Here is a 72,089-nt window from a genome sequence, read left to right as displayed (position 1 = left end):
GATATTGGGACACTAGGCAATATGAATGATATATCATTAATGATATCGCTATCAATCATATCGTTCACAATATATCATCTAGCGTGTATGGGTCTTTTACAGAAGACGTGGGAAATTGGAAGAGTTTCACAATGAGCTGATTTATTTGATTTTACTATCATTAGTTGAAATCTATTTGAAGGTAAGTCCTAGAGAAATGTATATAGGCCCTTATTCTAGTTCACGCGTAAAGGAAAATTCCTATTTAAATGGACAAAACCATGTGCACTGCAGGTAGGGCAGATGTAACTTGTGCAGAGAGAGTTAGGTTTGGGTGAGTTATTTTGTTTCTGTGCAGGGAAAATAGTAACTGCCTTATTTTTACACTGCAATATATATCTCACTTTGAAGTAAAACCCCACCCAAATCTCTCTGCACAAGTGAACCAGAATAAGGGCCCTAATGTGTTAGAGCTATTAGGGTCCCATCTGATGAAGTTCACCTGGATGCGGTGGATGGGCCCGCATAATATGCCAAATGTGTGCTATGAACTTTAATTATATTCCGAGTTAATTACAAGGGTTTAAAAAACGTATTTTTACAACCTGTCCGCTGTACGCTACCGCCTCCTGTGTTTGTGTGTGCGTGATCCACAGCAGTCCTAATCTAGCATTGGGAAAAAGATTTGGTACTTCTTTACTTTCACGGCGCCACTAGATAGGACAGATAGGATACTAGATAGGATACGATTTGTATGCGATTTGACATAAGATATCGCATAAGATATAGGATAAGATTTACTATCCATTTCATTACCCCACTATCCACTAGGGCATGGAGTTGATTTTATATAGCGTGGCGAGCGCAGCGAGCCACCGTGCCCGAAGCGTGGCGAGCGCAGCGAGCCCCGCGAGGGGACACGGAATGTATTTTATGGAATTGCATGCAAATGGCATGCGATATTGGGGACTTGCTTTCAAACAACATCCGTGTCCCCTCGCGGGGCTCGCTGCGCTCGCCACGCTTCGGGCTCGGTGGCTCGCTGCGCTCGCCACGCTATATAAAATCAACTCCACGCCCTAGTGGATAGTGGGGTAATGAAATGGATAGTAAATCTTATCCTATATCTTATGCGATATCTTATGTCAAATCGCATACAAATCGTATCCTATCTAGTATCCTATCTGTCCTATCCTATATCTTATGCGATATCTTATGTCAAATCGCATACAAATCGTATCTTATCTAGTATCCTATCTGTCCTATCTAGAGTGGCGCCGTGAAAGTAAAGAAGTACCAAAGATTTTATATTGCACATGTACTAGAATCATTTATAGACCAACAGAGAACAGATGAAACGCGCAGGGTTGAATCTGACGGTGGATTTCTTGTATGAAATGATGGACCGATGCCTATTTTATTTTATTTCGTAATAAAGACATATCGTTATCCATTAATGAATGTTTACAGCAATAGAAGAAATGCGATACGTATACATGTCACACGGAAATATACAGAAGTCCATTGGACTATACATATATTAAAGAAGATCAAAGGTTCACAGTAGAACAGTTGTATTGAGATATGTAACAATAAACCTCTCTATAGATGAACAATTCCTGAATGTATTCTGCAGTGTTTTTTAACTCTATCTAGAGTTGTTCCATTGCTATGATTGGACGGAACTCTATAAGGTATATATTATCCCTTATCCAAAATATTCCAAAAACATACATTCCAGAAATGCATTAAAAGCACTACTAAGGACATGATATGTAACTGGCACTACTGCCTACATGATATGTAACTGGCACTACTGACTACATGATATGTAACTGGCACTACTGACTACATGATATGTAACTGGCACTACGGAGGACATCTGTAGCAGCACTACTGAGGACATACTATGTTACTGGCACTACTGGGGACATAATATGTAACTGGCACTACTGGGGACATAATCTGTAACTGCACTACTGAGGACATGATATGTCACTGGCACTACTGAGGACATAATATGTAACTGGCACTACTGGGGACATCTGTAACAGCACTACTGAGGACATAATATGTAACTGGCACTACTGGGGACACCTGTAACAGCACTACTGAGGACATAATATGTAATTGGCACTACTGGGGACATCTGTAACAGCACTACTGAGGACATAATATGTAACTGGCACTACTGGGGACACCTGTAACAGCACTACTGAGGACATAATATGTAATTGGCACTACTGGGGACATCTGTAACAGCACTACTGAGGATCTGATATGTAACTGGCACTACTGGGGACATCTGTAACAGCACTACTGAGAATCTGATATGTAACTGGCACTACTAGGGACATCTGTAACAGCACTACTGAGAATCTGATATGTAACTGGCACTACTAGGGACATCTGTAACAGCACTACTGAAGACATAAAATGTAACTGGCACTACTGGGGAAATCTGTAACAGCACTACTCAGGACATAATATGTAACTGCCACTACTGACTACATGATATGTAACTGGCACTACTGACTACATGATATGTAACTGGCACTACTGACTACATGATATGTAACTGGCACTACTGACTACATGATATGTAACTGGCACTACTGAGGACATACTATGTAACTGGCACTACTGAGGACATAATATGTAACTGGCACTACTGGGGACACCTGTAACAGCACTATTGAGGACATAATATGTAAATGGCACTACTGGGGACATCTGTACCAGCGCTACTGAGAATCTGATATGTTACTGGCACTACTAGGGACATCTGTAACAGCACTACTGAGAATCTGATATGTAACTGGCACTACTAGGGACATCTGTAACAGCACTACTGAGGACATAATATGTAACTGGCACTACTGGGGACATCTGTAACAGCACTACTGAGGACATAATATGTAATTGGCACTACTGGGGACACCTGTAAAAGCACTACTGAGGACATAATATGTAACTGGCACTGCTGAGAACATCTGTAACTGCACTACTGAGGACATAATATGTAATTGGCACTACTGGGGACATCTGTACCAGTGCTACTGAGAATCTGATATGTAACTGGCACTACTGGGGACATCTGTAACAGCATTACTGAGGACATAATATGTAATTGGCACTACTGGGTACATCTGTACCAGCACTACTGAGGACATAATATGTAACTGGCACTACTGGGGATATCTGTAACTGCACTTCTGAGGACATGATATGTCACTGGCACTACTGAGGACATAATATGTAACTGGCACTACTGGGGACACCTGTAACAGCACTCAGTGATCGTGAAAAAACCCCAAAATTATGGGTCCACGACACCCATAGAGGGAGAATAAATTAGCGTGGCGAGCGCACGTCCAGCGCACGTCCCCCCCTTGTCGGGATTCCAGCGTCGGGATTTTGAACGCCGGGATTCCATACCAAATCCGTTGGCTCTAGCCGTCTGTTGTTGAGGCACAGTGCAGGAGCCAGCTTACCCAGTTTAAGTGCACTGCTGCCTATGACTCTGTGGTGACAGGGACCCTTTCATTTTCGCGTCCAGATGTGTGAAGCGGCCGTAAGTCGCGCTGTGTCTTCTCCACGGTCGCATCACAACTGTGGGGGAAACAGATCCCTCCGCCCTTGTCACACATATTAACACTGCGTGCACGCCGAAATGGCTGGGTCCCAGGGGACCCAGCCATTCATAAAAAATGAGTCCCTGGTGCTCCAAAGTGGGTAAAATACTCGCTATAGCGAGTATTTGCGAACCCTGAGCACTTATTTTCGCGAGGCTTTCATTTTCACGATTTTCGTGAGCCCGCCGTAATCGCGAAAATTTAAGCCTCGCAAAATATTTTTTTGCAAAAGGGGTTCTATTTAGGTTCATATCAATTAGGTTCATTTCGGCTCGTGAAAATAAGTGCTTATACAGTAGTACACAAACTTTGTTTCATGTTTTGAAATCTTGTTTTATGCACAAATAAAATATATTTGTGTGTATTTCATGTGTTTGATGTGTTTGTACAATATAAATGCGAGATACCTCAAGATACATCATTGAAATATAAAAATATTCTGAAATACGGAATAATCCATTATCCAAAATTCCTCTGGTCTCAACCATTTTGGATCAGGGATACTCAACCTGTATTACATTTCTATCTTATAAACACATAAGCGAATTGCAAGTCGCCTTGTGTGTTATTATCCTGTGACACTGTCAGCAGATCAAGAAGAGGCAAAGTCCACATTTTACAAAGACAAGGAAAGGTAACTACACGTATAAACACTGAATGTATCCTATCACAGGTGGCTAGATGTACATATATACAGAGAAAAAGCAGATCTGTCCAGAAGTAGAAATCTTATTCAGGATATATCTGCAGCCTGGGTAGTTATATACAGTCTTTTTTTTCAAGCAGTCAGTGTTTAAAGTCCTTATCTCACTTACTTCACTTTAGAAATTTAGGGCCACCGCCCACCGCGACATTTTTTTATTTATTTATACTATCAGCTCCTTCTAAATGTGACTGGTGATTTGCCATTTAACTCCCTGTTATAAGTGCACACCTTCCAACATGATGGATGTCCCATTAGGGACTTTCACATGCTGCAAAATGGGTGTGGCCCAGGAAAAGGGGCGGTGGCTTCCAGGGAATTATGCAATTGCGAGCCACGCCTCCCATCTGCCCTGCTGTGAGCTGCTGGCCAAGTCACTCTGCCTCCAGTGAATAGATCCTGTGTGAGCAGAGAGTGACAGGGGGGTCTCCTAACTGCCCCACCACCACTGGAAACTGCTGGCTGTGAGTGGGACAGCGGAACAGTGCCCCTCCAAAATGCACTGTCCCGCAAAAATAGGATGAATGAAGAGATTATCCTAATAATGTTTTCACATAGCACAAGTAAAATACGGCAGGGCCCTCTGTGGTGAAGCAGATGGTTCACTGTCTACAAATGAGAGGGCAGACAACATTTTAGGCCCAGGACAAAGTCACACTTCCATTTAATTGGGTGTGCTACATTTTCTCAACACTCATTCTGTCAACATACGAATGTCGACAGAGACTTCATGTCGCACATTCACATTGTCAACATTCAGCATGTCAGTATTTATGCCAACACTTAAATGGCTACAGTCTTATTTACTGGTGTTCCGTCACGAATCCTAACAGTAAACCCAAAGCTAATTTTTAATGGAAAGGCCGACATTTCCAGGTTATGTCAACCATGTCAACATCATCCACTAATCATCCTTCTGCTGTTGACATTGTAAACAACAACTACCGAAAAAAGACATTCTGGCTGCTGGCCTCCAAGTAAGCTTCAGCGAGACAAAAATATAACGGGAGAAACGACTTCCCTATGATAAATGTGTTATACATGACCCATATTTCTGACCTTAATAAAGACGGCTATTGTGCATTGCACAAAGTATCACCACATAACAGGTAAACACACTGACACTGCTGAGATAACGAATGTGCACTTCTAGGGCATTGCTGAGGCAGGTTACACAATCACTGCCACAAAGAGTTAAATCACTGATGACTTAATTGCAATCACACGATTACGGTGTATAAATAGATCTATCTCCTGGTTCAGGGAAAATGCTTGTTTCTGCAATTAAATTAGGTCAGGAAAGAATCCGGTAGAACGGAGTCATTGTGTCAGGAAACGAGAACAATACATTTTTTATTTATTGCCATGAAGTGATATCCACGAAATGCATAAAAGAATTCTGGGTAAAAGTTAATACGTTATCAGTTTTCTCATTAGATGAATATTTTATGCATTTAAATGAATTTGCAGAATTGAAGAAGCTGGGTAATTGCTTTTTTGCAGTTGCATAGGTACTATTTGCCCAGAGCAACATTATGTAAATTGGGTTTAATGAGATGCTTTCAAAAGGTTATGCGGTTTGGTTTATTTTCCTCAGAAAAAATAAAAAAATCTAAAAAGGTATTTCTTGTACATTTTATCCATTAATATAAAACCAAGGGGTTGATTTGTACACACGGCGGAGAAAGTCGTTTCTTAGGATCAACTAGAATTCATGAGAACATCAATATGCTAGGAATTATTTCCTCATAACTACAGGTCATGGCGTGCCACAGCAATGTTAAAGCCATACAGCAAACGGTTAGGCTGTATTGTCAAGAATAATGGTTCGTGTCACAAGATGGCTGACCTTCATTAGTGTTTTTAAATAAATTTAAGAATAACAGTGGTGGAACCTGTGGGCAGTGAGCTGAGGAGTAAAAATATAATTTGGGCCCCCCTCCTCCACCCCAACCCAAGTTCACAATATGCAACACGGCAGTGGGTGACAGGTGAAGGCAGAGTGTGACAGGGTTAGCAGTCGGCCACTAAAGGGACGATTCAGCATGAGATCCCCAGTGACTTCTGGGGAATAAAACAAAAGTCGGTATTTGTTTATTATCTGGGCGCCCAATTTTTTTCATCGCACCTTAAAATCGCGTTGTATCGCATCGCATACAATCATATTGCATGCAATGTGATGCGATTTGACCCCATTTTTAATTGTATACCCATCCTGATGGCTAAATGCCCCTCATTGTTAACGCCGCCCCACTATCAACGTCAACCCGAAGCGTGGCGACCTTTTCATACCCCCACTATCCACGAGCGCAGCGAGCCACCGAGCCCGAAGCGTGGCGAGTCCCACGAGGGGACACAAATTACATGTGAAGTAATACGCGTGCGCTCACCACGCTTCGGGCTCGGTGGCTCGCCGCGCTCGCCACACTATATAAAGTCCGCTCCACGCCGACGTGGATAGTGGGGTTATGAAAAGGTCGGAGGACGCGCTCGCCACGCTTCGGTTTGCCGTCGATAGTGGGGTGGCGCTAACAATGGGGGCATTTAGCCATCAGGGTCGGTATACAATTAAAAATGGGGTCTGGGGGGCTATTTCACATATGAAACAGGCATCTGGGTGCCTGTACATATAAAAATGGGGGGCATTTAGCCAAAATCGCTTCGCATCGCGTCGCATTGTATAACATGCAATGCGACGCAATTTTGTCTTCAAGGGAAATCACGTCAAATCGCGCCGCATCGCATGCTTAAGGTAGCGGCATACAATTTCAACATTGGGCGCCCAGATAATACACAAGTACCCAAAAGTCTTCTCTGCTCCTCCTCTGCTGTCCGACTGGCTGCCCCCTGTCTCGAGCAGGCTAATATAGCCAGCTCTAGGTGGCGGGACAATGAAGCAGCAAGCCGTGATTGGCTGGCCGTGGCCATTTTGAAATTCATTTTTTTTTTCATTTTATACGACATTACAATGAGAAGGTTCAAAGACATAACTAACTAGATATATTGTAGGCACAAACATAGGGTGTAACCAATCCAAGCTGAACAATGTATAGAACACATGTAACGGACAGGGAAGGTGGGCCCCTCTCAGCTTTGGGCCCCCTAGCAGTTCCACTCCTAGCACCTATGTAAGCCTTTGTATGTCTGTGAAAGCCTTATGCTGTGTACACACGGTGCAATATGGTTGCTAGCGATATATTGCCAGCAATCATATTGCTCAGTGTCTCCTTTTCGTCAGCGATGAAAAGGAGACACTGCTACTGTCACAGGGCGGGGGGAGCAGCAGTGTCTGGTTGCTGCTATCGCGCGGCGAGGGGGGGGAGAGACGGAGACCCGAACGGAGGAGGGAGCAGCAGCAGCGTCTGCTGCTGTCACGGAGAAGGAAGGGAGGGACGCGAAGGAAGAAGGGAGCAGCAGCAGAAGGGAATCCTTCTGCCGCTTAACTCCGCTGACCTCCTGCTCAGCGCCGGGGGAAGTCGCTGGTCGCAGGAGCATGCTCCTGCGACCAGCGACCATTAGGGAGTGCACACGGGAGCGCGCAGCTGGCGATTTATCGCCAGCAGCACTCCAAATCACTGGCAATATGGTCGCTCAGCAACCACATTTCCAGCGATTTCAGCCAATATCGCCCCGTGTGTACACACCTTTAGTATTATTATTTGTGGGCAGTTAATAGGACTAAATGTGGTTTTCAAATATATAGCAGCATAAAACAAGTAGAAATGTCTGCAAAGCTTATGAATTGGATATACGGATTAAGGAAAGAATGAGCAGGCGCCTCGCTCAATGGAAACCATTCGTAAGCTGTACACACAACATATATATTACATTTCCATAGTGTATCAAAGGGGAAATACTGCCTACAATATAGAATGACTTCTTGTTGCCTTTAAATGTTTACTGCTACACATAATCTAACTGGTTTGTATGGAAAACATCATCTATTTTTATTTATAGAACCTTTAGTAAATCTACCCCTAGGAATCACATCATCAGGAGCTGGCTGTATAATTGCTCGGCTTATATAAGGATAACCCTTCAAACAGGACCCGTTACTTAGTGGGTGAGAAACGATCTCCTGGCAGGGCATTCTGGGGATTTTAGTTCTACAATAGCTGCAGAGCCATAGGTTACCATAACGGAGCGGGTTGGGATCATTTGGTCTATTGCATTATGGTAGAAAGTCATTAGGTCGAATCCATTAGGTCGACATGCTAAAAGGTCGACATGATTCTAGGTCGACATGGGAAAAGGTCGACATGATTCTAGGTCGAAAGGTCATTAGTTCGACAGGTCATTAGTTCGAAAAGGTCATTAGTTCGACATTGTCTATGTCGACATTCACAAGGTCGACATGGGGTTTTTCACAGTTTTTTACCTGAATGTCAACACAGTCGACATGGACACAGTTTAAAGTGCACTGCATCCCCTCGCATCGCTCGCTATGCGTCGGGCACGGTGCCTCGCTACGCTCGGCACACTATTTTATTCTCCCACCACGCCCTAGTGGATGGTAGGGCATGAAATACCACCTGTCGGCACATGTTGGCTCAAAAAACAGTGAAAAACTCCATGTCAACCTTGTGAATGTCGACATAGACAATGTCGAACTAATGACCTTGTCGAACTAATGACCTGTCGAACTAATGACCTTTCGAACTAGAATCATGTCGACCTTTTCCCATGTCGACCTAGAGTCATGTCGACCTTTTAGCATGTCGACCTAATGGATTCGACCTAATGACTGTCAACCATAATGCAGTAGACCAAATGACCGCATCCCAACGGAGCAGTACATGGCCTTTCGGCCTTCAATGACTTTCATTTGCTCACTGTGCTCATTCTGTGCTTTTCAGCCACGTACTTATATCAGGATGTGTTTTTTATTTTGCCCTGGGACAGGACAAAGAGCATTCACCTGAACACAACTGAATATAGAACAGAGAAGCACAAAAGAACAATGACGTTTCATTGTGCCTGATGATATACATGCTGGGTGTAAAGCACAGAAGGCCACAACCAGGAAGAGGAAACAATGTATGACGTAAAAACTATGGGATGCGATCACTAGGTCAACAAGCCTGCATGTTGACATGGCTGAAGGTTGACAGGGTCATTTGGTCGACATGGGGATTTTCACTTTTTTTTTTTTCATGCCCTACCATCCACTAGGGCAGGGATGGGGAACCTTCTGCCCCCCAGCTTTTGTTGTACTGCACATCCCAGCATGCCCTGCTACAGTTTTGCTATTTTGGTCATACTACAACTGTTGCAGGGCATGCTGGGATGTGTAGTTCAACAACAGCCGGGGGGGGGGGGGCGAAGGTTTCTCATCCCTGCACTAGGGCATGGTGGGAGAATAAGATAGTGTGGCGAGCGTAGCAGGGCACCGTGCCCGAAGCATGGAGAGCCATGCGAGGGGACACGGTGCTACGCTTCAGTGTCCATGTCGACTGTGTCGACATTTGAAAAAAAAAAAGGAAATCCCCATGTCAACCTTTTGACTTACGCCCTTCCCCGTGTCGACCTAATGACCCTGTCGACCTAACAAGTGTTGACCTTCCTGCATATCAACCTAGTGGTGTCGATCTAGTTCCTGTCTATCCAGTGACCCATACCCAAAGCTACAGGAAGGCCTGTTAATGAGAATCAAATGAGAAGGTTTTTAAAGTAGTTTTCAAGGATTATTTTATCTAGTAATAAAAACTCAGTAAATGATATAATAGAAGCATTGTCTCAGCCTTTCCAAAACGTCACTTCTGGGGCAGCTGCAGCCCTGTTACACCATATAGATTTTACAGTTCTGCATGCAAAATATTTTTTATCTTTCCCACTATAAAATCAGACACACCCAAAGTAACCACTGTGCCTGGGCAACGACCGGCCAGCCCTTGTTCTCAACCCTTGTACCGGATCCCTCATTATAGATATCATTAATGACATCACTGAAGGATTAGGGCCCTTATTCTGGTTCACTCGCAAAGGCAAATTCCTTCACAAATGGACAAAACCATGTGCACTGCAGGTGGGGCAGATCTAACATGTTCAGAGAGAGTTAGATTTGGGTGAGTTATTTTGTTTCTGTGCAGGGAAAATACTGACTGCTTTATTTTTACACTGCAATATAGATCTCACTTTAAAGTAAAACCCCACCCAAATCTAACTCTCTCTGCACACGTTACATCTACCCCACCAGCAGTGCACATGGGCCCTTATTCTGATCGGTGCGGCCGGATCCGAATATGCAGCCAGGACCGTGCGTGCGAAACCCCGCCTTCCGTACGGATCGACAACTCCGTCCGTACGCGGTAAGAAGCTGGCCGAACGGACCGCACGTGTATTTTTCATGGAATACGCCTCCTCCATGTCAGGGAACCTCCCCCATCATTCGATGGTCGCAGAACATCGAATGCAGGACCGAGTGCTCCACCAGCTCCCGCAACCTCAGACCACACGGACATTTTTCCGTGCAAAAGCAGGGATCTGGGCGGGCAGCTGACATCCGGCGATGTCATATGTCCGCCCCCTACACGTGCGTCACGGCCGCATTACCATGCGTATGCCCAGCGTTTGCATGGGAACGCCCATGAAACGCGGGGCGTATGCATATGGTAATGAGCCCAAATAGCCCTTCACGCCCCTCTCTACCCCCTGGTCGGAGTGTTCACATTTCATGCGGGATTTGGCCGTACGCCCCGCTCGCACATGCGCAGAGACGCCTCTGCACATGCGCAGACACAAAACATCGGCGGTACGAACGCACGCGGATATTACCGCACAAACCAGAATAAGGGCCATGGTTTTGTCCATGTGAGAAGGAATTATTTTTTTGCGAGTGAACCAGAATAAGGGACTAGAGCAGCTAAAGGCAGAGCAGCAAAGTCCCGAAGCATAAGGAAAACTGGCCAATGTTAACATCAGCCAAAATGCAATATTTATTTATACAGCAGTATTATAAAATATGGGGTGTGGAGAGCTTTGAGCGAGCATGCAATGAGCCATCGTGGTTAATACAATATACCTGATAATGTGCTGTCATGACTCTCTCGCTAGTAGCGGGACCTATCATTTTCTTACCTCGTCAAAGGAAAACATGCAAACGTTCCATCGATGAATTCGCCCAAAATAAAGGATAAATACATCTTAACCCTTAACCCTGAGTGCCAACATATCTGTGAGCGATGCTCGAAATCTCCACTAAAAACGCCGCCGTCGCTCACATTTGTTATATAAATTCAAATTAAAAATGTTGTTTAAAGACAATAGATTATGGACGGGATGTTCTAACATCCGCAGCCCAGCTCCGCCCCCTTCGCCTACATAATTATCGCATATGCACTAACATATGCGCTAATTATGGCAAAGGACAGCTCTTGCATTAAGAGCTGTCCTTCGCGGTGAGAATCAGTGGGTCCCAGCAGGTCCCCCCTCCCTCCCTAACCCGGCGCTGCTGCTGCACCAGGCACTCCTCCTCCCTGCTCCTGGAAGAGGATCATAGGGCAGGGAAGAGGAGGTCACAGGTCCGGGCAGCACAGCTCTGTGCTGCCCAAACACATGAGAGGGGGTTGGTGCAGGGCGGCGGTGGGTCGCGGTAGAAGCCCATAGGCTTCTACGGGGCATCGCCAGATTTTTCGATAACGGTAATATACCACCTGTAAACTACCCTTTGATGAGCATCCGAGCACCACACACTATAAACTGTCGGTGATTTGAGCCATCTTTGGGCCAACCTGTGGACACTTGGTGGAGGACTCACATACCCTACCAAGGGTGGAAATTATTATACATCTTCATGTTCATCTAGGGGTATCATAGGAATGGACTCTCCGATACAATCACAACTCCGCCGGGGGTTCCCCTTCCTTTGTTTTATATATTTATCCATTTGTGCTAGTTCATTGCAGCATTATTGTTACTATCATTTATCTGTCATTGATTTAACCCTGTAACAATCATCCAATTGTTTATTAAAATATTTTTTTATTCATCAAATATGACAGGCTGTATTTTGTTAACAAAAAATGACAGTTAGTGGATGGATGTTTGGTACTTTAACTCTCTCCAAGGCTTAAGCGGTCTACACACACGAGGAGATGCTACAGTACGAGTGTTAGTCGCCAGCACAGTAGCGTTGAGCTGGCCATGCAACGCTATGTCCCCACACACACACACACACACACACACACACACACACACACACACACAGCGATGTAGGGGCATTTAATGAGCAATGTAGTAAAATAGTAATATAAAATAGACCCCCGTCAGGAGAGTGATCAATTGGAGAGATAAAGTACCAACCAGCTCCTTTCGTTTTTTAAACAGCTTGTAACACGGCCACTCCTAACTGCCATGTCACCGCCTGTTTGAGATGACTTTATCTCGCTCTCTCTCGGGCTTAGTAAACAGACCCCATAGTCACTGTAGTTAAAAGACTATGCACCATCCCAATGAACCAAGCAGAGCTGCTGCCGGTGGCACTAAAACACCAGACTGAGAAAAATTGATTCTCAATACCAAGAAACCGCAGGGAACCATCTGATATACAACACAAGTCAGTAAATCTTCTGCTTAACGCATTCTACCTTCAGGGCTCATATCTGGTAATGTCTGTTTGGGGATTTTAGTGGCTGTAAACAAGTTAGTAAAAGGGGAAAAAGAAAACATGATCCACGTGTAATATATGTGACTAGTATGAGCGATTCTTAAGGTCAACGATGATGGGGAAAATTGCTGGGCTGAAAATTGCTCAGTGCATACACACTGAGCGATTATTGCCCGTCTAAGCAATTTTGCTGGGGGTGGACGGCTTTCCGTACCAGGATGCTAGGAAAAGCTGTCCATCCCCTTCCTCACCTGCTGGTAACACCAGCCGGGCCAGCGCTGATGCGAGAGCGCTCATCGATGCCCCGTACACACTTTCAGCTCAAAGTCGCCCAGTGTGTATGGGCTGTAACTCCTACAGTAATTCTTGCAGACGCTACAGGAACCAGATCCATCACGGTTCTCTCTCCATCCCTGGCTGGTGAGGGATTGCAGCAGAGCAGGCATCACTGCAGATCCCATTACACAATATATGCATATAAACCATTATGTTGCGGAATAATTGCAGGAAGATAAAAAGACACGGACATCGGCTACAGTCTGCATTAACGCAAATGCCCCAAGGCTTGATTTCGATGCAGTGTGATGCTATAATCACCACCCCCCTACCCCAGAAGAAAGGTCAGATCTCTGATGACCGCAGTGCGTAATAATCCCAGCTTATATAACCCAGTGCATGGTCAGGTGAAGCCTCTTCGCTCACTTGTATAACCGGCTTTATTTCAGAGCTCCCCTCTCCTGCTTCCGCCTGTTTGATGTGTTCAAACCCCTTCATCTACCAATATATAACTAGGCAATGCCTAATTTCAATTGCCGAAAAGTAACCGGCATGCACGGAAATAATACATTGTAACTTTGTACTGAATACAAAGGCTAATTTCCCAGCCTTTCACTCAATGATCAAAGATTCTACAGAGGCATTGTATGTAATTCTATTTATGCATAAATGGGCATTGTACAGGAAATTATTCATTGTGGAGGATAATACAGCAGTGACAAGCTGGAGGAACATCCCACTCATTTTATTTTAAATATTTGTTATGTTTTTTTTTTTTATATAGACTTGTTATTATAGGACAGTTAATATGGGGGACACTCCAACTTTGAGTGGTCTTGCACACTCTGGCAGAGGGGCATTGTCCCAACTGGATGACATCAGAAGTTGGGAGATAGGATGGTGTTTCTGTCACAGTGTACACACCTGTGCATCTGGAACTGTAAATATCCAACAACCTAAGATCGGTATAATGTGTTAAGGGCCTATGTATCAAGCCCTTGTTTACTTTAATTATGAAGTTTATCAATAGACTAATCAGCACTTCAGCCTACAATCTTTTCCTGGGGACTATGGCATATATGTACTAGACAAGCTCCAAGAAGCAATAGCGGTAGACGTTTTAAGCCTATGGAGGTGTTTTTGGAGGAGACAAGATTTTGTGAGTATTGTACCAATGAGGCAGCGATGCTGGGAGAATGCAGGCCAACTATACAGGAACACCGGGATTAGGACTGTATCGATGATGCACAGATGCATTGAGAATGCAGGCCATCTATACAGAAACACTGGGATTAGTATTATACCAATGAAGCAGAGGAGCTGGGAGAATGCAGGCCAGCTATAAAAGGAACACAGAGATTAGTACCATACTAATTAATCAGAGATGCAGCTACTCAGGATAGCTCATTAAATATGAATGATATGCAGCACGATGCATTGCGGAGTACTACTGTAATGGGTACCCACAATATGCACCAGTAAAGGCTAGTTACAACGGAAACTATAAAGTAGTACATAAAGCTGTAAACAATATACTTAAAAGAACAAAGTCTAATAATGGCTAGACATGTGTGGATAGATGGGTGACCAGCGGTTAAAGGGTGGGATTAACAGGAAATGCTTGCATAACCAATGAAAGGGTTTGTTTTTGTGACGGATATAGAGGTAGGGGGCCCTGCTCTGTGAGAACCCTACTACAATAGAATTTCCTTGGTTCTATACTATTGTGCAGAAGGTGAGAGATCATTCCAATCCTTTCCAATCAAATGATGACGTAAACCTGTATAAAATACCCGGTACTTGTGTATTATCTGGGCGCCCGATTTTTTAATTGCATGCCACTAAAGGCATGCAATGCGATGCGATTTTTCATTGTAAAGACCCCATTTTTAATTGTATAGTCACCCATGGGTGATTTCATACCCCCACTATCCAACTACGCATGGAGTTGATTTTATATAGTGTGGCGAGCGCAGCGAGCCCGAAGCGTGACGAGCGGTCGCGGATTACTTTACATGTATTCTGGCTGCGCTCGCCACGCTTCGGGCTCACTGCCCTCGCCACACTATATAAAATCAACTCCATGCGTAGTTGGATAGTGGGGGTATGAAATCACCCATGGGTGACTATACAATTAAAAATGGGGTCTTTACAATGAAAAATCGCATCGCATGAATTGTATGCCACTATATTGTATGCGATGCGATGCAATGAAAAAAATCGGGCGCCCAGATATTACACAAGTACCAAATACCCATTTATTAGCTTCCCACGTACAGATGCTGCTGCACAGGCTGAGTGAGGTTTTGTTCCTTTTAATTGTTCAGAGAGTCTTAGAACGGAATAGGCTACCTCCATCTGAGAGCACTGGGACTGACTCCTCTAAATACATGTATATACAATGGGGCAGAACAGAACGTTACTTACAAAGACATGTAACAGAATGAAGCTCTTTCCAGACCCGGATTTAAGCTGGCTACCTTCTATGCCTTACATCAGGCATGTCGAAACTATGGCCCTCCAGCTGTTGTTAAACTGCACATCCCATCATGCCTTGCAATAGTTTTAGCATACCCTAATAGCAAAACCGTGGCAAGGCATGATGGGACTTGTAGTTTCACAACAGCTGGAGGGCCACAGTTTGGACATTCCTTGTCTAAGTGTCCAGCTCGTCACAGTACAGTATAATATATTGTGCCTCTTTGCTAATTGCTTCTGAACTAAAGAAATTTCTTCTGGCTTGATTTTCCAATGAGCTATACTAACATCAAAAAGCACTTAAAATGATAGATTTTGGACAAGTTATTTTCAAATATGCCTGTTCAAAATCGATTGAAATATTTTATTGCTATCTTTGTGTTAATTCTAATTGGTCACATTTTCTGAATATAAATGTGGATATTTTTTTGCTATAGAGTAAATTAGTATTAACTTTTGTTGTAGTGGTTAAACACTTCATTTTATTATATTGCATTCTTTATGGTAATTTTTATGTGGATCTTCTTAAAAATAGTACTTCCTTTATAGCGCAGTGTTTTTCGTATTTTCTTTTGTCATCACAGTATTATATACATATATAAAAAGGTGTGTCGAGCTTTTTCTTGTTGACCATTTCCATGTTGACCTTTGGACTGTAAACCTATTCCGAGTGCCGACCACAGAGAGCTGTATGTCAGGCACACTATGGGCATGGGGAGCGGTTGAGCGTAAAACAAGAACCAAACCCGAGCAACGTCGGGGACCTCAGCTAGTGAATATATCTATTCCTGTTCCTCTCTCCACAAAGCTAGCAGTGCACAATGTGTGGTTATAGGAGGGGGAAATAGTCAGTGTTCAGGACTGAGACAATCGCCGGCAGCAGTGTGACACCCTGTGCAGCTGTATATACTAATATGGAGAAACGCCAGGCTAGCATGCTGCCATATGTGGCCATTGTGCAGCTCTCGTCTCAGCCTCTATATAAGGAAACAGCAGAACGGTACCAGCTCTGTCTGCAGTAACGCTCAGGTGTTCCAGCCAAAGCCTCAGGAGTAATAATAGACATTGCAAGAGGAAAACGGTTTAATGTATGCACACAGATGGAGCACCTCTCAGCCAGCGCTGGGACTCGCCAAATTGCCCCCCCCCCCGCTGGAGGCATGGCGCTCCATCTGACTGCGCGCATCCCAGTTACCGAGTGGCGGGGGACGAGAACCCTGCCCGTGTCTGCAGGGACCCAGGGGGAACTCAGAAGGGAATGCGCATCCCCTTCCGGCGGCTATCGTTCCGACCGCCAGACCCCTTCTAGAAGAGGCCGGCTCCATCTGTATGTATATGAGAGCTCTGGCCAGTCATAGGTATGCAGTGGAATATAGGAGCTCAGGTCAGTCCCATGTATGCAGTGGATATAGGAGTTCAGACTAGTCCCATGTATGCAGAGGATATAGGAGTTCAGACTAGTCCCATGTATGCAGAGGATAATGCGAGCTCAGATTAGTACCAAGAATGCAGAGGGATATATGAGCTCAGGACAGTCCCATGCATGCAATAGATATAGGAGAACTCAGATATAAGAGAGCTCAGTCCTATGTATGCAGTGAGAGCTCAGTACAGTACAGTCCTGTCCCATGTATGCAGTGAGAGCTCAGTACAGTACAGGACAGTCCCATGTATGCAGTGAGAGCTCAGTACAGTACAGGACAGTCCCATGTATACAGTGAGAGCTCAGTATAGTACAGTCCCGTCCCATGTATGCAGTGAGAGCTCAGTGCAGTACAGGACAGTCCCATGTATGCAGTGAGAGCTCAGTACAGTACAGTCCCATGTATGCAGTGGATATGGGAGCTCAGGACAGGACAGTCTAATGCATGCAGTAGATATAGGAGAGCTAAGGACAGTCCCATGTATGCAGTGAGAGCTCAGTACAGGACAGGACAGTCCCATGTATGCAGTGAGAGCTCAGTACAGTACAGGACAGTCCCATGTATGCAGTGAGAGCTCAGTATAGTACAGGACAGTCCCATGTATGCAGTGACAGCTCAGTACAGTACAGGACAGTCCCATGTATGCAGTGAGAGCTCAGTACAGGACAGTCCCATGTATGCAGTGAGAGCTCAGTTCAGTACAGGACAGTCCCATGTATGCAGTGAGAGCTCAGTATAGTACAGTCCCGTCCCATGTATGCAGTGAGAGCACAGTGCAGTACAGGACAGTCCCATGTATGCAGTGAGAGCTCAGTACAGTACAGTCCCATGTATGCAGTGGATATGGGAGCTCAGGACAGGACAGTCTAATGCATGCAGTAGATATAGGAGAGCTAAGGACAGTCCCATGTATGCAGTGAGAGCTCAGTACAGGACAGTCCCATGTATGCAGTGAGAGCTCAGTACAGGACAGTCCCATGTATGCAGTGAGAGCTCAGGACAGGACAGTCCCATGTATGCAGTGAGAGCTCAGTACAGGACAGGACAGTCCCATGTATGCAGTGAGAGCTCAGTAAAGTACAGGACAGTCCCATGTATGCAGTGAGAGCTCAGTACAGTACAGGACAGTTCCATGTATGCAGTGACAGCTCAGTACAGTACAAGACAGTCCCATGTATGCCGTGAGAGCTCAGTACAGTACAGGACAGTCCCATGTATGCAGCGAGAGCTCAGTACAGTACAGGACAGTCCCATGTATGCAGCGAGAGCTCAGTACAGTACAGGACAGTTCCATGTATGCAGTGAGAGCTCAGTACAGTACAGGACAGTTCCATGTATGCAGTGAGAGCTCAGTACAGTACAGGACAGTCCCATGTATGCAGTGAGAGCTCAGTACAGTACAGGACAGTTCCATGTATGCCGTGAGAGCTCAGTACAGTACAGTCCCATGTATGCAGTGAGAGCTCAGTACAGGACAGGACAGTCCCATGTATGCAGTGAGAGCTCAGTAAAGTACAGGACAGTCCCATGTATGCAGTGAGAGCTCAGTACAGTACAGGACAGTTCCATGTATGCAGTGACAGCTCAGTACAGTACAAGACAGTCCCATGTATGCCGTGAGAGCTCAGTACAGTACAGGACAGTCCCATGTATGCAGCGAGAGCTCAGTACAGTACAGGACAGTTCCATGTATGCAGTGAGAGCTCAGTACAGTACAGGACAGTTCCATGTATGCAGTGAGAGCTCAGTACAGTACAGGACAGTCCCATGTATGCAGTGAGAGCTCAGTACAGTACAGGACAGTTCCATGTATGCCGTGAGAGCTCAGTACAGTACAGTCCCATGTATGCAGTGGATATGGGAGCTCAGGACAGTACAGGACAGTCCAATGCATGCAGTAGATATAGGAGAGCTAAGGACAGTCCCATGTATGCAGTGAGAGCTCAGTACAGTACAGGACAGTCCCATGTATGCGGTGAGAGCTCAGTACAGTACAGTCCCATGTATGCAGTGGATATATGATTGCTCAGTACAGTACAGTCTAATGCATGCATGATCATATGAGAGCTCAGGACAGTCCCATGTATGCAGTGAATATTCTGCTTTTAAAGGGCATTTACCATTGGGTATGCAGTTGATAGGTCAACAGGCTAGGTGCCGACAAGTGCAAAAGGTCAACGTGGGAAAAGTCAACCTTAGTTTTTCATGATTTTTTTCCAACAAAAACAGACTTGTTCATACTTTACCATCCCACAGAGGGAGAATACGATAGTGTGCCGAGCACAGCGAGCCATGCGGCACACGTTGTACATGCCGACATAGGCAAAAGCTGTCAACCTGTGTCGACCTTTTTACTGTTGCATAAACGATCCCCACTATTAACTTCTCTATTTATGGACACAGCCGCGTGGCAGTGCCCAACAATAATCGGCGTTGCACCACAGACCTTTCAGCTACCAGGCAGTGCCCTGCAGGACATGCTTATCCGGCACTACACGAGTGTGTTCCACCATGTACCGCTCGCTAGCAGGACATAGAATGACTCCAGGTCGACAGGGTCAAAAGGTCAACATGTTTTGTTTTTTTACTAAATTTTCAGCCGACAGGCGGTATTTCATGCCCTAACATCCACTAGGGCGCGGTGGGAGAATAAAATAGGCAAGGCACCGAGCCCGAAGCATGGCAAGGGGACACGGTACACTTAGACAGTGTCCATGTTGACCTATGTTAAAAACTCATGTCGAAATTTTCCCACGTTGACCTTTTTGAGGTCGACCTTTGGACCCTGTCGACCATACGATTGTAGACGTTTTATACCATAACCGTACTGCTCCATGGCGGTACAGAACAGCAGCCTAGTCCAACACTCCCTAATTCTGCACAATACATCAGCCTCAGATAGGAACGTATAATGGGGCCGAGCCCAGTAACAGTCAAACGCTGACGTGATTATATATTTAAAAAAGTTTATTATTTACACACACTGAATGGATGTGATTGGTCTATGCTGGCAGGAGGGAAAGTCAGCAGTGGAATCTCCAGCCGTCTCTGCCATGTGAATGTGCTGTTTACATGAAAGCATTCCTCAGCCGAGCCTGGCTATATATGGGGCTCTCAGCTGACAGTATGCACACTTTTGGGTTATTTCTCTAGACACCTAAAATAAACTCTTTGTGGCAAAGGTCAAGTAGCCGGTATGACCCACAGTTTCCCTGGACGAAACTCCACTTTTAAACACTGTACTCCCTTGTTGGACAGCAGGCTCCTGTCGCTTGGGCTTACGGCTGCTCTCCGCGCTTCCTTTATCTTCCCCATCGCTGCCGAAGTTTGGGTTCTGCAAAGATACCGTCCGTACATCATACACTCGGAGGAGGATTTCCAGGGTGTTGACCTCGGTGAAGCCATGTTCCTTCAGAGCCAGGCAGGTCCTCTGCACTTGCTCAATGCACGGAGAGAAGGAGCACACCCTTCCGCCTGCAAAAGAAACAAAAAAAATAATGTGTGTGTGGATTAAAAGCTCTTCACAGAGAACCAAGAAATACCCCTGCGCCTTGCCGCCTGCACAGTATTATGTGGGTTTGATTACTTCTCCCAGGCAGAGTGGCAATAAATCCACAGCCGGTGCCGATACTGCTAGAAGGTAATTAGAATCCTATACAAAACCAACCAAGAGAAGGAATAATTTAACAGCTGAGCACAAGTGCAAGGCAGGTTCAGACGGCATTGTAATTCTGTGTCGCTGCAGACTGCATAAATATGGGCAGAGCTAATAAGAATTCTTCAGCCAAAGGCATCTGTGCAAGCGAAACAGAGGGGGAAGGGGGGGGGGGGCTCATTCTAAATAGGGTTTGATTTTAAAACAGGAGCTTGTTTTATTCTATAGATTATCCTATTTCCCAGATGTTATTGTGCAGCTTGGTAGAGATTCAAAAAGGGCCTGACTCACCGCCCCACCCCGCGAATCCCCTCGGTAGCATGTGAGGGGATGTGTGCGGCAACACACCCCCTTGTATACGGCCGCAAGGAAGAAAAATCATTTGATGGTCACTCAGCATCGAATGATTTCTGCAGCGTTTGGTCTGAAAAGAACTTGGTGTTCAGATGGCCGGGGTAATCCGAATTCGGGGCGAGTGCCGACATCATAGGACGTCACCATGCCTGTGTTAGCAGGGGAACATCCAGTGCTTTTCAATGGAGACAGCCATAAACCCCCGGGGCGTTCCCTGCTGCCGGTTTGCGCATAGGTGAAAACCCCAAACATCGGGGACAAGGCCGAATTCGTCCCATAATGAAAGGTCTGAATTGGCCCCAAAATAGGAAGGCAGACATTTTACTGTGACTGGCCATACACTAGACCCAGGGATGGCTAACCTTGACACTCCAGCTGTTGTTGAACTACACATCCCAGCATGCCCTGTTACAGTTTACTATTTGGCCATGCTAAAACAGATGTAGGGTATGCTGGGATGTGTAGTTCAACAAAAGCTGGTTCCAGTCAAGGTTAGCCATCACTGCACTAGAACGATATTGTGTACAAATTCACGATTTCAACGGGTCGGGCAGTCATTTTGTATATCGGTTAGAGGCGTGGTCCTGCAGGTCTAGGGGTCGTATGTACGGAACATCTGATCAGTCGTGATTGGGTGCAGATAGTGAGTCGTTTTCTGCACATGTGATTGGTTGTTCGATGGCTCATACGACCGGCCTCATTTGACTGGCAGTTTCCCGGACACGCCCACCCCGACATGAGACGATCAGTCGTATGCGGCAGCTGGATCATTAGCACATCTTTCATGAAAAAATGGCCCAAATCGTGAGTCCAGGGCTGCCGGGGAGTTCAAGGGAAATCGTGACACACTCAGAATCACAAGCTGGTCGTTCTAGCGTATGGCCAGCTTACAGGTAAGTCATGGAAATACAGCCCCGCGAGTCACTAATGCTGGCTATTCAACAGAATGATTTCAGGCCCGGCACATTGTGAGTTGTTTCGGTACAATGCGTGGGCCAGCGGGTCGGGAGATGGATCCTCAGATCTTATGTGCTGCAGGTAAGATCGGAAGATGCTACTAACTATCAAGATGCTGGGAGTTGCAGATCTATCGTGTGTCTGGGAAGCTTCCGGGGAAATTGGTAGAGGACCCGGATCAGATGCTGATTGTCCTGATGTATGGCCAGCTTAAGAACCAGCATTTCCCAGAAATCTCATTTACTGTTGCATAATTCCCTACAAACACCTGGAGGTTAGCTGCAAACATTAGGTATACCCCAAATGTCTGTAGGAGGGACCCCTTCTACCCCCAGATCCCTCCTGCTCTGTCCACATCCCCCATAGAGTTCTATGGGAATGCGATGCTGCCAGATGTATGAATATCGGGAAGCACAGCAGTGTGTCACAGGGCTACCACCATTCTGAGATGGCAGTAGCCCATTGTAGCCTAAGGGCTATGAACCACACAGCCGGCGGGGCAGTGCGGTCAGTGCTGACCGTGCATGCACATAGCCCCCCGGCGCAGCACAACGCAGGGACGGGCGTCTCGGCATCTGAGGGGACATACATTAGGGAAAAAGGATTGCATATTGCAATGCGATCCTGGTCTGTAAATTCTGCCCAGATTGCATTGCATATTTTTTTTTATACATGGGTTCTTTAATGAGTTGATCGCCTACATCAGGAGAGGCCAACTTGTGACTCTCCAGATGTTGTGAAACTACAAATCCCAGCATACCTTGCCACAGTTTTAACACTCCCTTATAGCAAAACTGTGGCAAGGCGTGATGGGATTTGTAGTTTGACAACATCTGGAGAGTCACAAGTTGGCCAGGCCTGGCCTACATCACATGGATTAGTTTTGTTTACCAAGCAGTAACTTTTGAGCAATGCATCTCTCAGAAAAGGGAGTGTTCCCCCCATTAGGTGTTGAAAATAAAATACAAAAACATATTGCTTGCAATGAAAAGAAAAAAAACATTTAAAATATAAATGAACAATTATGAGGGGAAATGGTTTTCCATTTAGTAGCAGTAACTAATTATTATTATTACTAGGGTTTATATTTGCTCTTATGAGGCAGATTTCACCCAACAATGGCAGCTTCCACCACAAACATCAAGTTATTTGGCATCAACACACCAAAGCATACATAGCCACCTACAATAGGATTTCTGGGACTTGTAGTACCACAGCAGCTGGAGAAACACAAGTTGTCTGGGTCCATTTTAAAACAGAAAATAAAACTAGTGCGAAATTTGCTCTGAAAAGCAGGAGACATTTTTCGTTTAACACAGTTTTTACTTGAACAATTTTTATTTCTATATTTTTTTTAAGCCGACAGAGAGCTGGATGATTCAACTTTTATTAGCACGAGCTTCTGATCAAAGTCTAATCCCCAGATTTGCGGTGACCCTAATCAAAGACATTATTGTTTAGATTATCATAGTTCGGCTCTCCCGCTAAATAACACCATTAGAAAACAATTCCAAATTATAAAGCTAGCTGGGAAAAAATAAAAAATAATAGGTGGCAAGTCAATTTAAAATGTGCCATAATCCATAGTAATTAGCATAGATTAACTATTTACCAAGATCTAGATTTCCAAGGGTATCCTAAAAAGTAGACATAGCAGATTGGATGCTCCATAGATTTGGAAGGCAACTTTTTAAAAAAGTTTGTCAAGGGTCTCTTATACCCCTTTCACACCGCATGGTCCGACCCGAGACTCTGTGTGATGTGAAAGCGCCACTTGGTAAAACCCCAGTCCAGCAACCAGACATTCCAACCAGGGTTAAAAATAAATGTTTTAACCGGGTCGGACTTGGGTTGCTGGGCAGCGTAAACAGGTAACCCAGGTCAAGCGACCCGGGTCCCATTTACACTTGTAGGGAGAAGGCAGCTTTAGCTTCAAGCGCTGCCTCCTCCCCCACCCCCAGATGACGTGGTGCTACCACTCCGCTCCCCTTGTGACGTCAGGGACCTAGCCTATTGCCGGGTCGCTGCAGGGAACTTCACCTCGCAAATGACGAGTCGAATCCTGGGTGCGAACCGGCATTTGCGATGCAAAAAAGGGTTTATAGGCTGGTAATTTCCCGTTAATGAGCGTCAACACATAGAATCCGGGATACATTCCTGGACTTTGTTTTACCACGTTCGTGGAACCTGTAAAACAGTCCCCCAAAAAATTCCTTGTTAATGGCAGCCTTTTGGCTACCGCCAGCTCTACTTTTTGCCCAGCTGCCTGTGGTAAGTTACCGTTGCCAACCAAAATCCCCCTATAAGCGGCTACGAACCTGTGAATGTATCTTGAGGGAGCTCAGAAGTAATTTAAAAAAATATTCGGGGCGGGGGGGGGGGGGGGGGGGGGGTACAGAAAACACAAAAAGGGTAATTTGGGGAGGAGTAGGGAGAAACTAGTATATATTTGGATTCCAAAGACACATAAATGGTTACTTGACCAGCATAAACAACAACAAATACATTGGATGAACATACACATAGTTACAATAGGATAAGAAGAAACAGTGTACACAACAAAAGACCATACATATACTATATAATCAAACAGATAATCCGATAATAAAATTATTTGCAACTCACTACAAAATGGTAGAATCTGAATGATTTTAGTTTAGGCTAAATTGGAAAGGATCGCACAGAGATAGATTAGGGAAATAATGGCCCCTTCACCGTCTGTTATAAATAGATGCCAAGGGTTTCATCAAACAATTGGGGAGTTGATCGAGTATAAATATGACATAAATTAAATTTCTATAAGAAAGTAAAAATTGTTTTTTTTTTTGTACAACTTTTAGTAAAGTTGGAGAGCAAGATTGTTTCCATCGTTGAGTTTGAGTTGCTCGAGAATGTGTCCTACAACATATGTTGTGTGCTGGGATATTATCTTCGACAATATATAAATTATGCTAATGCAGGATCAGGGGAGGAGTGCAGAAATATTACTGAGGGCCTAACAACCTACTTCAGCGTACCAGTCATCAGGAGGAAGCGAAGGCGACCATTTTGTATGCCAAATATCCATGAGAATGATGGCTAATATTGCACTAAGACAGCAACACCACTGTGACACAAAGCACAATGTGCTACAGTTAGATCCATCCATTTACTAGAAATTAGAGACAAAAATGAGGAATAATGCACTTTGTCACAATGAATGGATAGTAAACTTTCTTACGCAGGATTTGGATTAAAATTGCTGCGTCCACTGTTTGGAGCGCCCCTGGATATAACGGAGGGGTCTCCTGTGCAGACTCTTGGTGGGCCCCTCCTTTCCACGGTGGTGCAGTAGGCCCTGGCATTGTATTCATTTAACCACTGCGTATGAGCTGCAGCCATTTAGGATGCGATTTTTGCCGCGGCTGCAGTTCCCAATGTGGAAAGGCAGACAAAAAAAATGGGTGCAGTGTGTGTGTGTGTGTGCGCTGTGGGCCTCCCCCTTGACAAAGGGGCCCGAAATACACTGCACTTATTATAAAAAACACCATCGGTAACAACCACAGTTTAGATGATTAATTGCTTAAAAAGAACAGCCCGACATCAAAACGCTGTCAAGCGGCTGATTCCGCTTTTCCGTAACAATGACAACACAATGCACACACAGAAGAATTTCTTCATGTGGGGCTCCTGTTAAACATTAATGACTAGTCCGCTGTGTGTTGCCAGTCACAATTACTGTACGAACAACGGAGGAGGGAACGCTTATTTTCTAAGAGAGGGAGGGCGTAGATAACATGCTCAAATGTGAGGAAAAATCTGGGGGGTTTGCCAAAACACTACATATTTTATTAACACCACCCACCTGAGAAAGGCTGATATTCTGTGGTACATTAACCACACAAGCAGAGAACGACGTAGGCTTGATCACAAATACATGTATAAAGCACATTCAAAAAGAACAGTGTATATGACAGGGCCCAGAGTTTCCAGGAGCCTGCCCACCCTATGCACTGACAGCCGTAGCCAGCTACAAGATGTGTAGGAAGTGTTCCATTCATTAGAATGCCACAAAACAATGCCTCCTTTGTCCTGTGAGAACTATCAGCAGTATTAAGATAAATTCAGCAGCGCACCACAGATACTTCTAACGGATGGGGTCACTCGTACCGGACCTCATAGACTGAAACCCATTGCTTTAGAACACATATTAGCAATTTTTTATTCATTTCACTAAAGCTTATGTTACAAACTATAGGTTATAAAACCATTATTATTTATAATGTTAAGATCAGGGCCTTCCCACTCTGATTGTACTATGCTGCTGACTATAGAAACATAGAATTTGACGGCAGATGAGAACCATTTGGCCCATCTAGTCTGCCCCTTATTTATCCTTCAGGTAATCTAAACCCTTTTTAATCCTTATTTCTTTGTAAGGATATTCATATGCCTATCCCAAGCATGTTTAAATTGTTCTACTGTCTTAGGGGGAGATTCTCTAAGAATCTCCGCCCCCCTTCGCCGCCCATCGCATATTTAATTATCGCATATGCTGTAACATATGCGATAATTAAGGCAAAGGACAGCTCTTGCGTTAAGAGCTGTCCTTTGCGGTGAGAGTCGCCGGGTCGCAGCAGGTCCCGGCGGCTCTCCCCTCCCTCCCACACCCGGCGCTGCTGCTGCTGCGCCGGGCTCTCCTCCTCCATGCACCCGAAGAGGATCAGTGCAGGGAGGAGGTCACAGGTCCGGGCAGCACTGCGCTGTGCTGCCCGGACACAGGTGAGGGGGCGATGCGGGTCGGCGCAGGGCGGCGGAGGGTTGCGATAGAAGCCCATTGGCTTCTATGGGGCATCGCCAGATTTTTCTGGCGATGCCCCCCGCCGCGGTAACCCGGTGGGGGATGCTTACAGCATCCCAAAATGCGGTAAAAACCCAGATAACGGGGTTTTTACCGCATTTTTAGCTTAGAGCAGTGGTAGCCAACCCTAGCCCTCGAGAGCTACCAACAGTTCACATTTTCCAGACAACCTAGCTGCTGCACAGCTGCAATCATTAATCACTGACACATTTTAAAAGATACACAGATGGAGCTAATTAGCTCACTTGTGATTCTGTGAGGAGACCTGCAAAACATGCACTGTTGGTAGCTCTCAAGGACCAGGGTTGGCTACCCCAGGCTTAGAGAATCTCCCCCTTAGCCTCTACCACCTTTGATGGGAGGCAATATGTTGTCGTTATTCTCTATACTATATTATAATATAACAAAAGAATAATGATACAGGAATAATTTGAAAATGAAAGTCCCTTTTTCGGCAACAGTCAAAATTCAGCAATGTAGAGGAGAACCTAATAGTTTTCATTCTAGCACCCGCCATCTTTGAAGACCCATGCAGTTCCTCTTCCCTGCCTGGGGTGTAGCTGTCTGCTGTGGTGTTTCTAGCACAGGTCTGGTTTGCATATCACTGCTGATATACAGACTACACTTAGCTAGAAGCACTACAGCAGACAGCGACACCACAGGCAGGGAAGAGGAACTGCATGGGTTTTCAAAGATGGCAGGTGCTAGACTGAAGGCTACCTAAGTGTAGCCCATATCTGGTCGACGGACTAATGAAGTATAGAGCGCCAATGACTTGGTCAACAGCGACTAGTTAGATGCCTAAAAATGATCGGCAGGCACTAGATCCTAGGTAGCCAACCCTAGTCCTCGAGAGCTACCAACAGTGCATGTTTTCCAGGTCTCCTCACAGAATCACAAGTGAGCTAATTAGCTCCATCTGTGGATCTTTTAAAATGTGTCAGTGATTAATGAGTGCAGCAGCTAGGTTGTCTGGAAAATGTGAACTGTTGGTAGGGTTGGCTACCACTGCACTAGATCATCATTTACAGGTCGGCACAAGCAAAAGGTCGACATGAACATGGCTTTTCAAGTTTTTCATGATTTTTTTTTTAACCGACTTATTCAAACTTAACGTTCCCAGTGGACATATAGGAAGAATAATATAGTGCATCGCGTGCAGCAAGGCGCCGTGCCTGAAGCATGGCAAACACAGCGAGCCACACAGTACATACGTGTCAACGTCTACCTAGACAGAAAAAAAAGGTAAAAAACTTGGACCGTTTCACTGTCAACTGCATTCCTGTTGACCTTTGGCATGTGTCGATTTTCTGCTACTGTGGATCCAGACGCTGCCATTTATTTTTAGGCATCTAACTAGTTGAGGTTGACCATTAGTCATTGACTATTTTGACATCACCAATCTTCTATACCAGGGACGGAGAATCTCTGGCCCGCCAGCTGTTGTTGAACTACACATCCCAGCATGCCCTACAACAGTTTTAACATGGTCAATTAGCAAAACTGAAACAGGGCATGCTGGGATGTGTAGTTCAACAACAGATGGAGGGCTGAAGGTTCCCCATTCCCTGTTCTATACCATAATCGTGAAGACCAGTGGTTCCCAAACTGTGTGCCATGGCTCCCTGGGTTGCCTCAGGACACTTGCAGGGGTGCCACGGGTTGGTGGTCCTGGACAAAACCAGTGCTGGTGGCTGCCAATTATAAAATATGCTGCCCTTTACCACATAACTGAACCTCAGGATCCCATATAAACACAATCTAATTATTTTTATATTTTTTCTACATTTTTTGGGGCCTAGGGGTGTCATAAAAAAAAAACCTCCGATACTCTAGGGCAGGCATTCCCAACCACGGTCCTCAAGGCACACCAACAGTGCAGGTTTTAGTGATGTCCAGGCTTCAGCACAGATGGTTTAATCAGAATCCCTCAGATACTAATTAAGTCACCTGTGCTCAAGCCTGGATATCTAGAAAACCTGCACTGTTGGTGTGCCTTGAGGACCGTGGTTGGGAATGCCTGCTCTAGGGTGCTGTGATTCAAAAAAGATTGGGAACCCCTGGTGTAGACACATGCACTATTATGGGCGGGAGGGGTGAACACACTTAATTAGCGGCAAATAAGTGTTTTAACTTAACGCACGTTCTTGCGCCTGTACGCGCGCTCCCGATGTTACGTGTTTTGTGCAATAATTCTTGCTGGTGGTACATGCATTAAGTAATGGTGAAAATGGACAAAGACTAAGATAGTATAACAGTAGAGGTGTCTATTATTGCCAATAAAAATAAATGATTGAATTTGGGTTCTTAAAAATGTATCAAATGGCTGTTATATGCATTATTCTAACAGTGGTTCTCAAAGTCGGTCCTCAAGACCCCACGCCAGTCACGTTTTCCAGGTCACCTGACAGGTGCGCTCATTACTGACTGACAGGTGGAGCTAATGATTTCACTTGATTCTCTAAGGAGACCTGCAAAACATGCACGGTGTGGTGTCCCGAGGACCGACTGAGAACCACTGTTAGAATAATGCATATAACAGCCAACAGCCAATGTTCTAAAACATTGAATTTTTTTTTTTTTTTTTATAAAAGGCAAAGTAAATTCTCTACTTAAATTAAGGCTACATAAAAATTGGTAATGATATAAGTTTGAAACCACTTAACAGGGATATTCCCCAATATCAGGAAGTGGTGAAAACAAATTTGTAATAATGCCTATGGAAAATGAAAACACATTACAGTTACCTGCAGTTGTATTGAACAATAACCTATTCTCGAGAAAAGTGAAAAACGGTTATCACAGAAATCCCCCCCCATGTCATAAGAACATAGGGCAATATTCAATTGATGCCAGATGGACCTGGCATCCATTATTCAATTCATCGGCCAAATCCGGATGTCGGAGTTGGACGATGATTGACACTCACCTGGTCGGCGCTCAGACCGGGTAAGCGCGGCAGCGGGAGACGGCAAGGGAGCCTGGATGGAGCCGGGTGAGCTGCTCTCACCCGGCTCAGTGGCGGGTATGTACAGGAGGGTGCGGGCGGCGGCATGAGGGTGCGGCGGACAGGAGGACGGCGCCGTGTAAGCTGCTGCTGATCACCCGGTACTGTCCTCCCTGCCTCAATCCGGCATCTTGTTATGCCGGATTGAGAATGATGGAAACATAGCAGTTTTGGCTGTGTTTCCGTCAAAACCAGCCGAATTAGCGGCTCTTCCGTCAATCCACCTGCTTTTCGGCATGATGAAACATTTCGACATGCCGGAAAACAAAATGCTAAGATTGAATAGATCGGAACCCCTTCCGATGTATTCATGTCAAAAACTGCCGACTTTTCGGCAAGACGGCAGTTTCGACACTTATTGAATATCCCCCATAGTCTGCAACTGGAAATTACTGACTTTTTAATCCACTTAATAGGGTGTATGCTGATTTTGCTGCTACCCAGTTTAGCGTCTGTTGATTCAATTTGTATCCTACTTGCAGCAGAATTTACAACGACCTTGAGGATTAAATGGGAAACCTGGCTCGGGGGAGACCATGCAAATGATGTATTGAATGGTTTGTGCTTTGAAGGAGACTAAAATCTATCTGAACCAGCTTTGTCACAGAGGTAAAATAGTAAGAATCTTATTTCATCATATATCCAATGGTAAATATAGAGGCTCCTCACTTAGGCCCTTATTCTAGTTCACTCTCTGACAAATTCCTTCTTAGATAGACAAAACCATGTGCACTGCAGGTGGGGCAGATGTAACATGTGCAGAGAGAAATACATTTGGGTGGGGTTTTACTTCAAAGTGAGATCTATATTGCAGTGTAAAAATAAAGCAGCCGGTAGTTACCCTGCACAGAAACAAAATAACTCACCCAAATCTAATTCTCTCTGCACCTGTTACATCTGCCCCCCTGCAGTGCACATGGTTTTGTCCATCTAAGAAGGCTTTTGTCAGAAAGAATGAACTAGAATAGTTCCATTCCTATGATAAATCATTGTTCGATTAACGGGTTGGAAAAAGTAGTCACATATTACCAGATAATCCCTGTTGATTATGAACCCTCATAAACCGGAGCACTTGAAAAACAGATATCCATTATATTACAATACGTTGTGCTCTCCGTATATACCGCATGCTACCAGACTCCGAGAGGCATGAACGCAGCACCAAGGAATTACAGCCAGTACCTATTGGAGACCATATAAACATTTACACCCACCACCCAAGTACTAGTAGTCACACAGATGCAGTTCCATTATGGACGGCATTGGGGAAAAAGCCTGACATAGCATATCAACATAATAGAGGTCACGCTATCTCCGCCAAGATTCCACCATAAAGTTTTCCCGGAGAGTCATTGAGTGGAATTTTTCTCTTTCCTAAGGAAGTCTGGGGTAAACGAATATTCAGGCATTCGCTCCCCTGCAAAATTGGACTTTTTCAAACAAGTTCCACATTCTAAAAACTTGTACGAAACCAAAATGTTGTTTCTGCAGAGTTCAAAATGGTAAATTAAATTATACGCACTTTTGAAAGTCCTGTTTATCAAGTGCACCAGTGTCCTAATTGGCCGAAGTTGTCCAATGTTGCTCTCCTTTCTAATCACATCATCTCTCTACTTGCCCAACTGTGTTATTGCCCTTGCTCAAATGAAAGGTGATAAGGAAAGAGGCTTGGGACACCTGAAGCCATTTGGGTACCTGAAAAATGAGAAACGGGGAACAATATATTCAAAGGGGGAGATTCAATTCTTACATGGGAATTTAGCTCCCAGACTAAGGGGGATATTCAATCCCCGGCGAGCATCTCCCGCGGGGGAGATGCTAGCCTGGCCCTATTCAATGCTGTCTTCCCCGACAGCATTGAGCAGGGTATCTCGGCAGAACTCATTCTGCAGAGAACGGCCGGGAAGTGACGAGCTGCCGGCTGCAGCTCGCCTCTTCGCGGCCACGCCCCCTTCTCGCTCCCCGGCAGGCGGGACAGTGAATCCCGCCTGCAAGTTCTCGGTCGAGCTGACCGAGATCGGGACTGGGTCACGGCGGTCGAGCAAGCTCGACTGCCGTGACCCTCAGATTGAATACCCCCCTAAAGGGTCAATTTACTAAAGTGGTAGTTTTTAGAAGTGAGAGATGCGGCCAATCCTGTTCATTTTAGCATAGAATAGTAGCCTTTACACAAATTAAAATAGAACCAGGGAGCTAAATCCCAGCATAAGGCCTGAAGCATCCCGAAGGGGTTTTAGAATTTAGTCTCTTTAAACATCATTCGAAATGACATTTTGGGATTTATAAAATGGGATTAAACCTTAAAAAATAAATTATATTTCTGAATATTTTAATCTTTTTACCAACAGTGCCAAGGCCGGGTCTTGCTCATCCTCAACTTGTACATAAAAAAAAAAAAAGGCAAGGACGAGTTCCAATCCTTCCTTGGCACTGCAATAACAGAAGGAAGTGGTAAAATAACGCCACAGGGAGGAGTTGGGGAAGGGGAGGCACTTTCACAGAGTGGGTGGGGCTTATACAACATTACAGAATTAGAAGAAAAAAAAAAAAGAAAAGAAAGATCATCCCACATACCAGAAGCTACAAAATCTGGGGCACTCTGATGTGAAAAGGAAAGTCCACGCTCGATGTCATACACATTGACAGCATTTCAATCAAGATGCCAAAATATAGCAAAATGAGAACTAATAAAAATCTGTGTAGATTCTTGCCTCTAGCTTGATATGTGTAAGATTAAAAGACAACGAATACAAATAATTTTATAGGTGGTACTATGTTCCAGTCAGGCTTAACAAAATGAAGAGATTTCCCCCCCCCCTTTGTTGGAGATGTAAATGTATGGATGTCACATTTCTACATATTTGGTGGGATTGCCCTGTTTTAATCCCTCTGGCAGCTCTGGCTAACTCTATTTTATCTATACCAAGGCTGGCTGTTTTCTCCTTTCCATGGATATCCCAGAGGCATCTCGCACGCAGAACCAACTGTTCACTCATATAGTTCTTGCGGCCAGATCCTGTATTGCGGGCAATTGGAAATCTTTAGATCTGCCAACAATGGCTGAAATCAGGGCCAAGATCTGGCATATTCATTCTATGGAGTACATTACCAGCATTTTGAAAGGCTCTTCTACAAAACTCATTAAAGTCTGGGAACCCTGAACCTCTTACTTCAATGTCCCACCAGCTTTTCACTGGGAACTGTCCCTGTACTAGATTGCTTGACCTTCCGGTTAATATAATATTCAGCCGGGTTGGATCCCTTTTTCTATTCCCACCCTCCCCTTCTCACTTTTCTTTTTCTCCCTCCTTTGCCCTTCTTCTGTCTTTTCCTCTTACTTTACTATTTTTTTTATTACTCTTTAAAATAATAATAATAATAATAATAATAATAATAATAATAATACCTTAAAAACAAAGAGTCTATATAATATGTTAAGTGTACCAATTAGTATTTTTCTTTTTTTATTATGAAACCTCTGCATAGGTTTTCTTGTGGTGCCTATTCGTTGTATTCATTCTCTAATAAAATGTATTTAAAAATATATATATATATTTGGTAAAGGTTATGTGCAGCCTGGAGGCGGGCAGTGGATGCAGAGAGGCAGTGGTCGGTGAACGCGGCGAGGGGACCAGAGAGCTGAGTATGGGAAGCCAGGCAGCGGGCGCACATAGGAAAAAATAAACCCATACAAATGGAAGGACAGCCAGTTATCGGAGAGAAGAGATATTGTTAACAATTACCTCTGAACTCTCAGGCAAATAGTATAGTGCATAGTAAATTATATTGTTCAGTGACATCATCCTGTCCCGTACACGAGGTCAGTGACTACATCGAGAGCATGAATCATTAACGCTATTGAGCGTAGATACTAAGCGCTATTAAAAACTATATCGCTCAGAAAGGCCGAAATAAACGATATCAACTAAAACATTGCTTAGTGTGTATGGGGTTTCAGGGGAGGGAGCTGGAAAATGTGGGGATACTGCAAAAAAAAAATGTTATTTGCATATTGATATTTATTTTGGAATGTGAACCGTACTGAAAAGGTCTGGAATCGCTGTGTTCAGGTTCCAGGGTGTTTCTCCAGGACCAGCTAGGTACTGTATAATAGATTACTCAGATAACGCTATCAGGCTAATTAGTGGTAACAATAAGTGCCTATTGGGTGCGGGACAGTGACAAGTGACAGCCATTGAGGGCCGGATGTATCAAGCTACAAAAAAAAAAAAAAGTCATACAATTGAGAGTGATAAAAAGCCAGCCAATCAGCTCCTACCTGTCATGTTACAGGATGGATTTAAAAAAATGACAGACAGGAGCTGATTGGCTGGTTATTTATCACTCTCCATTCCACTTTATCACTTTCTTTTTAATCGCTTGATACATCTGACCCGGAGAGTCCAAAAAAAAAAAAAAAAAAAATATTTTATACAATAATTGTAGTTCCAATAATAAAACCGGTAAAAATGATCAGCAGCAGCGCGGGCCCCAATCAGCCGGTATCAGAGTTGTGGAAGGGTCAGACATTTGTCACAGACTGGAAAAATCATTTAATGGTTCGGGATTTGTGATATCGCAATTCATTTGCAGATTTGCACAGGGCGGGTTTTCTTTCTGTACGGTCGGCGGCTAACTACTCGCAATGTGATTTTACACTACTCGCCGGGCTCTCCCCTTCCCCCTGCACCCGGAAGAGGATCAGTGCAGGGAGGAGGTCACAGGTCCGGGCAGCTCTGCTGTGTGCTGCCCGGACACAGGTGAGGGGGGAGGGGGCGGTGGGATGCGGTAGAAGCCCATTGGCTTCTATGGGCCTGCGATGCCCCCCCGTTAACCCGGCAGGGGATGCTTACAGCATCCCAAAATGCGGTAAAAACCCAGATAACAGGGTTTTTACCGCATTTTTAGCTTAGAGAATTTCCCCCTCTCTAAGCTTCAAAAGTGATAAAATGGAGAGTGATAAACAGCCAGCCAATCAGCTCCTGTCTGACATTTTTCAAATGTTTATCACTCTCCATTTTATCACTTTTGAAGCTTAGAGAATCTAGTCCAATTACTGTAACATAACAACAACAGCAAACAAAACAAATAGGACACGGATTACCATGGCAACTAAAACGAGAAAGTGTAATATGAGGACTGTAGGATACATACATTCGCCGTACATTTCTGACCTTTATCTGGCTATACCAAGCCGCAATCCCGCCGCAGTCAGGGGGATATGACATTCACAGCTGAGACCGGCCGCAGGGTCACTGCCGCGCAGCATCAAACCCATTGCACTAGAGACCATGCGGACCCATCACACAGATCTCTCTGAGATGACAGGTGGCTTTTCAGGGAGCTGCTGCGAGGAGGATTAGAGAGTCAGACGGTGATTACAGGTATCCAGGCAGCTGCCAAAGATCCAGGCTAGACCTACCAAGAGAGTGTTCTATATTTGGCCTGTGTATATATATTTATATATAATAAATAGGTAGCAGTATAGCCATTTCCGGCAGCATTGACGGCTGTCATTTCTGACTTTTTTAAAAGTCTATCCTGTTTTGTCGGAAACGGCCGAGGATTGTCGAATCGTTTTCCAACAATCCTTTGGTCGTTTTTGACGACCTGCAAACTTTCCGACTCAACAGAGGGAACATTGAATTCTGACTGTTGAGTTAGAGTTGGAAGCCATACAAAACGTCCACGTCCAGGATCCGACTGTCGGGACGTATGGACAGCCGGAATCCCAGATTGAATACAATCTATTACAGAAACTGACTTCCTCATAGATAACAGTTCAAGGAACCAATGTCTATCATGTTTGTCATGCGAGGCTGTTTAAGCGGGATCACTGCGACCTGCCCCTCCAGCAGCTGCCTGTCCCTGCAGGTGCGGATGGCCGGTGACATCTGCGGGCCCGACCCACCCCCTTTGGTGACAGCGGTGGCCGAGTCAACCCGATTGTGTGACCCGGGCCCACCCACAAGGGTGACGTCGGTAGGCCCGGTCCGCCCCCTTTATGCTGCCCCTGTGCAGTTCAGTCCGTGTATACCAAGCTGCAGCCAAAGGCCGATTATATCTGATGCTAAGCAGGGTCTCTGCCCGGCAGGTCGGAGGAATGTAGATGGAAAGTGAGTTCTCTCCCGACCTTACCAGGCAGACCAAGGGAATATGGTCACTAGGACAACGTGCATTGGGTTGACCACTAAATGTCAACATGGCTAAAATCGACACATGAAATAAAATCAACATGGCTAAGGTCGACAGGGTTGGAAGGTCGACACAAGCATTAGGTTGACAATGGCGACAGTCAAAAAGGTAGACAGGAGATTTTCAGGCTTTTTGAGCTGACGTGCCGACAGGAGGGAGAATAGAGTAGTGTGCCGACAGGAGGGGGAATAGCTGACGTGCCGACAGGAGGGAGGATAGAGTAGTGTGCCGAGCGCAGTTAGCCATGCAATAGAATATCCCCTAAATTTCAGCCAATACCATGCACCGTGTATCTACTTCTGCTCATCTAAAATGCCAGTTAGGGTTATACTGTATACAAGTGTAAAAAATATGTCAAATTAGCCAAATTAGAAAATTCTGTATTGAAGCGTTAATAAGGTGCGAGAACGCTGGGTCCAAAAACATTGACATTTAGTTGAAACCATAAAACCAAATAAATATATTTAGCTAAGGTTGCAAATCATCTTATTAACAGCAGCAGTGTTTATACAGTGGAGGGCGGACAAAGCTGCGTCGGCACTGTGCTATATTTAGGAAGCGCCGGATTTTCTAAACCAATGCTTTTTGGCAGCTATGCCACAAACAGTTTAAAGTGGCACTAACATGAAGGGTAAAGCATGGTATAGGGAATGGATCATAGGGGTCGACAAGAACAAGGTTGGCAGTCATTGCGTAGACCACTGAAGGTCAACATGCACAAAGGTCGGCATGACTGAAGGTTGACATTGGGTTAGGTCGACATGCACAAAACATACATTCAAAAAGTCGACATTAGGTATTTCACCCCCACCCCCCGAAATGTCGACATAAACACTAAGAAAGTGCACCGATGCGCTCGCCATGCTTCGGGCAAACTATTTTATTCGCCCACCATGCCCTAGTGTATGGTAGGGAATGAAATGCCGCCTGTCGGCACAAAAAAGGGAAAATCCCCATGTCGTCATTTTGACCATGTGCATGTATACCTAATGTCTGTGTCCAGTCTGGAAGAGGTTCAGCTATGTAGTCTTTTATGGACAGGTTGACCTTTAATCTTTTATGACAGTATTGGCCCATAAGTGGATGCATACATATATATGGGCAAATCTGATCATAAGATGTACTTTTCAGTCTAGAACCCTGCACCTCTCAAAACCCATGCAGTTCCTCTTCCTGCCTGGGGTGTCTCTCTATGCTGTGGTGCTTCTAACAAAGTGTGGTCTGTATTTCAGCATCAAAGTTTTAAAAGGATGCATGGTTCTAGAATTAACACAACAATGATCCTACAATGAATTGACGAGATAGAACAGCTCAAGCACTTGGGTTTCATGACATAAAAAGAAAGACACTTTTTTTTTTTGTTCTATCTGTGCTCATTAACATGACTGATGAGAAATTAATTTGGGAAGATTCTGCACAGCTACAGTAAAAAGGTCGGATGCCAGAGAGAGGAGTCTAATACTGGAGAGTCATTAATCAAGAGGGAGTCTCCTACGGATCCAGAGAACACAGGGATGACTTAACCATTGCCTTACTCACACAGACGGGGGCTGTGGCTAAATATGTATTTGTGCTCTTATATGTTCTAGGTAATAAGCTATTACCAGCTGTGCAGAACAAGAAGCCAGAATAAGATTAGATACATAGATCGATAGATAGGATACAAATGTATGGCAGGTGGGAACCTATCAACCTTCTCTATGATCTGTTTGCGGATGTAAATGAAGACCACTTCTCTCAGGCCTGTATCCATGTACAACAGGAGCGAGCGCACACATAACACAGACTGAGCCCCACTCAGAGGGATGAGAATACTGTAGCTACGATACTATACAAAGAGTAACAAGGTAACATAACAGCATCTGCTGGTAATATAATAAAACACAAACACTCAGCTAATGGATCAGTCATCCTTCTAGAACCGTTTTAACTCCTACGCTGAAATATTCTATGTGCACCGGATTTTTCCGGCTTAAGCTGTAAAAGGCGCACAGTAAAATCCAGGCTATTTTTAAAAATGGGGTCACTGGTCATCTGAAAGCCTCTATTGCAGCATGCCACCACAGTCAGCGCTATGTGTACACAGTGCGTGGTAACAGGCATGGAGCTGCAGCATTGCATGATATAATGGATGCGCACCTTCCATAGCATTTACTTATTCTGACGTCTCATCCTAAATAAATGTTTAATATTCCTCAGCAGTAAGCACGGACCACTTATAGCCAGACTCTGTTATCTGCGCCCAACATTTCCTTGTGCAAGAGACTTGTAGTCCTATATAATATACACCATTGTTACATTCTCCTAGTTCTGATACTAATGTCAGATCATCACGCCCACTACATTGGTGACATCAGGTTTATGTCTTGTACTCACATGTCTTGTCACATTATTACCACACACCCCCCCCCCCCCCCACACACATAATATACATTTTCTCCCTTTGCATTGTATTTCTGCACTATTGTATTTTTACTGTGGACAAGCTAAAAAAATAATATAAAAAAACCTAGTTGGAGATAAAAAAAAACAAAAAAACAATCTGAATAAAAAAAACCCTCCCCCCCAACAAACCGCAAATCAATGACTTAAGGCCTCCATGCACTAGTCCAACTTGTCTTAAGGGCAAGTCATACCCGATTTCCCCCGCGAGGGCTAATGACCAGCTTAGCACTTGCGCACAGAACCCGTAGGAGTAGATGTCAAAATCATGCGATTTATCCCATTTTAAAAGCCAGATCGATTGAAATTGGGTGAAATCGCACTAGTGTATGGGGGCCTTTACTGAACAAGACAATATATGACAAGTACATGGTACACAAACAGATACAGCAGAATCTGAAGGTTAGGTGACATTGTACGGAATAGTAGGGAGATGATATGCTTATACCCCTTTCACACCAGAAAATGCAGGGACTTACCCAGGAATACAGTCCCGGGATCATGCAGGGACATTACCGGATTGGCCCCTTTCACACCAGCCTAGTCCCTGCATTTTCTGGTGTGAGGGGGGAGAGAAACCCTGCCCACTCCATGTCCTTACCTGTCTCGGACCACCGGTGGGAAGGACCGGGCAGCTCCGTCCCCTATCAGCTTCCCCCAGCGACTGGTTGCGGCATGAGGGTGCACCCGGCAGCTCCATCCCCCTAGCGGCAGGAGGGGCACCCAGCAGCTTCGTCCCCAGCAGTCACCTGGTGGCTTTCCACCTGGCCAGCAACAGGGAAGCTGGGTGAGTAGCTTTGACACCGGCCAGTAACCCGTGGAGGTCCCGGGAGCAACCCTGCTAGCTAGCAGGGTTGAAATCCCAGCACATCAGTCTCGGGAATTCAGCCCAGGAGCCTATCACACCAGCACTAGCGCCAATTTGTCAACACCTTGACATCTCTGTAAGGTTTCTCAAACCGTTCCTGAGCCATGTTTGCAGCCTGACAGGAAGCAATATCCTGCCGAGAGAGGTCACGGCCATCAGGGAGTCCTGTTGCAATAAAGAAGGGGTGCACTTGGTCTGCAGCTATGTTTAGGTAGGTGGTATATGTCATAATACGGCCCAAGTCTTCCCAGCAGAACATTGCCAGAGTATCCAATAGCTTCTCCCAGCTTGCCTTGTTCTCATAGTCCATTCTGCTGCCGTCTCTTCCCAAGGTTAACCATGCACACCATCCTAGCTGTCCACATCATGCCTACATCAGTCCAGGCCACCTTCCTTCATGGCTCCATGGTCCAGTCCTGCCCACTTGTAGGTGCATTAGGCAGTGCTCAGGGGTCAACAAATACAACTTGACCACATGGGTGTTGCTGTGACGAGTCCCCATATGCTGTAAGCGGTGATGCACTGTGTGTTCTGACCCCTTTCTAATATAGCCAGCGGCAAGGTTTTCTGCAATTTGTGCTGGTATAAAAAGTGGTCAAACCTGTCCTCAAGATCTACCAACAGTTCACATGTGTCTCAGGTCACCCGTGGATCTATAGTAGGAATAAATGCAGCAGGTTTGTAAATGTGACAGTAATGACTACACCTGTGCACCAGCTAGGTGATCTGGGTCATGTGACTGTTAGTAATGACTACAGCTGTGCACCAGCTAGGTCAGTGGTTCCCAACCTTTTTTCTCTCCCGTACCCCTTGATTAGGCTTTTCATTGATAAGTACCCCCTCCTCTCATTTTGAAATATGGACAGTACTTAGCGGTATGCGGATCCTTATATTAAGGAGGAGCGGAGGAGTAGTATACAGCAAGGAATCAGGCCCTTCTGTGTCTAGACACTGGTTGTGTATTATCCAGGATTCCAGCTAACACCGGTAGGATTAATGACGCTGCTTCCTCCACCTTTGTCAGTGCTGGGCAGATGACTGCTGATGTCTGAGGGCAGCATGGGAAGCTCCCAGTGGATTGCTGGTCAGGCATATGACACAACATGGTTTGTCTCTATGGCAATGGGTCTTCTTCAGCCATCAAAATACCCCCAACTGGTCTGCAGAGTACCCCCAGGGGTACTAGTACCCCAGGTTGGGAACCACTGAGCTAGGTGATCTGGAAAACGTGGACTGTTGGTAGATCTCGAGGACCGGTTTGGACAGCCCTGGTCTAGAAGCTCTTCTGTGGGATAGGACCAGACGGACTAGCCTTCTCGATCCATGCACATCAATGAGCCTTGCATGTCCAAGACCCAGTAGCAAGCTCCAGTTGTCCTTCCTTTGGGAAGTACTACGGGCTGTACGCATACACAGCGTACTGATCAAGGGCCGCTGTGCAAATTCGCAGCAGTTTGTTGGGAGCCATTGTAATGAGATCAATGTTATTCACTTCACCGGTTTTAATGTTATGGCTGATCGGAATACGTACAGATAAATATATATTTGGGATGTAGAGACTCCCGCAGAGCACACTCAGATGATGACACTGGAAATGACAGGAGACAGACCCCGCAGTAAAACCTTGTTTGGCTGCAAGCGAGTAACGTTCTCCTGTGGTGGATGGAGATAAATGCATCAGGATAAGACGCTCGCTCAGCAAAAGCCTAGGTGGGCCATCTGTCATTGCAGGAGAGGTAACCTTGTTAAGGAAGTGCTTTAAATGCTCAGATCAAATTCCGTACGGCAATCATAGCTGCGACGTTCCCCTGAGCTGCAGAAGAGGGTTCAGCATGTTGTACACAGACAGAGCTACATAGAAGTGTATGCCCCCAGTCTGGGTCCCCATCGTTTCCTCAGGTGAAGATCAGAGAGACATCTAATTAGGGTGAACATGTAATTTAGTGTACACCGGTTACAGGATGCAGCAGCTGCAAATCCAGCCGGACAGCATGTGGATTCATAGTTGGAACACATATTTATAAACCCCCCCCCAAATCCTTAGACCACAAGCTCATCCAATATTAGACAACGGTGTTAGCATAACTCACTGGTTGCTCTGTACAAGTCACCGATTCCTACATGTGGGCGAGGGGAAGGAGGCCGCTACAACAAGTACAGAGACGGGAGTCCAGATTAGAATTTTATTTTTTCAAAAATAAGTCAGACAACAGAAGAACAGAGGACCTGGTACCTGCCGGGCTACCCGCTAGTCCTCTGGACGGCAGAGTAAAAGGGTAGCAAGCAATCAGATTTGATCATTTTCTAAGATGCAGTAATGACTGCAACGGCGCACCAGCTGGTTAGTCTGGGACAATATTACAGTTAGTTATGACTGCACCTTGGTGGTCTGGGAAATGTGACAGGTTAATAATGACTGCACCTGTGCACCAGCTTGGTGGTCTGGGAAATAGGACCTATTAGTAGGTCTCACGGACTGGTTTGTCTACCCCTGGAATAAAATGATTATTCTCAAAAATCAAAATTCCCAATTCGCATTTGGAAATGGTTAAATGTATTAATTTATTTCAAATTTGTATGAACCCTTTTTTGCATTACGTTAAAATCACAGGTTCTCAAAGTCGGTCCTCAGGACCCAACACAGTGCACGTTTTGCAAGTCTCCTCGAAGAATCAAGTGAAATACTGAGCTCCACCTGTGGATCTTTTGAAATGTGTCAGTCAGTAATGAGTGCACCTGTCGGGTGACCTGAAAACTGTTAACTGTGTGGGGTCCTGAGGACCCAGTTTGAGAACCACTGCTATAAATGAACTCAAGATTTTGGGGAATTTCAGCTGAATATCCAGCAAACTGGTCGGTGAAAACGTTAATAAATGAGAACATCTATAGTATATGGTATAATAATACAGACAAGCAAAGACGCAGATCCCTGAGCTGCCATCCCTGCCCCATAATCTAGGTTTGCTTTATAAGATTAACAGCAACATTACAATCCGCTTCCATTTCCATCAACTACAGTCACCCAGCCCTGAAATAGAAGGGATTCACGAAATTCTAACATAAATAAAATACTACTGTGGCGGTAAATGACCATTACTGGTAAAAATAAAAAAATAAAAATTATTTTCATGTTTTTTTATAGTGAAAATACACCAATGAACGCATGCCAAGCTAAAGAACGTAGATAGAACATTGACAGTCTTGATACCAACATTAAAAAATGTTGTCATGTGCAATGCCAACATTCTGCATGAACCAGATTGGTAGGACTAGGGTTAGACTGCAGCTGGTGGTTAGGGCAGGGTTGCCGACTTGGGACCTCCTCCTGGCCCCCCGGACGGGTGGGCAACCTTCCCGGATTCAGGGGGGTCCCCCCCCTGCGCCCCGGATCGCGGCATTTAAAATGCCGCAATCCTCGGGTCTCAGAGGAGGGGGCGGAGCTAAAATGACACAATCGTGTCATTTTAGCCCCGCCCCCTCAACAGAGATCCGTGAATTCAGCAGTTTTCCCTCAAGGGGCGGGGCTTAGTGACGTCACACTTAAACCCCACCCCCTGAGCGGCTGCTGGAACTCTCCTCTCCGGGCTTCTCCCGAAGAGGAGAATTATAAAATCGGCAACCCTAGGTTAGGGGTTAAAGTTAAGTACCAGGGGGAGAGATAGGCTGGGCAGAGGGGGGGAGGTTTTCAGGCCATGGAAAGAGGGGTTAGGCACTAGGGGGAGAGTTAGGCCATGCAAAAGGGAGGATTTAGGCACTAAGGGGAGGGGTTAGGCCATATAAAATGAGGGGTTAGGCCATGGAATGGGAAAGGTTAGGCACTAGGTGGAGGGGTTAGGCACTAGGGGGAGAGTTAGGCCATGGAAAGGGAGGAGTTAGGCACTAAGGGGAGGGTTAGGTCATATAAAGGGAGGGGTTAGGCACTAGGTAGAGGGTTAGGCTGTGGAAAGGGAGGGGTTAGGCACTAGGGGGAGGGTTTCAGTTAGCAGTTAGGATTAATGATACAGCCAGAAGCACTGCAGGATCATTCAGAAGTTATAATTGTGTCACATACAGACCCAACGAACCCAAGTAACTCACCACTAGGCCATCAGAAACGTTTTGTAGACATCATCATTTCATCAATGTTGGCATGCTACTTGGCTCCACATTATGTTTACTGTATATCAACCAAACAGACCGCACCAAACATAAATCATCCTTTAAGAATCTGCCCATTATAAAATGTACATTTTGTTGCTGGTTTCAGTGGAATAGAGGTAGCATGACATGTATGGAGCCAAGCGGTGTTTCCATCACAATATGCACACCCAAATAACTCAATTCAGAGATATTAATGGTAATCCGGTCATTTATAATACCAAATACAGCACGGATTAAATCTAATAAACAAAAATCACATCTAAAACGATGGATGTTAGAAGAACGTGCCGTAGTAACAAAACTGATTGTACATGATACACATTAGTCTGCCACAAATACTACAACAATACATGGAAGAGCGGTCACACCACGCCACCTTTCAGGAGAAACATTTACAAACTACCATGTTCCCGTCAGCTGCGTTTTATAAGAGGAGGAGCCCCATGTGCAGCCTCCTCCATTAGGGCCCCCATCCTCTCTTCCAGCATCAGCTCCCCGGCACACAACGCAATACAGTCTGAGCACTAGCGCGCTCAGACTGTACTGCGCATGTCTAAAAAAAAAAATGTAATCGTCAATTTCTTCCGTTGATTCCGGCAGCACTGCTGCCTTTACCGTGGGACTGCAGGAAAGTATTAAAAATGGGTACAGTGTGTGCGGTGTGAGCCCTCCTGGCACCGCACACATTGCACCCATTATAAATACGCAAACTGGTTGCAGCTCAAACTGGTTGCAGCTCAAACTGGTTGCAGCTCAAACTGGTTGCAGCTCAAACTGGTTGCAGCTCAAACTGGTTGCAGCTCAAACTGGTTGCAGCTCAAACTGGTTGCAGCTCAAACTGGTGGCACCTCCTCTGGAACATTAATAGTGGTGCTGTTGGGATCCCTGGAGAAATTGGGCCAACAAAAAGCGTGGCCGATTCAGGCAACCCAATAAGGTAATTGTGCCTTTTCCCGCATTATAACTCTTAGGGTCACCAAAATTATTTTGCTGGGACTTTGAACATCGGTGGCCCAGAGCAACGTAGCGAGAAAAAAAAAAAAAAGAAGATACAGGCACAATTTCGACATGAAATGGATTGACATCTACACTGTTAACATTCAAAATGTTGGCATTCTTCAGAAGGCGGAATTGTGTTTAGGGTGTGGAGAACTTTGTGGGAGTCATGTGACCTTTGGTGACCAAACGCGCCAGTTGGCTTACCTGGATAGTTAAGAAAGATTTCAGACCATAGAGCAAACCACTGTGGAAGAACTAGTGGTCAGTGACTACGGACATCGGCAGATTGCTGCCAGCGGGCACAGCTTGCGCACATTAAGTGGACCTCTGTGGAGCATTATCAGTATTTAATAATTCCGCAAATATTAAGCAGTTCCACCCATCTGCATCACCCACTTAGCGGGTAACTGGCAGATGGCACAAACAGTAGCATGCTCTCATGTACAGAGCACTGTGTGCCAGGCCATGACACCATCCTGCCTAACCAGGTAAAATTCAGATGACAATTCATAGGGAATTATTCAGCTGAGACAGGGTCATGAGAACGCATCCTACAAATCCATCAACATGACATTATGTACAAAGTGCCTCATGCGTCAGATGTCACCAACGGCAACTAAATTAATAGGCAGCGTACTTGCTTAGCCCTGCAGATACTTGCTTAGCCCTGCAGATACTTGCTTAGCCCTGCAGATACTTGCTTAGCCCTGCATTCACTGTGCATGGTCATTTCTACTGTTATGATCAAAGAACGTGTATAAAACATCAGTACGTTCCCCAGTGCTGAACAACAGAAGGTAACCACCAATTTTACCCGTACCTTCAGTCTTTAAAGCGTCCTTGGCATGACCAATCGCCTCCCAGGGTGATGGAATGTCTAGGAACACGGCATCTGCAACGTGAGACACTCCAAATCCATTCTTACACACATCCTGGTTCTTTACGGTGGTCAGATGGCCCACTTTGTGCTGCTGGAATTCCTCCATCGCCTTCTCGGCCCTCTGCTGATGGAACTCCACCGTGTAGAGATGACCCGTCGGGGCCACTGTACGTATGATGGCATGGGAGAGAGAGCCACTTCCGGTTCCTGAACAGAACAAACAGCAGGTGAAACAAGGGCCCCAATAACTCAGAGTGCACAGCATCACATTTAGGACTGCGATATCTAAACAACTACACGTCACATTTGTTTGTACTGGTTCCAAAATGGAAAAAGGTGGAGCATCAACCAAATATTCCCAGTACAAATTATATCCGCTATGGGTTATACCACCTTCCAATTTTGCCCCGTCGAGGTGCAGTGTGAAAGCCTTAAACTGAATAACCCAGGTCAACCAACCCAGCAATTCAACCCAGGTTATAAGAAGTGTTCAGCGTGAAAAGGTGTGCCCCGGGTCGGACCCAGATTCGAAATCCTGGGTTTGAGAAGTTAAAGCGGTATGTTATTGCCGGGTCAACCCAGGTTGAAGTGCTGTGAGGTAGCACCAAACTGAATAACCCAGGTTGATCAACCCGGCAATACAACCCAGGTTATAAAACGGGTTAAACCAGTCATCTCCTGTGTATAATGGGCAACCCGGGTTCAGTGTGAAAGGGTCAGACCTAATCACAAATGCCAGGGTCACTCATGGGATTTGTACACAGGGCTACCCTGGGAGTGACTCGGCATTTGCGCTGTGTGCTGGTCAAATTGGCGGGTCACTGACGTCATCCGGGGTGGAGAGGCAGGGTGTCAGGTGGGAGTAGGGGAGGAGGTAGCCCTGAGGTGACGCTACTGCTTCTTCCATAGAAGAGAACAGGACCCGGGTTGCTCGACCCGGGTTACCTGTTCACACTCCCCAGCAACCTTGGTCTGACCTGGGAAGAACACTGCTTTTATCCCGGGTCCGACTGCTGGGTTGCTGGACCCAGGATATTGGAAATGACCCTTTTACACTGCACGCAACAACCCTGGATTGACACGGGTTATTTGTGCAGTGTAAAAGTGGTATGACAAGGCAAAACCATGGCTTGTAAGTTATTGGCACTTGAAGAAAAAAATTAAAAACGCCAGAGATTGGCAGGCATCCTGCAAGGCTGCAGAACTTGGGCAGCATTACATCCGGACCAATGGGTGTGTTTCAAAAGGCACAGGGTAAGACAGGGAGTGTGATACCTTGGGTAACATGGTTAGTACAAATCAGCCCATACACTAGACAAAATTATTTTCCAAAACAGTTAAGAATGGCATTATTTCCTTCTAAGCCACAGTAAAACAAAGCATTGCTCATATTATACCACGGTGGAGAAGGTCGGACATATGCTTATGCAAATCAATACTTTCCACCCCTATCAAATCAGATTATGGAGCTCAAGTGCAAAGATTACGGTGCTGGAACTTGCACTGATAATCACAGCATCTCAGGGGAAAATGATCTTCCAACACATTTATGAGGAGAGATGGCGTCTCCAGACAGATTTATTACGGGACGCTTATCTTTTAAAGGAAGAGGGCGAAAAACACCATTATACCAGATATTGAGACATCTCGTAATCCATTGAGCAGCCATAAAATGCTATAGAAAAACAGGTGTCACTTCCACATGTAACTTTCATTTTTTAAATGTATCTTATTAGGTGCAGCTTCCATCTGTGCAGCATAATGGGCTGAATTATTACTCATTAATGAGGAGGTTAATAATTCACTAGGAATCCGCACCATACGCACACACACACATATATATATATATATATAAATAAATAAATAATCAGTAACTAGGTTGACAGGTCATTAGGTCGACATGGGGGTTTGCCACTTTTTTTTGGTCACGCACCAACTCGGCACACTATGTTACTCTCCCACCACGCCCTAGTAGATGGTAGGGCATGAAATACCGCCTGTCGGCACAAAAAAAATCAAAAATAAAAATAACCACAGGAGAGAAAAAACTCATGTTGACCTTTTGACTGTCAACCTTGCCATTGTCGACCTAATGCTTGTGTCAACCTTCCAACCCTGTCAACCTAAGCCACGTCAACCTTAATAGGGTCGAACTAATGATCATATCCCGGCCATTGTGTGGTGTGGGCCCATTGATGGTTAACCCACCGATCATCACTCCTGCTTTACCCATCAATGGAAGGTGGGCCAGTCAAAGCCTTCAGGTGTGCTTCAGGGGGTGGGGCTAGGCTCTGTGTCACAAACACTGAAGCCGGGGGGGCTGTGCTTCCCCATATATGGTCAATTACTGTACATCAAGCATACACCATCGATAATTCCCCAAAAAAAAAAAAAGAAGATCATTGGACATCCTTAGTGTTGGGTAATTAGCGATTTTCTAAACAAAAATAACACAGAAATTCTACATTGCCAGAATTTGCATATTAGAGTTATTCGCATTAGGCAGGAAATTGAGGAAAGAAGAATTTAAATATTTATAGAAAAAAAACTTAAAGAACAAAAATGTTGCACCCTCCAAATTCGTAGGGGCATAAGGAGAGGACTTCCTGCCCACAGTTCAAATGTAATGGATGCAAAGCAAAAAGAATTGAATGGCCAATGATGACATATTTCTTCTTCTTGAGCAGAGGGCATGGCTGAGCGAACACTGCCCTCCCTCATCTTACAACAGCTTTGTCCTGGACATTGGAGCCGAAAACGCTTGTTTGCTTTGGCGAGTCTCAGGTACGAACAAATCAATGCATCAGTGGTTAAATGAATGGAAGGAAACAATATGGTTGTTGATGGGCAAACAAAAAGGTGTGTGTTGTGGTGAGCAACGTCCCTGTGTCCTGTACACACACACACACACACACACACAGTCCCATCAGATGGCCTTTGTCTCTTGTTCTCAGGACAATGTATCCAGTGACACAGGGAGAGATGTTAATGCAGAACACCGAATGTGCCAATTCATGTGACTCGTCGTGTAACACAAGCCCCCATTACATTAGCTTGTGTTTTGTACGGTTTTGGATCATTTGATTGGAATCAGTACATCAGGGGGAGCAGTGGGGCGGGCAGCGGGTCCCTGAGCGCCGGGGAGTGCTGACCTGGCCGAGCGGTGATGTTCATATATATCACCTGCACTGTGGGAGTCGGGAGGGGACGTGGTGCCGGGTGCGGCGAGTGCTGCTGGCTGACCTGGCCGGGCATGTGATAACAAATAGCAGCAGCGGGGACGGGACGCGCAGTGGCGGCTATTCGATTTTTAAAATACCTGTCAAATGACCGGCCGTTCTCTGAGTGGCTGAGAGCTCTCACCACGTCCCCTCCCGACTCCCGCAGCGCTGCTGATATATATGAACATCACCGCCCGGCCAGGTCAGCACTCCCCGGCGCTCAGGGACCCGCTGCCCGCCCCACTGCTCCCCCGGTGTCTGCATGCATATGCCTGTCAGGTGGGCAGGCATATGCATACAGGGAGGTCGGACGTGATCGTATGTACTGACCATCCGACCTCCCTGATCCGGTCCGATGCGCACGGGACCGCGCATCGGATCGGATCAGATATCACACACCAGCGATTTTGGGCCGATTTCACCCGATTATCGGCACAAAATGCAGAAATCGGATTAAATCGTCCCAAAATCGGATAGTGTATGGGGGCCTATAGGTGCTGAGCGATCTAGCATTGCTCAGCAAAACCTCTCCATGTATAGGCCCAATAAGGATTCTGTATACACAACAAAGTGTCCCACTTACAGAAAGAGGTCAGTCAGTTCAGTAACATTACAAGGGCTTAATGTAATTTCACTTTCACGCTTATTTCCAGAAAAAAGAAAAACATATATACACAGTTTTTTTTGTATTTTTGGTTATTAAAAAAAAAAGGAAATCTACCATTACAGTTGTGGGGAATTCATGTTGGACAGGAACACTTAACATGTAGTCATCCAGCAGCTGCAAAACTACACATCCCAGCAAGCCTATGCCCCCTTATTCAATTGTGGTCTGTTTGTATTTTTGTGCGTTAAGAGAAGTCTGGCTCCCAAACGGGTCACTTTTCGCTTATTTCAGTTCGCCACAATTGAATAGCTCTGTTGGGCTCCGGCTGCAGACAGTGCATACAATTGAATCTCACACAAGCTGGCAGTTTTCTACCTTCATCTATAGCTGATGCCTGAAGAACAATTACGAAAGTTCCACTCACATTTATTTCAAGCTGACTGTAGGCACGGGGTGAAGCAACCCCAATAAACCTCAAAATAAAATAAAAACATCTTATAGTGTTAATTCTAGCACCCTGCATCTTTCAAAAGCCATGCAGTTCCCCTTCCCTGCCTGGGGTGACGCTGTGCTGCTTCTAGCGCTGGTCTAGTATGTATATCAGTGCTGCAATACAGACCACACTGCGCTAGAAGCACCACAGCAGACACTGACACCCTAGGCAGGAAGAGGAACTGCAGGGGGTTTTGAGAGTTGCAGGGTGCTAGGACGAACACTATCTTATTACAAATTAGGTGCAGAGATGATTAGACCCAAGTATCTCCAGATACATGTCCGTCTGCAGAAAGAGGAAGAGCATATTCACCAAAATAAATAAAAAAAAAACTCCCCACGAGCTCCTTACATCCCTTATCTAGTTAAGCTTTGGAATTTTCCACACTCAGAAGGGACTGTGACATTGACAGAGCCCACAAGGGCTTTTACATGTTACAAAGATAGGATCTAATCAGCAGGAACTGTGTTTACCATGCCCGCCAGCAGCCCAAGGGTTAAGGGACGTGCATTCTGCCTATTCCCCCCAAATAAAATGTTCCTGTGCTGCGACTGAGATACCATCTGTGACCTCCAGCACAGCGCAGATCACATGTCCTGACTAAAGCTTCTGTGAACATCGGCTTACAAAGAGGCTTGTGAGAGCCAGACCATTATCAGAATCAAATATGCACAAGGTGCATTATGGCAGTGACGGGGCGGAATAGGAGAAGGCGGCTGGTAACGATCTAGGCCTATAAAAATCCATATTCTAAGCACACACAGAACAATAAGATTAGGGAGAGAATGCTTGTGTGCAGTACACAGAGTAATACATAGCCAAATAAAATGAGCAGAGATTCTAGATCAGGATTGGCCAAACCAAGCCTCAAGATCTACCATCGCTCATGTTCTAGACCGGTGGTTCTCAAACTGGGTCCTCAGGATCCCAGACAGTTCATGTTTTCCAGGTCACCCGACAAAGGCACAGGTGCACACATTACTGACTGACATTTGAAAAGATCCACAGGTGGAGATTATTATTTCACTTTGTGGGGTTTTGAGGACCGAGTTTGAGAACCTGTGTTCTAGACCAGGGTTTAGACACCCCTGTGGCCCCTGTCAGCGCCATTGACAATGCAGTGTTGGCGCTTGGAGAGGACATCTCCTAGTACCAGGGAAGTGGCTCTACCCTTGCTGTGATCTAGTGCAGTGTCGGACGACCCGGGTTACCATTTCCAAAGCAGCTTACCCGGGTAATTAAAGAGTACAACCCTACTAAATCCCCGGGAAGGATACCCAGGTGGGGCTGTTTCCGCAGACAGAAAGACAGGGGTGTTACACATTCATATGCAATAACCCAGGATTTCCAAGTCAGTGGAAAAGGGGTATAAGCCCTCTTAGTCATCGGATCCATTCTGACATGCATTTGTCGGAATGGATCCGACAATACCTATTCAATTGTGTGGCCAAATCCGACTGTCAGCAGCACAGTTCCGGGATGCCGCTGGGACCAGGCGAGCAGCAGCAGTGGGAGGTCGTCACCGGGTTAGCAGCAGCAACACCGCTGCTGCTGCTGCTCACTTGGTGCCGTCCTCCCCACCTCAATCCAACTTTTTATTTAAAAAAAAAAAAAAAAAAAAAAAAAACTGTTGAATTTGGCCCCGTTTCCGACAAAAGCATGGGGATTGGCAGCTATTCAATTGAAACAAACATTTTTTGTATAGGTCGAATCAAGGATTAAAAAAAAAAAAGTGGACAAACGGCAGTTTCCAGCAGTTTAATTGCCCTATGATTAACCCTATGGTGTGTAAGGATGCTGCAAGTGTGACTATAAAGGTCAAGCTGATGACTGAAATATCATTACACGAGAGACCTGTACAAATGCACAACTGCTTCTGTGGACCTTATCAAAGCTTATTATTCACCTTTACACTTTGTGATAATTTAGCATGAAGGCTGTAAGTCACTGCGGAGAGCCCAGTAATACAGAACAATGACAGCAATATACTGGCGCACAGCATGACTGGATATATATGGTGATAAAACATCATTACCTGACTCACAGACCACAGATCCTGGTTTTAACTCCAGCATCATAGTAATCATAGAAATGTCCGTAGAATAAAGAATCTGTGTGCGGTGAGGAAGGTTCAAGGTCCATAGCTCCGGAGTTGGATACAAAATGTACACCCAGCCCCCTTTGCTGCAGGTCACCTTGGAGCCATATGTTTTCCCGATTAAATCGGTGGAATGTCTGAGAACTCCATATTTAGTTTGCGTCTGGCCTCCCTGTTGTATGACCACTGGGGACATGTAGTCATGGCCCAGGTAGATGATTGCTGTGTCTCCATCTTGGATGAGCTCTCTGTATTCCGCAAAACTCATGACGACGGCAATTCGCTTCCGGAACCTTCAAAAAATAAAGAATGTATATTAATGATGATTTTAGTAGACATCAACCGCAATAAAATAGACTAACCCAATGTTTGCCAAACATGGCCCTCACACTAACAGGCCAGGTTTAAGGATTTCTTTGGCTGAGCACAGATGGTTAACCGAAAATGAATAAGGTACTAATTAATTTACCTGTGCTTAAGTATGAATATACTTTAACCTGGTTATCTATGGTGCCTTGAGGACTAAGGGCCAGATGCCCTAAGCTTCAAGAGTGATAGAATGAAGTGATAAACAGCCAGCCAATCAGCTCCTGTCTGACATTTTTCAAACAGTCTGTGACATGGTAGGTAGAAGCTGATTGGCTGGCTGTTTAACACTCTCCACTCTGGTCACTTTGGAAGCTTAGTGCATCTGGCCCAAGTGCCTAATTCAGACCTGATCGCTGGGCTGCTAATTTTCGGAGCCTTGCTTTTAGGTATAGAGCGCCTCACCAGAGTGAAATCCCGCCCCATGCAAGCCTGCGAATTGCTTAGCGCAACTTATGAAAATTAGCTGGAACGGCGATTCACTGCATATCCATTTGCAAGCCGCGCACTATTGAATGATTTTTGCACTGTGCGCAGTCTGTGTGCATAGCCCGGGACTTTGTAACTTTATGGCTGCAATAGAAACAGGCTGTTCCGGCCCGGAGCCGACGTCAAACTACCATAAAACGCCCAGTTACCACCCCCAAAAGCCAACTTTCTGTCAATCACCCTGCATACAGCCAGCATAAAAAAAAAAGTAGCAGGATTTAATGGCAGGATGGTCTTGCGCATACATACTACAGGCCATACACATGAGCAGTCTATTATCACTCGACCGGCAAGTTCACATAACTGTAACAAGTACTGTTCATTGTAGCACCCTGCACCTTTAAAAACCTGTGCAGTTCCTCTTTCCTGCCTGGGGTGTCACTGTCTGATTTGGTGCCTTTAGTACAGTCTGGTCTATATAGAGATTCAGGCCATAATGTGAGAGACGCCATAGCAGACAGCGACACTCCAGGCAGGATAGAGGAACTGCACCATAACAAGCACTAGTGTAGGGCCAAGTAACAACACTTAAGGTCCATACGCACTGGACGATTTTGCCCAGCATGTAATAGGACCGATGATGGGAAAAAAGTAAAAAAATATAAATAAATGTAAAAAAAGAAATTAATAAAACAAAAATCGCTGGGCTGGAAAACGCTCAGTGCGTACACACAGAGTTTTTCACCCATTTTAGCGATTTACCAGGGGGAGAACAACTACCCATAGCAGCATACTATGGGCAGCCGGCCACCACGTCACTCATCTGCGGGTGATACCAGCAGGTGAGCAGCCAGGCCAGCGACGATGAGGGAGCTCTGCATTGCCCTGTGGCTTTCAGCTCAAAGTCACCCAGATATGGCAAAACCTACAGCTGCAGTGTGAATTTCTCCACCAGTGCACAGTATCTGGATGGCTCCCAGACAATAAGGCAACATGGACCAGGTCAACATGCACTAGGTCAACATGCGCCAAAGGTCAGCATGGCAATAGTTGACACATGTAAAGGTCAAAATTAAGTTTTTTTTCATTATTATTTTTTTCATGGTGTATCGTCCACATGGACTCAGATTGGGGACATTAAAGTGTGCAGAGTGAGGCGCCTGACCCGAAGCAATGGCGAGTGATGCGCTTCATTAATTAGGGATCCACGGGCACAAGTGTCGACACTTTCAGACATACTCCAAAATCTCAGGTTTTTGCACATGAACGTGCATCAACCCGGGTTTTTGTTAAGTCTGAAAAGGTCAACCCGGGTCTTGAACCCTTCTTTTAATACCCCGTTCTCACTGCAGGCAAATTTCTGGGTCTAGCATGTAGACCCGGAAATTTTCATTTTAACATGTTTCTTTTTGCAGTGTGAACGGGTCACATACCCGGATCTCATACACGGGTAAAACCCTTCTTTTTACCCATGTTTGAGATCCGGGTATGCAGACACGGCTTGACCCATTCTCACTGCATAAAAACCCCTGTTGAAAGGCAAATTACCAGGTAGAACTTCTTCACCTGGGAATTTGCCTAGCAGTGAGAACGGGGGTCCGTCGCTGCAGTCCCCGGCATTTTAACGCCGGGTAATAGCTGTGTTGTTCTCACTCGCAGTTACCTGGGTTGAGGCCCTGGGATTAACAACCCGGGTTGACCCTTTCAGACATCAGAAAAACCCGTGTTTTTCAGCAAATTACCAGGTAGAAATGCTTCACCCGGTAAAATGCTGCTGTAAGTGTGAAAGGGTAGTATGTCTAAAAGGGGTACAATTTACTAGGCTTTATATAAACACATAACATATAGCAACCAAACGATGGTATATAATCAAAGACAGTAAACATTAAGGACACAGTAGTGCTGCGGGATCTGATGAGGCAGTATAGGGCCACATGCTCACACAGCAGCAAAGTGTCACTGCAAACTATTCTCAAAATGTTGTTGTCATCTATAAACCTGTCACTCGAGGAATGTAAGGTCTCCCTGGCTTCTAAACAGGGAACATCCAAATTCCACAGGGTTTTTGTTACCCAAAGCCAGTTACTACAGCAGGGGATGAATGGGGTGATCATTTCATTGTAACATAGGACAAATAAAAGCTGACGTTAGAGATATGCAGCTACAATACGAGAATACCCGGAGATTAGTGTCACAGGGTGGGTATTATTATGTAATGCCTTCTTGTGTATAAACCGTGTAATGCCTTCTTGTGTATAAACCGGATTGCTGTCCGATGACGGTAAAAGATCTGCAAAGCCTCAGAAGCAGCCCGATTGCCAAAAACAACGTGTAACGTACTGATAACACAGATTATAGCGGTCACCTGTGCGCTGCAGATACCACGTCCGCCTGCTCCGGCTCATACACGTGGTAGTAGTGTGGCGCTTCCGGGTCGCGCTCTGATGACGTAGCCAGTTCTAGTACAAATGTGCTGCAGCAATGTATGATATTTAAATTCTAATCTTTAATCATGACAGGCTGTATCATAATCAGTATATCAGAGACTAGTCAGCTATGAAGTAACCATACCAGCTGGCTGCTTGCAATGGGCAATTATTATTATTGTTAATTTTATTGTTTAAAGTCTAATTAGCCAACCGGTATGTCACTGTTGGCAACATTGTTGATAATGTTGCTGTTATATGTATTGCCATGCAAGTGCATCTCTCTCTCTCTCTCTCCGCAATACGATTTAGCACACCCCCACTTATCCACGTCAGCCTGAAGCGTGGCGAGGGGACGTGGTAAGCGTCGCTAAGCTCGCCAGCAAGGGCGTAACTACCATAGGTGCAAGGGGTGCAGCTGCTATGGGGCCCAGAGCTGAAGGAGGTCCATCTTTACTGTTTAAGTAATGTTTTACACACATTTATCACCATCAGTTGCTAAATAGGGGGCCCTTGAAAACTTTTGCTATGGGGCCTACGAATATCTAGGTACGCCTCTGCTCGCCCCACTTTATATAATCAACTCCATGCTGACGTGGATAGTGCGGGTATAAACAGGTCGGGAGGACGCGTACAACGTCCCCTCTGCACTTGCCACGCTTCAGGCTAGGGTGACCAACTTTCCAAACGGCCAACCCGGGACAAGGGGTCGCGGGCTCGACAACCCCCCCCCCCCCCAGGAAAGTCGGGGGTTAGGGGGCAGCATTATAAAGTATATAATGGGATTCCCAATCCCAGGCCTTGCCCTATACTAAGGGTCAGACTCCAGACCAGTGCAAAAACTTTCAGCATAGCCTATTAGCCCTTAGTCAGTATAATAGGGGGTAGGCCTGGCCGGGAATGGGAGGGATGAGAAAGAATATAGAACAGTTACAGGACTTTTAATGATTCATCATTCTCGACTGACTCTCACAGAGTCAGAGTGACTCACCCGTCCGCACACAGGCAGGGGCAGGGAGGCACGGGCACACTCAGCAGAGCAGACAGACACCGTCCCACGGCAGAGCAGACTGACTCACCCGGCCGCACACAGGCAGGGGCAGGGAGGCACGGGCACACTCAGCAGAGCAGATAGACACCGTCCCGCGGCAGAGCGGAGTGACTCACCCGGTCGCACACAGGCAGGGGCAGGGAGGCACGGGCACACTCAGCAGAGCAGACAGACACCGTCCCGCGGCAGAGCAGAGTGACTCACCCGGCCGCACACAGGCAGGGGGGCACGGGCACACTCAGCAGAGCAGACAGACACCGTCCCGTGGCAGAGCAGAGTGACTCACCCGGCCGCACACAGGCAGGGGCAGGGAGGCACGGGCACACTCAGCAGAGCAGATAGACACCGTCCCGCGGCAGAGCGGAGTGACTCACCCGGTCGCACACAGGCAGGGGCAGGGAGGCACGGGCACACTCAGCAGAGCAGACAGACACCGTCCCGCGGCAGAGCAGAGTGACTCACCCGGCCGCACACAGGCAGGGGGGCACGGGCACACTCAGCAGAGCAGACAGACACCGTCCCACGGCAGAGCAGAGTGACTCACCCGGCCGCACACAGGCAGGGGAAGGGAGGCACGGGCACACTCAGCAGAGCAGACAGACACCGTCCCGCGGCAGAGCAGAGTGACTCACCCGGCCGCACACAGGCAGGGGGGCACGGGCACACTCAGCAGAGCAGACAGACACCGTCCCGCGGCAGAGCAGAGTGACTCACCCGGTCGCACACAGGCAGGGGCAGGGAGGCACGGGCACACTCAGCAGAGCAGAGTGACTCACCCGGCCGCACACAGGCAGGGGCAGGGAGGCACAGGCACACTCAGCAGAGCAGACAGACACCGTCCCGCGGCAGAGCAGACTGACTTACAGACAGTCTCAGGCTCAGCAGAGCCTCACTCCAGCAGCCGTCGCCGAGTCACCGGCCGGTGCCTTCAGTCACACAGCAGCAGCAGGTCAGTAACGGCCGCACCCGCCCTGTTTGGCACTGGCTGGCTGCACAGCATTACTGGGAGAGTGGGAGGGGACGCGGTCACGCGGTGGCCGAACTAACCAATAATGGGGAGGCAGCGCCGGCGTAACAGCTTTCAATCCCCTCCCACATTGCAAGTCTAATGCTGTGCGGCGGCCGGATAGAGGCTGAGCAGTGAGCAGCCCGGCCCCCGGGCGTCATGTCACAAGTAACACCAACAATTTTATTTTGATAAAACGGGGCTTAAAATTGGAATTTCCGTGTCCTGGGGTGGGTTTGGCCGGGACGCGGGATTTATGAGGTTAAACTCAGGACTGTCCCGGACAAACTGGGACGGTTGGTTACCCTACTTCAGGCTGATGTGGAGTTTTGCTAAATCGCATCGGTCGGGAGAGAGGGAGGGAGGGAGAGGGAGAGAGAGAGAGAGAGAGGGATCAGAGAGAGAGAGAGGGGGGGGGGAGAGAGAGAGAGGGGGGGGGGGGGGAGAGAGAGAGAGATTGTATTTAGAAACCAAGTCACTCACAGGGGACTTTAAAATATAACTTGACCCTCTCCAGGAGGGACAGAATGCTCTGTTTCTGGACTTCCATCTTAATATATGATTGCCAGCACCTGTTTTAAACAGGCTAATTGATAAGAAAGGTGTTTCAGCACAGGTGATGGTAATCCATAAATTAAGAGGAAAGTCCAGAAACAGAGCATTCTGTCCCTCCTGGAGAGGGTCATGTTGGGAGGTATGCTTATCTTATGGAAAGTACATTTTGGCCCAGAACTGGTTCAGATGATGTCATATTTAATTAGAGGTTCAGGAACTGAGTTCCTCCATATAAACATACATACACACACACACACACACACACACACACACACACTCACACATACCAACACATTCGCCATTCCCAAAAAGCACCCACACTTCCCAGGTTGGGGTGCAGTGGCCTGTGACCACACACTCTAGTGCACTCACTACAACAAACTAACTCACCTTAACACACTCTAGTGCACTCACTACAACAAACTAACTCACCTTAACATTCAAATAATCAATTAAATAAATAATGGGGTTTTAGTTAATAAATTGATCAATGCATTTAAGCTTGCAGCCCATCGCCAAGGGACCCCATTTCACTGCAAGTCCTACACTAACAACTGGTTTTCTTAGGAACCTGGCAACTGTTTGCACATCATAGCTAAAATGAACATGTGGTTTTTTTGCACCTCTTTGATAGGAATGGCGAGTGTGTTGGTACTTCTGTATCTATATATTTGGGTTGATATTTAATTAACCTCTGGTACTGTGATCATAGCTTTCTCATTCACCCTAGATAAGCTCATTTACCTGAAACCTGTGACAGCTGCCCCTTTAATACTAATTCAGGTGCTGTGTTTGGGATTGTCTCACCTTTAAAAGCCATGAGGTACTTGACAGGTGAGCTTAGACATCTGCAGCCTCTATACCAGCATTCCATACTCAGATGGGATCCAAGCAACTCATGATCTACTAATCGGCAGATGCCGACTATCAAGGACCTTCGATTGAATTGTTTGTCACACTTCTGACTTTAACATTACAACAAAACTTTTTCCTATTCAACAAACAATTCTTCATACAATGCTTCGGGTGTGCCATGGGTTCCCCAGTCGCACCTTCGTTTGCAAATGTCTACATGGCTACTCTCGAACAACAACTTTTGGTACTTGTTTCCTAGCACGGCGCCCATTGCATCGCATACCATAAGGCATACGATGGTATGCGATGCGATGTTACGCGATGGCAGCCGATGTTATACAATTTTAAATTGTATACCATCGCATTGTATGCCATTGTATGGCATATACAATGGTATACGGTTTAAAATTGTATAAGCACCCTAATGGGTGTTTTCAATGTAAAATGTGCCCCCATAAGATAAATAATTGTATAAGCACCGTAATGGGGGCTTACAAAGTTAAAAGCACCCCCACGCCACCCGTACTATAAACTCCAACCCAAAGGGTGACGAGCGGCAGCGGTACGCGTCCTCTGACCTTTTCATACCCCCACTATCCACGTCGGCGTGGAGTTGATTTTATATAGTGTGGCGAGCGCAGCGAGCCACTGAACCCCGAGCGTGGCGAGCGGATGCGGAATACATGTGAAGTGATGCGCGTCCGCTCGCCACACTATATAAAATCAACTCCAAGCCGACGTGGATAGTGGGGGTATGAAAAGGTCGGAGGACGCGTACCGCCGCCGCTCGCCACACTTCGGGTTGGAGTTGATAGTGGGGGTGGTGTGGGGGTGCATTTAACATTGTAAGCACCCATTAGGGTGCTTATGCAATAAAAAATCGTATAGGGGCTTATACAATTTAAAATCGCATCGCATCGGATGCCATATGCCCGCATGCGATGCGATGCCATACAACTTAATATCGTGGGCGCTGTGCTAGGAAACAAGTACCCATTTTTTCTATAACTCTGATCTAGGCACCAAGATCACGTTTTACACATGTTACATCGATGATGTACTGTTATTCTGGACTGGGACAAGAGAAGACTTTACTGCCATAGATGAGATTAACTCCCATGATTGCCCTATTAAGTTTACCTACTCAATGAGCCTTGAGTCAGTCAACTACCTCGATGTCTGCATATCTGTGCAGAATGGTATTTTGAACACATCCATCTACTCTAAAATAACAGATCCCAATACTCTCTTGCTTGCCCAAAGTCACCATCCACCTGCATTGATCAGAGGACTACCCTTCTCTCAATTCTTGCGTGTGAAAAGGATTACCAACTCAGAAGTGTCCCTCAAACAAGATCTGGACAAAATGCAGCTGAAATTCAAAGCTAGAGGCTATTCCCAAGAGATCTTGGATGCAGTGAGAGACAAAGTTGACCAGACTCCTCCTATGGACACATTGAGGAAACATCCACGTAACCAAAATAAATGTTATGGGTTGGGTCCGATCATACAACTCTGCAGACCCCCATATCAATACTCTAAATCTCTGTGGCCAGTGATCAAAAAAGATAAATACCTTCAGACCTTGAAAAATACCCACCTCATGTCCTTTTATACCCGTGGCAGGAACATTAGAGATTGGGTCATCCGTAACCGACATCTCTACCCGTATCCCCCCGGGTACCCAAGTGAAGGCAGGGGGATGCTATCGATGTGCGGGATGTACAACCTGCAGTGCCATGACGACCACAAGGACCTTTTCTCATCCTCATTCCGGAAGAACGTTTTCTATCAAATATGCCCTTACTTGTTCCAGTACACATGTTGTGTGTCTCATCACCTGCCCATGTGGCTTAGGCTACATAGGGAAGACTATCAGGACTTTTAAGGAGCGCATCGCTAACCATCGCACTGCCATAAGGGCTGCTCTGAACAACAAAGCCAATGACCAGCCTCTTGTGAAACGTTTCGCATTTGCCAAACATAATCATGCCAATTTGAAATATGTTATTATTGATCACGTCCCACCTGACCTACGCGGTGGTGACAGAGGCCTCAAATTGCTACATCTTGAAGCACAATGGATTTTTAAACTGGACACCGTGAACCCCAGGGGGCTTAATGAACAGTTATCATTTAACATGTTCCTATACATCATGATGTACCGGTTTAATATTTATTTTTCTCTCTCAGCGTTCCCATTACCATTTCTGCCTCTCTACCTTCCAGTGCTCTTTTTTGCTGCCTCTTTTTCATCTATATTTCCATTCTATTTTTATTATGTCTAGACTTGCACTGTTTTTTTGATTACAGGTGTTGTGTTCGATACCAGCCGCTGCTCAAATCCTTTCCCCACGGGAACCCTCATGCTGTTAACGGTGCGGTTCTGTCTAACCGCCCGCTGTGGTACGTGATTCTGTACTTTGTGATCCAGTGTTTTAAAGGAAATAAAATATTGTACCATCTTTTATCTGCACTATGGAGCGCTCCTGTTCATTTCTTTTATAGAACAAATTTGTCACCTGTGGAAACCAGGTTGTGTGGAGCTGCCGGGTTGAAGAAGAACCCAGAGTGCTTGTACAAAGAACTGCTTCCCCACATTTGGGGCAAAGAAACTTCCCATCAGTGGACATTTCTTTTAAGGTGTGTGGGGTTTTAGTGTCAAACGGGTAGGCACAGGTGAGGATTTGGCACAGACTTAGACAGTGACATCACGGCTTGGGTCCAAAACAGGGCTTGCCTGAGTTTATTGCAGCACTCAGAGCAAGAAACTAAAAAAACAGCCTTTACACTTCAGGCAAAACAGAAAAATAAAACCTGCTCGTCTGAGCTCTAACTAAACAGAATAAACGTCCCTCTCTATACCAGGGCCACACTATAAGCCTTATTTTGGTTCACTCTTTCTGACAAAATCCTTCTTAGATGGACAAAACCATGTGCACTGCAGGGGAGCATATGCAAAATGTGCAGAGAGAGTTAGATTTGGGTGGGGTTTTACTTCAAAGTGAGATCTATATTGAAGTGTAAAAATAAAGCAGCCAGTATTTACCCTGCACAGAAACAAAATAACTCACCCAAATCTAATTCTCTCTGCACATGTTACATCTGCCCCCCTGCAGTGCACATGGTTTTGTCCATCTAAGAAGGATTTTGTCAGAAAGAGTGAACCAAAATAAGGCCCTATGTGACACTGGACACACACAGCAGATATAGATCAAGTAAAGCTAGGTACACATATATACAATCGTCGGGCCGTTCTTCCAATCTGGGGGCAAACGGCCGTTCGATTGTATAGGTGTGTACGCTGTCCCAATTGCTGCTGTGCGATCGATAAACGGCCAAAAACGCTCTTGGCCGTCCACGGTCGGTCGACGGCTCCATATCGGAACAAAAGTGAAGTGTGTACGCACGTTCGATCGATATGCTTGACAGTTTGACAAAGCACGGTGGTATGCTGCATTATGAGAGACCCTGTAACCCTTTGCCTGCTGTTTTAACTAATGTGTGTTTAATGCCTCACTGCCCAACACTTTAGAGGCATCACTTTAAGACATTAATCAATGTTGAAGTTTTAATAGAGTGTGCTGGAAGCTCTTTGCAGGGCACCATAACACACTATTAAAACTTCAACATTGATTAATGTCTTAAAGTGATGCCTCTAAAGTGTTGGGCAGTGAGGCATTAAACACACATTAGTTAAAACAGCAGGCAAAGGGTTACAGGGTCTCTCATATACTTCTTCTTGCGATTGTTTGGACGGGAGTACATCGGACGTCGCAAGTAAAATTGTACATATGTGTACGCGCGGAACGGTCGTATGTTTTGGACGGCCGAACGTGTATTCGGTCGATCGAACGGTCGCAAGAAAAATGAAATTGTACATATGTGTACCCAGCTTAACTCAGTACTTACAGCCTAGTCTCTCTCTAGCAGCAGCTTACTGCCTCCAACACCCAGGGAGAGAGAGAGAGAGCTATGGAGAGGGCTGACTCCTTTTTAAAGAATCAGGTGCTCTCCTGATTACCAGCCCAGGACAGAACACCCTTTGTAAGCCGGAGCTTACCACACAGATTGAAACAGCCTGCAGTCTATATGCCATAAGACAGGATTCTAGGGGAAAGGTACCTGCCGTCTATGACTTTCCCTGCCACTGTCTTACAGGTGTTTGCGCACATAATTTTTTTCTTATATATATATACGCACAGCGTCTATTCCCGCAGACAGAGGGGCTGGGGGCATAGCCAGCAGCTCACGGAGCTGTTGTGTATGCCTCCACAGTGGCGGAAACGGGGTGTGACCTTGCGGCAGCGCCGTGAGTACAGGCCACGTCCACTTCCCGCTAGGCCACGCCCCCAAAACAATTTTTGTTGCCCCTGTCCCTCCTTCCAGGCATCAAATGTTTGGAGGTATGATATTGTGAACTTGGGTTGGGGTGCAGGAGGGGGGGGGGGGGGGCTCAAATTCCATGTTTGCACCTGGACCTATAACCCAGAAGTTCTACCACTGTATCTAGCCTTATGGGCTGTTAGTGAGGTTTTGGAAATTAGTTCAGAATTTTAAAACAGAGGGCAGTGGGTGAGATGTACTGAGCCTTGAAAAGTGATAAATTGGAGAGTGATAATCCTCCAACCAATCAGCTCCTACCTGTCACTTTTCAAATACAGCCTGTGACGTGGCAGGTAGGTGCTGAATGGCTGCTTGTTTATCACTTTTCAAGCTTGGTACATCTGGCCCAGTATATGGCGTCAGATATTCCGGGCTGTGTTCTAGTTTCCAGCAGTGACAGAGAAGTCCAGCACTGTGTCTGCTAAAGGAACCAAGCACTACAGACATCTGATCTGTCTGTCTGGTCCATGCATTTTTAAGGATGTTTGTTGCTCTGCAGAAGCGCCCACAGATATTTCCACTTCACATAAACACGTTCATGCACTACTATCCACTAGTGCGTGGAGGGAAAATAGAACTGTACCCAAAGAAAGGCGAGCGCAGCGACATTCGGGACAAAAACCAGAGCCATGTCAACCTTCTGTGGTCGACCCAATGACCCCTACCCAGTCAGGAGAGGTAGGATGCAGTCACATTGGAAGACTTGAACTTTCATTCTCTATGTAGAATCCAAAATTGAACCTTAAAATGTTATCATTATGTTCTATACAGTCTACTTCCCTGCAACGCCAAGCACTGTGGTTTTAGTTCCTTCCCATACAGGAATACACCAGTTCCTGTTGCAGATATATATTTCTATTCATATTGTGGCGGACAGTGAAATGAAACACTGGAGCAATTCTGACCTTTCACACCCAGAAGGACAAACATTATATAATAGTACTGAGTGTACCTGGCCACGCGTTGCTGTGGCTCAGTCTGGTTACATGGAAAAGTGAAAGCGCACGTTTGTAATATGTTTAATTTTACAATGCTTGAGGGTATACAATGTTTTTTGTTGTTCCATTGTCTGTGCAGATATAGAGATTGTCTGGGCGGGATGCGCTAAACCGAAAATGAGTTAAAACCCCCCATTACCAGGCTTTCTCCCGCATTTTCATATGCAGGAAAACCCGGATGGTGGGTTTTCGCTGCAGGGATAGAAGCCTATGGTATTCTTAACGTGACCCCCGCCGCCCCACATGGACCCCCGGCACCCTGCACGGACCCTGGCGCTAGAGATGGGTCGTTTGCGAACGAAGCAGATCTTTTGGGCGGACCCCATATCAGAGCGAGTGAGCCGCCGATCCCAAAAAAAGGTGAATCGTCATTCCTTCACTTTCAGTTTCGTTTTTCATTACAATGCATTTCCCTGAGCTCAGCACTGCCACCTGTGGCAGCTGACATGTACTAACTCCAGAGACTGAGTGCAGTGCTGCCACTGCAAGTAAAAGAAAGAATAACAAGGCTGCTGCTGCTAGGGATGGCCATCGGTGCAGATGCCATCGATGGCTGCTATCGATGGCGACTTTGCACTCAGCCATCGATCAGTATTTTACTCGATCATGTATGTTCTTATTTGTTCAGCTCACTGTTTAAAAAAAAAAAAAAAAAGGTTAAAAAAATGGCAACAAATTATTGTAAAAAAATTATGCTTCTTTATTATCAAATTACCCCTTTTTCCAAAGTGAGACGACTATCCGTCTAAAAGAACCGGATCTTTTCACGAATAAATTCCTAGATCCAGTGACCAGTTTTGCCCATCTCTTCCCCGCGCCCCACGACGAACCCCTCAATTTTGTCCAGGAAGCACACTGCTGTGCTGGCCGGTCCAGTGGCCTCCTCCTCCCTAGCCCCTACATCCCCTTCCCGGAACAGGGAGGAGGCGGAGCCATGCCCGACAGCCAGTGCGATAATTATGTGTGTGGTATCCGGTGATGTGCTTGTTGCACATTTGCAGTTGTGAAATAACAAAAGCTGGTGATACCTATGAGATGGGTTTCTTACCGCAACCCCCACCGCCTCACACGGACCCCCGCCGCCCTGCGATGACCCCCTGCCGACCCCCCCTCACTTTTATCCGGGTAGCACAATGCTGTGCTGACTGGACCAGTGGCCTCCTCCTCCCTAGTCTCTATATCCCCTTCCGCGTGCAGGGAGGAGGGGGCGGAGCCATGCCCGACAGCCAGCAGGTGAGTAGCAGCCAGTAAGGGAGGGAGGGGGAGCCACTGGGGACAGTGGAGTAGCTATGGGGCCGCAGTCCCCGGGGAGGCGCCGGGGGTCTGCGGGCGCTATTATTTCTCCACCAGCTCCCCACTGCTTGTGGGTGCAGCGGGGAGCTGGCAGGGGGGTCCTTGCGGCGCGGGGGTACCACCAGGGCCGGACTGGCCATCTGGCACTTCTGGCAAATGCCAGAAGGGCCGATGGCCTTGTGGGCCGATTTTGTGAGGACACAGTAGTGCCGCTGGTGCAGCTTTACCGGATGTTGACATTACTTTTCAACGGACGCTGCCTGGCACAGGCTCCACTCGTAGCTATCTTCATTTCCGCCCGGCCAGGCAGCCCGACACACCCCCCATGTGACTGCCGCATCCCACACTGGTCACTGGCAGTCTGTCCCGCCCCTCTGCCAGCCGCCGCGGCACGTGCTGGGAGAAGGAGAAGGCGGGACAGCAGTCAGTCGGGCACCATCGCAGCGCCGCAGCGGCATGATTGATTTGGTCTCCGTGATGGAGACTCCCTCTGACAGCCCAGGAGAGGACCCACTGCCTGCACAGTTTGTAATTCGACCCGGGGAGATCCATCATCACCCGTCCGGTCCTGCGGTGAAACTAGTGAGTGCACTACTCCTGCACTGAGTGCAGTCAGTGGGGAGTCTGGGGACAGTCAATCAGTCAGTGGGTGGTGTGTAACGGAGCCAGTACAGGAACACGGAACATATGATATGCTACATGTTCCTGGGATGCGGTCATTTGGTCTACTGCATTATGGTAGACAGTCATTAGGTCGAATCCATTAGGTCGACATGCTAAAAGGTCGACATGACTCTAGGTCGACATGGGAAAAGGTCGACATGATTCTAGTTCGAAAGGTCATTAGTTCGACAGGTCATTAGTTCGACAAGGTCATTAGTTCGACATTGTCTATGTCGACATTCACAAGGTCGACATGGAGTTTTTCACTGTTTTTTGAGCCAACATGTGCCGACAGGCGGTATTTCATGCCCTACCATCCACTAGGGCGTGGTGGGAGAATAAAATAGTGTGCCGAGCGTAGCGAGGCACCGTGCCCGACGCATAGCGAGCGCAGCGAGCGATGCGAGGGGATGCAGTGCACTTTAAACTGTGTCCATGTCGACTGTGTTGACATTCAGGTAAAAAAAACAGTGAAAAACCCCATGTCGACCTTGTGAATGTCGACATAGACAATGTCGAACTAATGACCTTGTCGAACTAATGACCTTTCGACCTAGAATCATGTCGACCTTTTCCCATGTCGACCTAGAATCATGTCGACCTTTTAGCATGTCGACCTAATGGATTCGACCTAATGACTTTCTACCATAATGCAATAGACCAAATGATCCCAACCCATGTTCCTGTACTGGCTCCATTACACACCAGTGCAGCTCAGTGTGTGTTCTGCTAGAAAGTAAAATCACACTGGCTCCCCTTCCAGCCTATACAAGCGGGGCCTAGCGCTACTCTCACTGTGCCAATGTATATTTTCCTTACTATATTAACTGCCTGTGCATTATTAGCAGAATTTATAGGGGAAATGGTGATAACTTTTGTTTATTTGCTAAAAAAAACTCCCGAGGAATAACATTTGGTCTGTCTGGCTGTGTCTGTCATGCTGTCCAATCAGTTTCTGCATGCACCAAAGGAGCCAGTAACCCGGTACACATATACATTCCACACATATTCTATTAATGAATACGTTTGCTATATAGTGTAACTATGGGTAATTATGTAAATGCATCTGAGGCATTAATTTGGATACGGCCAGCTCTGATGCCAAGCCTCCTTTACATGAGACCACGCCCCTTTTTGCCGCGCAATGGTCCTGCCTACTTCTGGTGGGCCTGTGTGCTCAAAATGCCAGGGCCGATTTTTGGTCCCAGTCCGGCCCTGGGTACCACTACCTGTGGTCAGGAAGAGGTTGGACTCTGGAGGTCCCTGCGGCTCTGAGAGTATGACGATGCCCGGGTCCCTGCAGTGAAGTGGAAACAACGCGCTACCGCCATGTGGCGGCGCGGGAAGCGCTTCTGACTTTGAAAACACTGGGCGCATGCTGATTGGCTGAATCTCAGCCAATCAGTGTGCGGCCAGTGTTTTCAAAGTTAGAAGCACTTCCCGTGCCGCCGGGCGGCGGAGATAGCGCGTTATTTCCACTTCACTGCAGGGACCCCGGCAACATCATACTCAGCGCCGCAGGGACCTCTAGGCTCTCCCTAACCACAGGTACCGCCCTGCTGCACGGACCCCCCTGCCAGCTCCAAGGGTGGTCCTTTATTTTAACAGGGGGGCGGCGGCGAAATTGTCCCGGGGGGGGGGGGGGGGGGCGGCAACATTTTTGTTACGCCACTGACTGGGGACCCGCCACACATTGCGGCCACAATGCAAAAGACAGTTCTTAACGCAAGAGCTGTCCTTTGCGATAATTATTGCATATGTACTTGCATATGCGATAATTATGTGTGCGGTAGCCGGCGATGTGCTAGTTGCACATTCGCAGCTGTGAAATAATTACGTTGTCCATTTTCTAGATGTACTGCTAAGTGAACAACAGCTGGACTTCGTTCATTGCTGCTTATGTATCTGATACTGTGCAATTTCATCATTTATAGATAATAGTATGTATAGAAAAACATGCGTGTATACGAATGCAGCGTTGTGTCCAAATGTCAAAGCAATCGGTGAAGAACTTTTGGAGATTTAAGAATTTGAACAAACGAACTACGGCGCACACTTATATAGTACCTCTAAGAAATAAATAAATTACATTTCACTGTATTGCTGAGACCTCTGATAAGTCTACTTACAGCAGAACCATGATTATTCCGGGGTAAACGAGAGGAGAGGTTACACAAATAACAGAAATCACAATTAATACAAAAAAACACACACTGTATTGTATTGAGCTGATAACGTGGACGTTGTTCACTCTGTGCAAAGGGGAAAGGAAAGCCAAATGCTTACGGGCACCCATCGGAAATGCGCACGTGCAGCCTATTTTGGATTATTATACAGTATTCACTAAACAATATTTATATAGTGTTACTGCTGCAGAAGCATAGTTGCCTCCCCTCCTGCGTTCTGCAGGAGACTCGCTGAAATAGCAGCAATCTCCCTCTCTCCCTCATTAGTCTAGCAATCTCCCTCATTTCTCCTAACCCACATTACACTGTTATATTTTTTTGGTGGAAAAGGTATGAGAGACAGATACAGTTACATTGAATCATCAGTACCATTTCCCAGCTATATATATATATATATATATATATATATATATATATATATATATATATATATATATATATATATATATATATGCTTTGGGGCTCATCTACATTTGTATATAAGTCATTTTAAAAGATTCCTCTCAGATGTAGCAGGACACACCCACGCTTCTAGGTGCCACATTCACAGTCTCTCCATATATGGAACTAGACACGCCCTTTGGGTGGAGCATGACACGCCCCCCCTAATGGGGTGCTGTGCAAAATTCTACTACCAACTATAATCTCCCTGAAACTAGTTTTCAAAAGTAGGCAAGTATGTGCAGAAGACCAGCGGCTGCAGCTTGAGTGGAGGAGTATTTATGGAGCATCACAAACCTGCCCTGGTAGGTTTTCCTGCCCCAGGAAAGCCCACCACTCAAGGGGTTAATATGGAATCTTTGTTTTAAGTCTTGGAGAGTGATAAAGTGGAGAGAGATAGTGTCATGGCTGATTGGATGGTACTTTATCTCTCTCTCTCCAAGACTTAGTACATGGTCATTTTTTGCAATTGGGAAAGTTATCTATTTTCCAGGCTCAATATATACTCTAATTATTCTTACTGCATAATATGACATATTGGCAAAATTTACTAAGATGGGAGATCTATTTCACATGGGATGTTGCTAGGGGCAACCATACATATCAACTTAGAGAAGATAATCGATAGTATATGATTGTGAAATAGTCTCCCATCTTAGTAAGTCTGTCTTCTTGTCCTATTAAAACTCACTGTATATTGTGGATTTTTTGGTCGACAGTGTGCATGCACGTCACCTGCCTGATGTCACCAGGGCCGGCACCACCATTAGGGCGCCGGCCACTGGAGGGCGGTACTGAGCAGCAGCGGCAAAGCTCCCTCTGAGGAGAGATGGAAGAAAGGAGACGGGAACAGGGGAGTAACCCCCGCCACCCCCATGGAGCTGCTTCGCAAACTCCCCTCCCCCCGCCGCATCTCCCACCACAAACTCTCTCTCCCGTCCTCCGTGGAGCGCAGCGGCGATAGCCGCATCACCCATTCCCCCCCTGGTGGCTGCCGGATCACACACCCCCCATGAAGCGCAGCAGCAGCCGAATCACCGCCCCCCTCCCCCCCATGGAGAGTGTGAGCGCCGGGGTTCCCCCGGCCCTGGATGTCTCCCTGCCAGGTAATACACCTGTGAGCAGGTGCCGTATAATGCATGCACATCACCTGTCTGACGTCACCCTGCCGGGTAATACACCTGTGAGCAGGTGCCATATAATGCATGCACATCACCTGTCTGATGTCACCTGCTGGGTAATATACCTGTGAGCAGGTGCCGTATAATGCATGTACATCACCTGCCTGAAGTCACCTGCTGGGTAATACATCTGTGAGCAGGTGCCGTATAATGCATGCACATCACCTGCCTGACGTCACCCTGCCGGGGAATATACCTGTGAGCAGGTGCTGTATAATGCATGCACGTCACCTGCTGGGTAATACATCTGTGAGCAGGTGCTGTATAATGCATGTACATCACCTGCCTGACATCACCCTGCCAGGTAATACACCTGTGAGCAGGTCCCGTATAATGCATGCACATCACCTGCCTGACGTCACCCTGCCGGGTAATACACCGGTGAGCAGGTGCCGTATAATGCATGCACGTCACCTGCCTAACGTCACCCTGCTGGGTAATTTACCTGTGAGCAGGTCCCGTATAATGCATGCACATCACCTGTCTGACATCACCCTGCCAGGTAATACACCTGTGAGCAGGTCCCGTATAATGCATGCACATCACCTGCCTGACGTCACCCTGCCGGGTAATACACCTGTGAGCAGGTGCCGTATAATGCATGCACGTCACCTGCCTGACGTCACCCTTCCGAGTTATATACCTGCGAGCAGGTGCTGTATAATGCATGCACATCACCTGCCTAACGTCACCCTGCTGGGTAATTTACCTGTGAGCAGGTCCCGTATAATGCATGCACATCACCTGCCTGACGTCTCCCTGCCGGGTAATACACCTGTGAGCAGGTGCCGTATAATGCATGCACATCACCTGCCTGACGTCACCCTGCCGGGTAATACACCTGTGAGCAGGTGCCGTATAATGCATGCACATCACCTGCCTGACGTCTCCCTGCCGGGTAATACACCTGTGAGCAGGTGCCGTATAATGCATGCAAGTCACCTGCTTGACGTCACCCTGCCGGGTAATACACCTGTGAGCAGGTACCGTATAATGCATGCACGTCACCTGTCTGACAATAAACCTGTGAGCAGGTGCCGTATAATGCATGCACGTCACCTGCCTGGCGTCACCCTGCCGGGGAATATACCTGTGAGCAGGTGCCGTATAATGCATGCACATCACCTGTCTGACATCACCTGCCGGGGAATATACCTGTGAGCAGGTGCCGTATAATGTATGCACGTCACCTGCCTAACGTCAACCTGCCGGGGAATATACCTGTGAGCAGGTGCCGTATAATACATGCACATCACCTGTCTGACGTCACCCTGCCGGGTAATACACCGGTGAGCAGGTGCCGTATAATGCATGCACGTCACCTGCCTAACGTCACCCTGCTGGGTAATTTACCTGTGAGCAGGTCCCGTATAATGCATGTACATCACCTGCCTGACATAACCCTGCCAGGTAATACACCTGTGAGCAGGTCCCGTATAATGCATGCACATCACCTGCCTGACGTCACCCTGCCGGGTAATACACCTGTGAGCAGGTGCCGTATAATGCATGCACGTCACCTGCCTGACGTCACCCTTCCGAGTTATATACCTGCGAGCAGGTGCTGTATAATGCATGCACATCACCTGCCTGACGTCACCCTGCTGGGTAATACACCTGTGAGCAGGTGCCATATAATGCATGCACATCACCTGTCTGACAACACCAGCCGGGGAAAATACCTGTGAGCAGGTGCCGTATAATGCATGCACATCACCTGCCTGACAACACCAGCCGGGTAATACACCTGTGAGCAGGTGCCGTATAATGCATGCACATCACCTGCCTGACGTCACCCTGCCGGGGAAAATACCTTTGAGCAGGTGCCGTATAATGCATGCACATCACCTGTTTGATGTCACCTGCTGGGTAATATACCCTTGAGCAGGTGCCGTATAATGCATGCACGTCACCTGCCTGACATCACCCTGCCGGGTAATACACCTGTGAGCAGGTGCCGTATAATGCATGCACATCACCTGCCTGACGTCTCCCTGCCGGGTAATACACCTGTGAGCAGGTGCCGTATAATGCATGCACATCACCTGCCTGACGTCACCCTGCCGGGTAATACACCTGTGAGCAGGTGCCGTATAATGCATGCAAGTCACCTGCTTGACGTCACCCTGCCGGGTAATACACCTGTGAGCAGGTGCCGTATAATGCATGCACATCACCTGCCTGACGTCTCCCTGCCGGGTAATACACCTGTGAGCAGGTGCCGTATAATGCATGCACATCACCTGCCTGACGTCTCCCTGCCGGGTAATACACCTGTGAGCAGGTGCCGTATAATGCATGCAAGTCACCTGCTTGACGTCACCCTGCCGGGTAATACACCTGTGAGCAGGTACCGTATAATGCATGCACGTCACCTGTCTGACAATAAACCTGTGA

The 72,089-nt window shown here is 46.3% G+C and overlaps 1 protein-coding gene across 3 annotated transcripts; it reads right to left on the bottom strand.

Moving 5' to 3' along the window:
• Positions 1-20,049: 20,049 nt before the first annotated feature.
• Positions 20,050-55,103, bottom strand: TRMT61A (tRNA methyltransferase 61A). Of its 3 annotated transcripts, none has more exons than XM_083166482.1 (4): positions 55,017-55,103; positions 51,794-52,149; positions 45,378-45,644; positions 20,050-20,574 (listed from the first exon to the last, which is right to left on the bottom strand). In XM_083166482.1, the coding sequence occupies exons 2-4, from the start codon at positions 52,122-52,124 to the stop codon at positions 20,258-20,260; spliced, it is 915 nt and encodes a 304-aa protein (XP_083022608.1). In that variant the 5' UTR covers positions 52,125-52,149; positions 55,017-55,103; the 3' UTR covers positions 20,050-20,257. The 3 variants fall into 3 exon arrangements, with proteins under 3 accessions (XP_083022608.1, XP_083022607.1, XP_083022609.1); XM_083166481.1 differs by having other exon boundaries at positions 54,992-55,046; XM_083166483.1 differs by lacking the exon at positions 55,017-55,103 and adding an exon at positions 54,830-54,850.
• Between the last annotated feature and the right edge of the window lie 16,986 nt (positions 55,104-72,089).

Source organism: Crinia signifera, chromosome 12 (genome assembly GCF_055691185.1).
Source record: "Crinia signifera chromosome 12, ASM5569118v1, whole genome shotgun sequence".
In the NCBI taxonomy this organism is placed as follows: domain Eukaryota; kingdom Metazoa; phylum Chordata; class Amphibia; order Anura; family Myobatrachidae; genus Crinia; species Crinia signifera.
Note: the sequence above shows the minus strand (reverse complement) of the source record. Positions and strands in the feature narration are given on the sequence as shown.

Bases quoted from the DNA above. Each gene is read 5' to 3' on its own strand.
- TRMT61A (XM_083166482.1), bottom strand. From the start codon at position 52,124: ATGAGTTTTGCGGAATACAGAGAGCTCATCCAAGATGGAGACACAGCA. The intron at 45,645-51,793 runs GTAATGATGTTT...TGTTCTGTTCAG, and splicing joins ATCTGTGGTCTGTGAGTCAG to GAACCGGAAGTGGCTCTCTC. The intron at 20,575-45,377 runs GTACGGGTAAAA...TTTCTTTTGCAG, and splicing joins GGACGCTTTAAAGACTGAAG to GCGGAAGGGTGTGCTCCTTC.